Source organism: Bubalus bubalis, chromosome 10, assembly GCF_019923935.1.
Source record: "Bubalus bubalis isolate 160015118507 breed Murrah chromosome 10, NDDB_SH_1, whole genome shotgun sequence".
NCBI lineage: Eukaryota > Metazoa > Chordata > Mammalia > Artiodactyla > Bovidae > Bubalus > Bubalus bubalis.
This window is the reverse complement of record NC_059166.1, coordinates 936,374-1,006,448: the sequence shown is the minus strand read 5'-3', so window position 1 is coordinate 1,006,448 and position 70,075 is coordinate 936,374. Positions and strand designations below refer to the sequence as shown.

The 70,075-nt window shown below is 55.0% G+C and overlaps 1 protein-coding gene and 1 long non-coding RNA gene across 3 annotated transcripts; both read right to left on the bottom strand.

The window, feature by feature from the left end:
- Nucleotides 1-6,088: 6,088 nt before the first annotated feature.
- LOC123327624 lies at nt 6,089-10,707 on the bottom strand. The gene is made up of 2 exons (XR_006542216.2): nt 6,940-10,707; nt 6,089-6,371 (listed from the first exon to the last, which is right to left on the bottom strand). It is a non-coding gene; the product is annotated as an uncharacterized LOC123327624 (long non-coding RNA).
- Nucleotides 10,708-29,467: 18,760 nt separating this feature from the next.
- THBS2 (thrombospondin 2) lies at nt 29,468-63,840 on the bottom strand. Of its 2 annotated transcripts, XM_045161901.1 has the most exons (23): nt 63,671-63,840; nt 61,020-61,094; nt 58,655-59,211; nt 57,073-57,157; nt 54,138-54,334; nt 51,946-52,086; nt 51,067-51,163; nt 49,786-49,950; nt 49,437-49,613; nt 49,094-49,267; nt 48,439-48,566; nt 48,207-48,359; nt 47,664-47,882; nt 46,926-47,033; nt 45,514-45,673; nt 43,979-44,097; nt 43,903-43,929; nt 39,148-39,382; nt 37,523-37,750; nt 36,859-37,130; nt 36,066-36,163; nt 34,780-34,919; nt 29,468-31,496 (listed from the first exon to the last, which is right to left on the bottom strand). In XM_045161901.1, the coding sequence occupies exons 2-23, from the start codon at nt 61,069-61,071 to the stop codon at nt 31,489-31,491; spliced, it is 3,540 nt and encodes a 1,179-aa protein (XP_045017836.1). In that variant the 5' UTR covers nt 61,072-61,094; nt 63,671-63,840; the 3' UTR covers nt 29,468-31,488. The 2 variants fall into 2 exon arrangements, with proteins under 2 accessions (XP_045017836.1, XP_045017837.1); XM_045161902.1 differs by lacking the exon at nt 43,903-43,929 and having other exon boundaries at nt 63,671-63,837.
- Between the last annotated feature and the right edge of the window lie 6,235 nt (nt 63,841-70,075).

The window sequence follows — 70,075 nt, the reverse complement described above, 5'->3', positions numbered from 1 at the left end:
GGCTGAAGAGCCCTGTCTGCTGAAGCACCACCTGCTAGCCTGGCTGGGGGTCTCCCAGCTGTGAGCCCTCCAGGTCACCCGGGGTGACATCAGTGGTCTCTGTAGGAACCCAGCCCACAGGGACGTGTGTAAAGGTTAACTCGTGTGGTGTATGTTCACAAAACAAAGCTGAAGTCCGTGTCCACTGGTCGGGCTCCTGTGGGTCCCCCAGAGCTGCAGCTGGTCCACACTCTGTCCACGAGAGCCAGGAACGTCTGCCATGAGGGGCTACGATGGCTGAATCAGGCTTGGCCCTGGACAGGTCAGGAGCCTGGGCATGATGGCGGAGTCCTGGGGGGACGAGAAGAGGGGACGGTGGCTGATGATGACACCACCCCCCCGCAGGTCAGGGGCATGTGTGGACAGCACGGCCATAAAGGGCAGTGTGCTGAGCATCCAGCGCATGCAGGCTCTGAGTGAACGTCTTCACACAGGTTTCCTCAGGCCCCACACACCCAGCATTCCTCGGTGAAGACCTGAACTCAGGATGTGGGGAGCTAACTGAAGACCCCACGCTGGCCAGAGCATGACCCCGTTGGGAAGGCCTCCCCTGGGGCCAATGGGGAGCTGCCCAGCTTCATCTCTGCACCTTGACGGGGCCCCATGAGGCCCCACCACGGTCAGGACTCAATGTCTTGGCGCCTTGGCTCCTGAGAGTTAGCGCAAGTCAGGGCTGAGTCCACAGGGCAGCTGTGAGGGACACAGCAGCCGCCGTGTGCAAGAGCCGGTTCGGAGTGGAGTGGAGAACGCCTGCGGGCCTGGTGGTGCAGGGGGGCAGCAGACCCCAGCATCGGGGCGCAGCAGTGTTCCAGGCCCCAGGACGAGACCCTCGTCACGAGCCAGGAAAGAATGTGCTCCGGGGCAGGTGTTGGCTGGCTCCTGGGCCTGTGTGAAGTAGGCCTCAGCTTCGGCGAGCAGGACAGATGGTCCACCAGGGCCATGGCCAGGGGCCTGGAGAGGAGGGACGGCAGGCCCAGCCCCAGCGCGGGCTCTGGCCTTTGAGCCCCGAGTGGACTGGGGCTCCGGGGGGCCGACAACCCTTTCCAGGCAGCCTCAGGGCTCGGGCTGCAATGGCCAGCAGTGTGCCTCTCCTCATGAGGGGGTCAGGGTCCGGTCTCTCCCACTAAAGTGGTTTCCTCGGGGCTCATAAAACCTGATCTCGGCCCTGCGCTCCAGCTGGCTGCTGCACCCGCCCCAGGCAGGGCCTCCAGCCCCGGAGTTGGCCCCCAGAACAACCACTTCTCTATTTTTAGGTTGTGGCAAAGCTGAAGGCTTTTGCTGTTCTCCTCAGCTGTCTTCTTTGTATTTCCAATCGCAGGGAATACAGTTCATTTTTATTCCTTTCCAGCCATATCGAGAGCCTTCCTCCTTTGGCTCAAAAGCTGATGAAATGCTCTTGCTTCCTGCATGGCTTTATCTTGGTCCTTGCAGCGGATGACAAGACCCCCACAGTCCCACAGAGCCACGAGAGGGTCTGAGGGTGGAGCCACTGTGCCCGAACGTCCCAAAGTTACCCTTAGCTCACTCTCACCACCTCGACAAAGTCTGAACAAACCAGAAACCATAAAGTGGTAAATAGTGACATCACAGGCAAATAGGAACTTGAAAGTCTGAGCAGAAAGCAAGCCCAAAGGTACAGCCCATGCCAAGACAGAGAGCCGAGGTGAAATCGCCATGTACCCGGCGGGGCATCGGCGGGGCATCAGCGGTGCCGCTGGGGGGACGCCCGGTGACACAGGCAGGAGGAGACTCTATTATCCGAAGAACACTTTAAAGTCATGTATTCAAAGGAATTTTTTAATGATTTCCCAAAGTCTGAGAAAGAAAACGGGGCACTGGGAAGTCTAATTTGTTACAAATGATCAGGGTTAGACCACCAAGAGTTTCTAACATCAGGGAGCGTGAAGGACGCGTGAGCCTGGTTCTGTGTGCTGCTGGCAGGGAGTCCGGTCCACCAGGACGTGGCTGTGATCATCTTCGGTGGTCTGAGTGAGTGAAAGGCCTGACCAAGGCGAGAGAAGAGTGGGCGTGCTCCCAGGATGTGCCCGGAGCTGGCTCCCAGGACACCGGCCCTGAGGGTTCATCTTACTCTGCACCACATCCTGTCTCCACAACGTGCCTGACCATCTTCGCTGCATGGGCAGAGGGGCTTGGAGAAGACGGCTGAGAGGGAACTGTGCCCTTGGACCATACAGACGTAACGTCCTGAATCAGGCTGTTGCAGTGGATGGGGCCACACTGAGGTTCATCCCTCTGAGGGGTCTGCAGATGCCTGGGAGGTGGCTCAGGCCTTGGGGACAGGGCTGCAGGATCAGTGTCCAGGGAAGAGCAGGTCCCTCACAGACGTGTGGAGCTGGTGGTGGTAGGAAGTGGGGACCAAGCCACCACCCTCTGGGGTTGGGAGTAAGGTCAAGAGGGTGGGAGTGCAAGGCAGCCTTGAGTTTTAAGGAACTAGTTTCCTTTCAAGGCTTGCTCTGTGTGGATTACAGATGAAAGGACCCTAGAAACGCTTGTTGCCAAGAGTAACGTGTAAAAGGAGGACCATGACACTGGTTATATGAGTGAACACCAGACCGTAAGTGTTTGGAGCTGTCTGCTGGGGTTCCTGGCACCCCTGAGCCCCCAGAGGGCATGGAGGGCGTGTTCTCATCCTGAAGTCAGTGCAGGGCGAGGGGGACGTGGCAGCCTTGCCACCCGCCCAGTTGCACTAAAGTGGAAAGAGGTTGGTTTTAAGTTGCAAAATGAGTTAAGAATAGGCAAATCCCCAGCAATTTTGTCTGGCCAAATTATACTTTTAGACTCATGCCTATAACTTTATATTTTAAAAGCTCACATTATTTTATAATCTCCTGAAAATACATCATCTTGCTATTGGTTTTTAAAACCTCATGTGGAACTTTTCATAGTATTTAAACACCGCCCCCCCCTTGGGTAAATAAAGTAATATCATCCCGTTAAGACCAACTGCTGAGTCGTTCTAAGTCGCCTCCTTGAGGAGCAGTTTTTAGGGCAGGAGGGCCGCACTGCTGCCCCCTGAAGAGCCAGGCCAGGCCGCCGTGGGCTCCGGAGTGCACACTGCCGCAGGCCTCAGAGGCCCCTGGTGTCAGCCCGCACTGGGGAGGCACTCGCTGGGCTCCGGGACGGGGCTCACAGAGCTGAGGGTCGTGTACATGGGATACAGCCTGAACCCAAGTCTCCTGAGGCCAAAGCACCACGGCCTCGGCCCTCCTCGAAAAGGGCAAGGTTGTGGGCAACCCCAACCCCACCACCACCCACACCCATGGCCCCTGCTTCTCTCCGTCACCAACCCAGCCTCTGGGTGATCTTGAATCCCATTCTCTACATGGACAATTGTACAGAACCCACACATTCCTTTCTTCTGTGTTTCTTCTCCAGGGTCGTTGGTGCTGTGAGCGGTGGAAATGGCTCTTGTGCTGGTCCCCAGGCCCGGGAGTGTCATGGACAGCGTCCCCAGCAGCTGCAACCTGCCCTAGGAGGCCCCACCTCTGCCCGCCGTGCCCCTAGCCCCACGGCCCTGGCCATCCTCTCCTCCACCTTGTCGCTGGATGGCACCAAATACCCGCAGGACCTCAGCACTGGCCATCCCCAGGCCACTGTCCCAGTGGCGGGCACCTCTACTGAAAGCCTCCGGATCAGGACGATGGTTCTGTCCTTCTCCCCAGGGTGTGCCTCCGGGACGCTTTCTCCTCACCATCGACAGAGAGAGGAGGGATGAGACACACGCAAGTTCCATACACCTCAAACGATGGGCGGCCCCCACAGTCCTATAGATCCGAACATCGGAGTGATGGTAAACGAAACGAGATGCTCTCGGGGTGGCTCTAAGCCAGTGCTTGACAAGGTTAATGGCACACGATCCTCTCGACCAGCCCACGGAGCCCACACTTTCGAAGATCTTTTAAAGGAGAGCTGTACCCAGCCTCCCAGGGCCTCGACGAGGGAGAAGGCACTGCCAGCTCAGGGCACCCCTGGACGCCAGCACCTCGGCCACACGTTTCTTCATCATCAGGGCCCTGCCTGAGGCCACACAGTGCTCAGTGGCCGAGTCAGGCCAGCAGGCTCAGCTCCCCTTCACGCTGGAGCCCAGAGCAGGAAGCACCCGATCGCAGCCTCTGATGCCCTGTGCTCTTTATTTTTCACCTGAAAACTTTGGGTCTTGTGAACAATGGATGATAAAAATAGCTCACATGTTTCCTTTCTATAGGAATATATAAATCCCCCAGTCTTTGGAACTGGTGTAGCAACATGGTCAGGACCACCAGGGCTGTGGTCAGGCTCCCTGAGGTCAGATCTAGGCTCTACCAGCTCATCTCATCACTGCACTGGAGTCAATTTATTCATCTGTAAAACCGGCATAACGGCAGTTCAGGTGATATAACTGCCCCAGGGCACTCATACGAAGTCAGGTACACAGTCGTCGTTTAGTTGCTCAGTCTTGTTCGACTCTTGGCGACGTCATGGACTATAGCCCTGCAGGCTCCTCCGTCCATGGGATTCTCCAGGCAAGAACACTGGAGTGGTTTCCATGACCTCCTCCAGGGGATCTTCCCGATCCAGGGATCGAACCCACGTCTCCCACATTGGCAGGTGGATTCTTTACCACTGAGCCACCAGGGAAGTCCCAGGTACACAGTAGGTGCTCCATAAATGTTGGCTACAAGTACTTGTTTTCAACTGAATTTTGCAAAGATCACCCTCTGTGTACTGCCCCAGATGCCCAGTGAGAATACTGCCCTTTAAACCCTATTTGGTGATGCTGACCTAACAGGACTCTTTCTCCGTCAGGTAAGAACGACTGTATACCTCAGCCTAGTTTCTGTTGCCCCGTCAGCTGCCACACCTCTGTGGGGACTTTTCTCTGGGTCATGTCTGTCTGATGCTGTCTACTTATCATCCAGCAGAGGTTCCAGCTGAGAGAAGACAGCAGCGGGCATAGAGACAAATGAGTATAATTTCAGATGTTTCTGAAGTGAGAAATCGGGGCCACAGGGGAAAAGACCACTGTGTTCCAGAAAATGAAATTTGGTGTCAAAACGTATTCTGATGAGGCTATTGAGTTTCAAGGAAAAAGAAAGAGCATTTCACATGTGCATCCACGTCTTAGGAGAAGGCTATGACCAGATTGGCCTCCAGGGTTTGCGCCTCGACTCTGACACCAAACGCTGGAGTCTGCAGCTTTGTTCCAGCCACGTTTCTCCTCCAGCACAATGACACGGCCGGCGGATGACAGCTCCATGTCTGCGCCGGGTCCAGGGCAACATGGATGCAGGGCACACAGCTCTCCTCCTGGGCACCCTGCAGCCGCCATCCCCTCCAAAAGCCCCGCTTCCCTGCAGGGACCCAGGCCCTGCCCCTCCTCAGGGCTGCCCCAATTCTCCCCTTCCCCTCCCACAGCCCTAAGACTGCTGTGAGCAGGTGGTGAGCATTTGGAAAAGCTTCTAAAACAAGCAGAAGAGGAAGAGAATTGAAATTAAAAATCAAACCGCTCTGAAAGCCCATGGCAGGCGAGCAGTCACCATGACACAAATGAAGGAACGAACAAATGGATGGACAAGAGCAGAAAGTGTCACTGAGTCTCTCCTGGTCCCTGGACACACAACGTGCATTTCTTTAAATGTCATCTTTTCTGCTTCTAATTAGTTGTGCATAGTTTAATGACTATCGCATTGCATCATATACAGCAGATCCTTTCTGGGCAAAGCCTTCATGGGAGCAAAAGGAAACACTGAGGCCAATAAATCAGGGTATGCTTGATAAAAACTATGAGAGAGAAGCCTTTGGAGTTCTCGTCAGCCAGCGGGAAGGGTCAGAACTCGTAGGGTCAGAGCCTCGGAGAGCGTGGCCCTGCCTCACGCTGGCCCCTTGCCTGCAGACCACCCCCCCACCCCCCACCCCCCCCCCCCGCCTGCCAGAGACAAGGACTGCTGCCTTATTGCTCAGACTCTCCTCCCTGCCAGCAAGGAAGATGAGCTCGGGAGGAGGATGCCAGCACCCCCAGAGTTAAGATCATGTGATCAGCTTTCAGAGACACGGACTCCCTGTCATTTAATTAAAGCAGAAATGAAGACTTGAGCACTTGAGAATCTTGGGCATTTTAGCCAACAGATTTATCTCACAGAAGATGATTTCCAAAGCAGCAAATGCCTGCTCGTTCTAGAAAGAATGTGTCCCACGGAGACAGAAAGCATGTGGTCTTCAGAGCATGTTCGTCCCATGGGCCCTGCGCTCAGCACCACGCTCAGGGCCACACTCGGCCTTGTGGGTGGGGGTCGGGAAACAAGGTTCCCAGCCCAGCAGGAAGCGCTCAGGCCCTGTGAACAAAGAGTGCTCTGTATCACTTTCAGGGCAATTTCTGAACAGTCTCACCTACAGGTGGAGATTGTCTTTAACTGACAGTGTTCTTGGCAACACAGACTGTTCTTGATAAACTGCACCAGGAAACCCCCACGGAGAGGGAGGGGGCGCTATGGACAGACCCACAACGGTGACGCAGGACAGGTCAAGTGTACCCGCAGGGGTGCCCTGGTGCAAACGCCCACTTGTTCACCCGTCTGCTCAGCCCCCAAATGTCTCCTCCTCATCATGGACAGGGGGCTCTCTGCTGGATCTGTCAGCTCATGGGCACGACCAGCCACTCTCCCAGCGTCTCTGCAGTGACTGTCTGAGGTTCTCTTCACCCCGGCCAGGGCCCCAACATAACCTGGGGATCAGCGATCGTGCTGGACTTTGGGCTCCTAAACAAGAATAAATCCCCATATCTTCCATCCATTGGCAGTTGAAGTTTAGTCTCAAAACAGATCTCTTTCTACAGCTGACAGGAAACACAGACCCTGGGCTCCTGCCTCGAAAATGGAGAAGAGGTGAGTAAAGGCTCCTTACTTTTGGAAGAAACTCGATGGCTTTGTGACCCGGAGCGATGTTGGGGAACAGGATGCCCACCTGCTGGCTGGGACGCCTGGGGAGCGTGGTCCCTGCTGAATGGACGCGGGTGTGGCCCCCCTTCCTCTGCTCCTGCCTCTGTGAGACCCCCACTCCTGTGTGTGCACGTGTGATCTGACCTCACAGGAACCCGGAGCCCAGGGGCCGCCTCACTTGTTCTCAGGAGAACGTGCACTCCACCCACTGCAAGCTCCGGGGGGCGGGGCTTGGGCACTTAGCTCCACCCACCTCCGGGAGGGCGGGGCCTGTGAGAGGGGGCGGTCCTCTCCCCAGTGCCCGTCAGTCACAGCTGTCGGCAAACGAACAAGACCTGGGTCCCAGCGTTTCAGGGCCCTGACTGGTCTAGGAGCCCCTGCACCCCAGCCCGACAAAGCCAGCGCCGTCCTTCTGTTGAGGCCAAAAGCACTTTAAACCTAGTGTTTGCTGAGTCTTAGTGGCTCTTCTTTCTCTGCGCAAACAGCATAATAGTATTTTGAAATATATTTGAAAGGGGATGATGGTAGTAGTGATTTTTAACATATTTGCAAAATAGGAAAGGTTGCAGCTATTTGCATGACTAAGGAGAAATGAGAGAAAGTCAGTGCATCCTGGGATCTCCCCTGCTGGCCTCTCGGGGTTTGGGAACTTTCATTCCACTGTTCCACTAGGTGTAAACAGCCTGGTGCTGACTGATCACTCATGGAAAACACGGACGTTCAGAGAGACTCCATTGGCGACGACATACAGAAGGTTCCTTGTTGCCTGCGGTTCCGTGTGTGATGCCAAAGGCGTTTTATTAGGGTAAGCTCAGGGCCTGCAGGTCTGTGGGCTGAGGTCTCGGGGCTTCAGTCAGGCCCTGGGTACAGAAGGCTGAGAAGGAGGAGGCAGGTTAGAAGCAGGAGAGCACGGCGTCTTGGGTCCACCTCTCACGTAGGTGGGGTCAGGCGAGCCCTGAACCGACTCGAGCATCCCCGTGGGACCGTGAAATAGACTTCCTTGGCAAAACTAACAAAGCTACATCACACAGTTGTGTTGGGGTGAAGTAAGATACTTGAGGGAAGTTATACTTCCTCCCGTGTGGCTCGTGCCTGGGGGTCTTGTCCACACTCCTGATGCTGGTCTCTGGTACCCACAGGACACCTATGGTACCTGCAGACTCTGAGCCCAACCTAGGAAGATGACCTCTTAGTGAGCGTTGACCTTTCGTCCCCTTTTCACAAGGAAATGCAGCGTGATGGCCACTTCCTGCAGGCAGTGACGGAGGCAGGAGGAGGAAGCGTCTTCACAGACGTGGCAGGCTTGACCCTCCCGTGAAAATAAAATTCATAAATAGTAAGAGTAAAGCAAAGCCTCAGCCACACACATCCCACCAAAGCAGCACATCACTGACATGAGAGAATCCGTCTCAGGAGACGCCCTCGATGACATTGTCCTTCACTTAAACCAAGCTGTTTGTTTATTCTGATGCTAAACCTCTTAAGCGGGGCTCCCATCACCTGACGATGAGCGAAGTCTAGAATTCATGACCACCTACCTTCAGCGTCGCTCACCTCACCCTCCTCACTCCTGTAGACACCAGAAGTGCTTCCGTGGTTGGAGTGAACGTGATCTCGCCTCACCCGCCCCTCTTCTGCAGGTACATGCCTGTAGAGTCTGGAAGCGTTCCATGGCTGGAGTGGAGGTGATTTGTTAAAAGCAGAGTCTGTGGTTCATCCACCGAGATGCCTTCCCCACACTTCTGGAGCATTGCTTGGGCAGTTAGCTTCTTGCTGGCCAACCTGGATATCATCTTATGCATTAATCTATGGGCTACTTTCATGCATATGCTTCCTGTATTGATTTTATTTTTCTAGGAAAGTTAACAGGGAATCACAGAAAAGTTGAAATGTCTTATGGATTCTGTCCTCCATTCTTCCCTCTTGCTGTAAAATGTGATTTCTCCTTGGAAGATACCTCCGAAAATGCAAACATTCCTTGGCAACAGGGTGGAATCTTGTGTCAGTGTGGCCCAGAATCTTCCTGTGGGTACAAGCCCTTAATTTTATTCTGAAGACACTCCTTAAGTGGTTTTCAAGCTCCCGGAATTAACAGTCCTGGGATATCATTCAACAGAGCAGACTTCTAATGAGGGGTCAGGGTAGTCTGCACACGCCCACGGTGGCAGCCTATGAATCAGATCTCTCCATCGCTCCTCAGGGACACGAGAGACAGAGACCCAGCTCTGACAGGCCCTCTCTCCACCGCCTGGCTGGTTTCTCTGCTTTCCTCTTCCCCGTTTGCCAGGCGCAGGGTTGACGGCTCACCTGGCAAGCTGTTAGCAACAGTCAGCAACTCCCCGTGACAACCAGCTCCAGCTCACTTCCCCGCACCGTCCCATGTCCTGCTCCAGGGTTGCTATGACGCCGTGAGGGGACCATTTTTGCCAGGATGCACCCAGGGAGCCCAGCCCGTGGGTGGGGAAGACCCAGGCAGACAGGAGCCCACCTCTGGCCCCGTGGGTCATGTGGGTGCAGCTCCTGTTCACCTTGCCGTAGACCCAGCAATGTCCCCCATACTGGGAAGGAAGGGGATGTCTGGAGGTCAGGTGGATGGGGCAGGGGGCTGGCTACTTCCCCACAGAGCAGAGTTTTCAGACCCGCTTCCATCAGGAGGGGGCCTCAGCCTGTTGGTTCCTGTGTCAGTCAGGCCAGCTCGTCCCTGGGGTCGGGGTGGGGACCTTGACCTGGGGTGTAAGTACCAGGTCAGCCCCGTCTGTCCAGGTGGCCCGAGGGGGTCTGGGGAGAGATGGGCTGGGTGGGGAAGGGGGTGCCCTTCCTCCCTGGTGCCCCTGCAGCCCCCTCCCCTGCACGGCCCCCACGCTCTGCACCTGAGCCCAGCAGTACCTTCTGCAGAGCTGCTTTCTTCACACCTTCGGGGTGGGTGGGGGGCTCCCACAAGCCAAGCCCCCAGCCTGGAGGAGGGCCCAGGGGCCCATCCCTCTGCTGCCAGGACGAGCTCCAGCTCCGGGGCGCCCCCTCCTGCCTGGGGGCCGCAGGGCGCCGGCACAACTCCGGGCCCCCTTCCTTGACCCCCTCCTGCCTGGCCCCTGGGCGCCGACGTCCCCCAGCTCCGGTGACCGCCAGCCTGTCCATCCCTCCAACAGGACCCTCACTGCCTTGCAGCTGCCCCTCAGGATTCCTTGGGGCTCCAGACTCCTCACGTTCTTTCTGGACGTGAGTGTGCAAGGGGCCCCTTAAGGCTGTGGCCGCCTCGCCGTCACAGTGGGAGTCGGTCCAAAGTGAGGGGATGCCAACTTGATGCCCTGGCAGAGACCCGGGCCGGATCGGGACACGCGGAGTTGCAAAGCCCCTCCTCCTAGGACCAGAATGACGTCCGCCCCCAGCGTGGTGGGAGCCCGTGGGAGTCAGGGGCCCTTTGACCTGAGCTGGGAAGCATCCCCATCTGGTGTGTGCTGTGTCCACGGGGGCCGCGGCCCGCGCCTCCCACCCTCTGAGCTCCAAATCCGGGAGGGCCTGGGCGCATGACAGCCCTGAGCCATGCCTGGGATGGATTGCTTCCTGTGTTTATCTCTGACTGTCCAGCTGGGCGCTAAGCTCATTAGAACGAGGATTAGCCTTCCTCTTCTCACAAGCCAGTAAAATCTGACAGAAACTAAAATTATGCTTGGTGGTGGTTTAGTTGCTCAGTCGTGTCTGATTCTTTGTGATCCCATGGGCTGTAGCCCGCCAGGCTCCTCTGTCTGTGGGATTTCCTAGGCAAGAATACTGGTTGCTGTTGTCGTTCAGTCACTCGGTCGTGTCCGACTCTTTGTGACCTCATGGACTACAGCAGGCCAGGCTGCCCTCCCTGTCCTTCCCCACCTTCCCAAGTTTGCTCAAACTCATGTTCATTGAGTCAGTGATGCCATCCAACCATCTCGTCATCCTGGAGTGGGTTGCCATTTCCTTCTCCAGGGGGTCTTCCCGACCCAGGGATCGAACGCTGGTCCCTGCTTTGCAGGCTGTCTCCAGCATTGCAGGTGGATGCTTTACCAACTGAGCCACCAGGGAAGTCTAAATTATGCTTGGTACCCAACAAATGATGATATCAAATGAGCATCTTCCATTTGCTACGTGCACAGTGATGAATTCTCTGTACCGTGTTTTCTGGCACTTTTTATATATCACTGTATAATCAGAAAAGGCATTCGATAGCTGATACCAGAAAGCCTCTCAGGGAGAAGGCTGTGGTTAGGAAGACAGACACCTTCATGTGAAGCTCAAGGAGGAAAGTGATCCCAGGGCAGGTGCTGGCGGGACATGGGGGCAGCTGTCCAGGGCTGGAGGAAAGGGACAAGGTGCAGATCGGAGTGGGGTTGGGCTGAGGACCGCACCAGAGGCCACAGGACTCCCAGGAGCCTCGGGGTTGACTGCTGGCTGCCTGATCCATCGCCGCACAAGTCCTGCCTCCCCCAACTCTGTGTGCTCCGTGCTCACACAGCGGCTCCTTCAGCGTTTGCTTCTGTTTGTTGGATGATTGGCTGTTTGGCTCAGGGTCAAGAGCTGGGTCGGGGGCTGTGGAAATTGCAGAGAGCGGAATCCCTCATCTGCATCAGCATTCACAGGCCACGGCGAGGTGGGGGCTCCGTGTGACGTGTGGGCTGACCCAGCATAGGAGACGGTGTGGGCACCGGTGCCGGGAAGCTGTGTGTACAGGTGACAGCCCCGCAGACAGGGTGCAGGTCGTCTCCGCACGTCTGTGTGTGCCCGCGTGTGCACCTACCACCTACCTGTCAGCTGTCTACGGGGAGGATGCCGCCTCCGAAGGTCCACAGAGGGGTCGGCTGCGTCTGCTCAGGCTGCTACCGCAGGATGGGCCCCATGGTGGACACTACACGATGGACACTCTGTCCCCAGGTCCAGAGGCTGGACGCCCACGGTGCAGGGACCGTCAGTGCCTGCTGAGGACCCTCTTCCAGGCATCTGCTCACTGTGTCTTCATGTGGAGGAAGGGGCAGAGGGTCCCTGGGGCTCCTTTAGAAGGTCCCTGGTTCCCTCTGCAGGGCTCCGACCCAGGACAGCATGACCCCTGTGGACCAACCTGCTAGGGCTTTAGCATGTGACTTTGTGCAGGACACAGACATTAGTGTGTGACTCTGTGGGACACAGACATTAGTGTGTGACTTTGTGGGGACACACACTAGTGTGTGACTTTGCGGGCCACAGACACTAGTCCGTCGCAGCCCTGACAGCTGAGACGCCAGGCCTGCAGGGCCTCGGTCCTCAGAAGAGCCCCTGGCACCTGCAGACGGTCCTCCATTCACCCTTGTCCTCCTGCCTGGACAGCTCCTGCTCATGGCGGCAACAGGTGTCTGTTAACCACTCGCTTTGCTCCAGACGCTGCCCCAGATGCTGGATGCATAGGCAGAGCCCCTCGATGGCACATCATAGACGCCACTAGATTTACAGACTCAAGTTGTAAAGTCGACGGTCCTGCACGGAGTCTGTCGGAGCCATTTTCCCAACAGCATGTGCTCACTTCATTTCTGCATCACACTCTGCTCATCCCCACATCATTTGTTCATCACTAGGATATTTGCTTTATGACCCACGGTCTCTGGTCTTTGATGTTATTATTGCAAAAAAAATTACAACTCGCTGTTGACTCAGGGCAGGCAGCAGCTTTTGGCAATGAAGTATTTTGTAATGACGCTTACTCCTTGGAAGGGAAGTTATGACCAACCTAGACAGCATATTAAAAAGCAGAGACATTACTTTGCCAACAAAGGTCCGTCTAGTCAAAGCTATGGTTTTTCCAGTAGTCGTGTACTGTGAGAGTTGAACCATAAAGAAGGCTGAATGCCAAAGAATTGACACTTTTGAACTGTGGTGTTGGAGAAGACTCCTGAGAGTCCCTTGGACTGCAAGGGGATCCAACCAGTCCATCCTAAAGGAAATCAGTCCCAAATATTCATTGGAAGGACTGATGCTGAAGCTGAAGCTCCAATGCTTTGGCCACCTGATGTGAAGAAATGACTCATTTGAAAAGACCCTGATGCTGGGAAAGATTGAATGCAGGAGGAGAAGGGGACGACAGAGGAGGAAATGGTTGGGTGGCATTACCGACTCAATGGACATGAGTTTGGGTAAACTCCTGGAGTTGGTGACGGACAGGGAGGCCTGGTGTGCTGCAGTCCATGGGGTCACAAAGAGTCAGACATGACTGAGCGAGTGAACTGAACTGATTTTGTAATGAAGGTCTGTCCGTTGACTTGTAGACATAAGGCTGCTGCACGCTCGACAACCACAGCATAGTATAGTGTGCCCTGGGAAACCAGGTAGTTTGTGTGAGTCACTTTATTGCAATATTTGCTTTCCTGACATGACCTGGATGTGCCACATCATTCAGCTATGCTGAAAGAAGGCCAGGGGGACCCATTTTTTATGGTCCTTGAAAATTTTGCAAAAACACACATCACCACTAAAGGGCCGTAAAACCCTGTCACCTCCAGGAATGATGATCCTTCCCACCCAGGGGATCAGAAACAGGCATAAATGGCACTTTGCATTCGCCCTCCCAGAAAGTCCCGTACTTCTGCTTTTGCACAGTTCGTACAGAAAAGAAGACCCTGTGCCCGGCACCGAGGACGAGCAGCGAGACACCGCTGTCGTGTGTGGCGGGTGGAATAAAGCTGCCTACGCTTCCTGCCCAGCCCTGGCCCAAGAGGCGTGGCAGGGTCGCTCCCAGGGCCCAGCGGGGGTCGTGGCTCGGGCTGGGCGAGTGCCGTCCTGTGGCTTCTCAACTCCTCCTGCTCTGCTGCCCTGGGTTTACTGCTCTAGTTGGAGGGACTGATGCTGAAGCTGAAGCTCCAACACTTTGGCCACCTGATGAGAAAGCCAACTCATTGGAAAAGGTCTTGTTGCTGGGAAAGACTGAGGGCAGGAGGAGAAGGGGACAACAGAGGACAGGTTGGTTGCATGGCATCACCGACTCAATGCACATGAGTCTGAGCCAGCTCCTGGAGACAGTGAAGGACAGGGAAGCCTGGCACATGCAGTCCGTGGGGTTGCAGAGAGTCAGACAGACTGAGGGACAGCAACACGTGGCAAAGTGCCCTTTACATGACCCTTCCCGCTGGGGCTGGCTGTGCTGGCCCAGTGGTATGTCTGGTATCTGCGCAGATTAGATGGAGCCTGGCCTTCTGTGAGTAGGGCTGCTCTGTGTTCGCTCACCTTTATGCCTCCCAAACATGGGACATGAATATGGTGACAACCTCTCCTGAGCTCTCAAGTCCTGGCATCAAACTCAGACATCTTTGCTGTTGGACACAAAGCCTACAGAATTTGACAATCTGTGACTTCCTTTGTCCTGCACGTGTCTGCATGATGCTGTTGTAGATGACATGGCTCTAAGCAAAGTTGAGTCTTAAGACTTCACTCTCTGTAACCAGATTTCAGACTCCAGGATGTCTGGCTCTAGGTGAGTGATCACACCATCGTGGTTATCTGGGTTTGAAGACCTTTTTTGTACAGCTCTTCTGTGTATTCTTGCCACCTTTTCTGAATATCTTCTGCTTCTGTTAGGTCTGTACCATTTCTGTCCTTTATTGTGCCCATCTTTGCATGAAATGTTCCCTTGGTATCTCTAATTTTCTTGAAGAGATCTCTAGTCTTTCCCATTCTATCGTTTCCTCTATTTCTTTGCATCGATCATTGAGGAAGGCTTTCTCATCTCTCCTAGCTATTCTTCGGAACTCTGCATTCAGATGGGTATATCTTTCCTTTTCTCCTTTGCCTTTTCCTTCTCTTCTTTTCTCAGGTATTTGTAAAGCCTCCTCAGACAACCATTTTGCCTTTTTGCATTTCTTTTTTTTGGAGATGATCTTGATCACTGCTTCCTATACAATGTCATGAACTTTCATCCTTAGTTCTTCAGGCACTCTATCAGATCTAATCCCTTGAATCTATTTCTCACTTCCACTGTATAGTCATAAAGGATTTGAATTAGGTCATACCTGAATGGTCTATTGGTTTTCCCTGATTCCTTCAATTTAAGTCTGAATTTGTCAATAAGTAGTTCATGATCTGAGCCACAGTCAGCTCCTGGTCTTGTTTTTGCTGACTGTATAGAGCTTCTCCATCTTGGGCTGCAAAGAATATAATCAGTCTGATTTCGGTGTCGACCATCTGGTGATGTCCATGTGTAGAGTCTTCTCTTGTGTTCTTGGAAGAGGGTGTTTGCTATGACCAGTGCATTCTTGGCAAAACTTTGTTAGCCTTTGCCCTGCTTCATTCTGTACTCCAAGGCCAAACTTGTCTGTTACTACAGGTATCTGTTGACTTCCTACTTTTGCATTCCAGCTCCCTATAATGAAACGTGTTAGTTCCAGAAGCTCTTGTAGGTCATCATAGAACTATTCAGCTTTAGCTTCTTCCTCAGTATTGGTTGGGGCATAGACTTGGATTACCATGATCTTGAATGGTTTGCCTTAGATGTGAACAGAGATCATTCTGTAATTGTTGAGAGTGCACCCAAGCACTGCATCTTAGATCCTTTTGTTGACTGTGAAGGCTACTCCATTTCTTCTAAGGGATTCTTGCCCACAGTAGTAGATATAATGGTCAGCTGAATAAATTCACCCATTCCTGTCCATTTTAGTTCACTGATACCTAAAAAGTCCATGTTCACTCTTGCCGTCTCCTGTTTGACCACTTCCAATTTACCTTGATTCATGGACCTGACTTTCCAGGTTCCTATGCAATATTGCTCTTGACAGCATCGGAGTCTACTTCCATCACCAGTCACATTCACAGCTGGGTGTTGCTTTGCTTTGGCTCCGTCTCTTCATTCTTTCTGGAGTTATTTCTCCACTCTTCTCCAGTGGCACACTGGGCACCTGCCAGCTTGGGGAGCTCATCTTTCAGGGTCCTACCTTTCTGCCTTTTCACATTGTTCATGGGGTTCTCAAGGCAGGAAGACTGAAGTGGTTTGCCATTCCCTTCTCCAGTGGACCACGTTTTCTGTGATCACTCACCTAGAGCCAGACATCCTGGAGTCTGTAGGCCTTAGGAAGCATCACTACAAATAAAGCTAGTGGAGGTGATGAAATTCCAGCTGAGCGATTTCAAGTTCTAAATGATGATGCTGTTAAAGTGCCACACTCAATAAGCCAGCAAATTTGGAAAATTCAGTAGTGGCCACAGGACTGGAAAAGGTCAGTTTTCATCCCAATCCCAAAGAAAGGCAATGCCAAAGAATGTTCAAACTACTGCCTAACTGCATTCATCTCACATGCTAGCAAAGTAATGCTAAAATTCTCCAAGCGAGGCTTCAACAGTACATGAACCAAGAACTTCCAAATGTTCGAGCTGGATTTAGAAAAGACAGAGGAACCAGAGATAAATTGCCAACATCCATTGGATTATAGAAAAAGCAAAAGAATTCCAGAAAAATATCTACTTCTGATTTATTGACTACGCCAAAGCCTTTGACTATGTGGATCACGACAAACTGTGGGAAATTCTTAGAGAGGTAAGAATACCAGACCACCTTACGTGCCTCCTGAGAAATCTGCAGGTCAAGAAGCAGCAGTTAGAACTGGACATGGAACAATGAACTGGTTCCAAATTGGGAAAGGAGTACGTCAAGGCTGTATATTGTCACCCTGCTTATTTAACTTATATGCAGAGTACATCAGTGAAATGCTGGGCTGGATGAAGCACAAGCTGGAATTAAGTTTGCCAGGAGAAATACAAATAACCTCAGATATGCAAATCACACCACCCTATGGCAGAAAGTAAAGAGGAATTGAGAGCCTCTTGATGAAAGTGAAAGAGGAGAGTGAAAAAGCTGGCTTAAAACTCAACATTCAGAAAACGAAGATCAGGGTATCCAGTCCCATCACTTCATGGCAAATAAATGGGGCAACAATGGAAACAGTGAGAGGCTTTATTTTTCTGGGCTCCAAAATCACTGCAGATGGTGACTGCTGCCATGAAGTTAAAAGACGCTTACTCCTTGGAAGAAAAGTTATGACCAACCTAGACAGTATATTAAAAAACAGAGATACTACTTTGCCATCAAAAGTCTGTCTAGTCAAACCTATGGGTTTTGCAGTAGTCATGTATGGATGTGAGAGTTGGACTATAAAGAAAGCTGAGCACCGAAGAATTGATGCTTTTGAACTGTGGTGTTGAAGAAGACTACTGAGAGTCCCTGGGGCTGCAAGATCAAACTGGTCCATCCTAAAGGAAATCAGTCCTGAATATTCTTTGGAAGGACTGAAGCTAAAGCTGAACTTCCAATACTTTGGCTACCTGATGTGAAGAACTGACTGATTAGAAAAGACCCTGATGCTGGGAAAGATTGAAGGCAGGAGGAGAAGGGGAGGACAGAGGATGAGATGGTTGGATGGCATCACCGATTTGATGGACATGAGTTTGAGCAAGCTCCAGGAGTTGGTGATGCACAGGGAAGCCTGGTGTGCTACAGTCCACGGGGTTGCAAAGAGCTGACACGACTGAGTGACTGAAGTGAACTCAACCAGATTTCACCTAGGAATTTTCTGGAGAAAATCTCGACTCTTTCCTACAGCTCAAGAGCCCAAGGCACAGGCTGGCTGAGCAGGGCCAGACCCTGGGCCTTGCATCCACTCTGCCCAGACTCACTCCAGTCTGTGGCAGCTTCTTAGAAAAGCTTCCCAAGCATAAGCACAGGAAGACAGGCCGGGGCTCCCTGGCCCTGACCTTTGGCTTTGACTCGGTGGGCCAGGAGGCTGGAGCCTTGGTCTCCAGCAGACTCGGAAGGGTGAGCTCACTCCCAGGTTGGTCCTCGCAGGTGACAGCCCCTGCCCTCTGCCCTCCCCTTGCAGCCATCGGTCACCAACCCCGACGCACCTCCTTTCCCTCTTCCTGTGCCTTCCTCTCGCCCCTGGTCCCAAGTGTGTGCTTCAGAGTGTTGTTTGCGATCAGAAGACTTCCTGCGAGTGGCGGGTCTTCCTCCCAGACCCGCTCTTCCTGAGGCTGGGTGCCCCGCACGCTCCCACACGCAGTGAGCAGCTTGTGTGCAAGCCCGCAGGCCCTGGGGTGGAGGCACGTGCCTTCTGGGGGCGTGGGCAACTCGGCCGCGCGGTCTCCTCGTGCCCTGGGTTGACCACAGTCACGCGTGTCTCCCCAGCCCACCTTGCCAGGCTGGCTCTCGCCGCATCACTGGTCTCACCGCGGCTGCTGACTGGGCTTCTGTAGGCGCTGTGGCAGCTGGAGGCCACTGGGTCCAGGAATCTGGGCTCCTCTTACTTGAATCACCATAATTGCACTTTTCTGGGAAGCTTGGAATCTGTTATCTGACAAAATGCATGCTATTTATTGAAGGTAAATGTTGAAACTTGCCATTTCACAATAAAGTAAAAGCTGGATATAGTCTCACCAGCCATTAAGAGAACCACAGATTTTTTTTTTTTTTCATAGAAATATTTTTTAAGTCATGCTTTGGCAAGCAATGTAGTAGCTATTTCTGGGTTTTGAGCTTTTCTTGAGCAAGAACTCCAGGCTTAAAATGTTGAAGACTACTTCCATTTAAAAACTAAGATAATTCACAGAACACTGGGAGAAGATGAACACTTCATACCTGCTGACACAGGTCCCTGAGGGTGGGGCTCGGGGCACGTGAAGAGGCTCGGGGGAGGGAGACGGGAGTCAGTGGACCCCAGCATTGCTTGGGGCCCCTCTGATGTTCAGAGGGTCTCTTCCTCCTTCACAGCTGAGAAACCAGATGCTTTAACCAAAGCCACGGAGCTCGGAGATACCACACCTAAAGCTTGGGCCCCAAACCTCTGCTTCTTATTATAAACAATGTCTGCCTTTCACAAAAGGTGACTTTCGTTCATGCATGCAAGTCATTTTTGAAGTAAAAGATTATAAAATAATAGCCCAAGAGTCTCAGGCTCAAAGCCAGGAACCCCAGAACCCACACAGACCTGCTTTCTGAGAGTATGCGGCTGCTCACCACCTTCTTTTCATCTGCAGAAGAGGAGCTCCTCCCTCCCGGACCAGCTCATTGGTTGTCAAAATGAACTGAGAAAATATGTTATCAAAATGTCTAGTTTTTCTTTTTACAATTGAATCGTGTTTCACATGTTGTTTTTCCAGCTAGAATATATTTTGATGGCAATTTCTCTTTCTTCATTTTACTGCTGAGCACGCTGAGTGAGTGTGGAGAGGGACTGGGGAAGCAAGAGTCTCAGGAGCTATGTAGCATCCTCCCCTCCAACCCCGCACTGCCCAAGGACCCACATGAGCCCTGGTGTGCGACTCTCCACACACTTGAAGACACACTGGAACCTCCTCTGCCCTGCTTGAACTCAAGGTCCTGTGGACTCTGCCCTCTAGCGCTCTTACTTAAAGCGGAGATTCGAGCAGGAAGACACTGCCATCTGGGAGATGACACCCATTTGGTGATGCCCAAGTCTCGGAAGGTCCTTGCATTCCTCCCCCCCACCATAGTTTTATCAAGCGTCCATGGCCCCAGGCTCACTCATCGCCCTGCGCAGAAGAGCAGCTCTGTCTCCCATCACAACCACGCTCAGGCCGGCTCCCATCCTGGACCGGAGCAGAGCATCTCCGCTCTTCACGCCTCCAGCTCCGCAGCGCCCTGCAGACCCCCTTCCTTCACACGGCCACCTTCCTCCATATCCACAGACGCGCCTTGAGGGCATGTGGGCTACGCTGACCACCCGATTTCTCTCCTCCCCCAGGTCCCATCATGGACTGCCCCCACCCCACTCCTCTCTCAAAGAACCTGCATGCCCAGCTCTAGTAAGAGGGACCCTGCGCTGACCTCGGTTTCGGGGCCTTACTGCGGGGGAGTCTGGGGCCAGCTGACCTCTGCTTCTGCCTCCTCCTCCCTGGAGGACCACCTGACGGGTCTCCTTGAGGAGATGCTGGGAAGATACTGCAGAGCAGAGAGCTGGCTTCCAGGGCTGGCAGGAACCAAGCTGATTTCAGCTGTTCCCACTTTCACTGTGCTTTGCCAAAGGTCTTGAACAAAACCCCTGGTATCCTTATGCTGCAACGGCAGTCAGTGCCATCAGAGGTCCAGGCTGGAATGTGGCCTGAGGGAGGAAGAGAGGAAAAACAGGCCTTTGATGTGGATGCTTTCCTCGTGGCTCAAATGGTAAAGAATCCGCCTGCAAATAGGAGACCCAGGTTCAATTCCTGAGTTGGGAAGATCCCCTGGAGAAGAGCTCGGCAACCCGCTCCAGGGTTCTTGCCTAGGGATTTCCATGGACAGAGGAGCCTGGCAGGCTTACAGTCCACAGGGTCACAAAGAGTCAGACACGACTGTGTGACTAACGCCTTCACTTTCATGTGGACACGTGGACGCTTGTGGCTTCTGTTCTGTGCCTGAAATCAATTCCTATTCCCTTCGTCTGGCAGTTAATCTTCCTCTACCAGTAATGCAAGGTCTCTTCCAGGACCTGGAGAATGCTTTTCAGAAGCAGATTTTGTGTGCTCCAGGAAATCCTGGTGTGTAACATGAAATAAATGTTTTGAACTCGAATGGTGAGTGAGCCTTTCAGAAGACTCTTCTTAGCTGGGGAGGTTAGAGTCAGCCTTTTGGAGGAAAGTGATGGAAACGCAGCTTGGACCCCAGAGGACACTGGCAGCCCCTGGTCACGTCCCTGGGCTTCTGCGTCCACTCCGAGCTCTTTGGTGGCTAACCAGCTGCTTCTGGAAAGAATGGTGTAAATACACAGGCTCGCGTTGTCCTGTGGGCAGAGCCTCGTGGCTGGGGCTGCCCTCTTTGCAGGAGCATCCGCGCACATCCACGCACGCAGCCCAAAGCTGGATCCCCTTGTTCCTGAGCCCCGCCCACCCCCACCCCCCCAGCCCGAGCTCCGACCTTCCACCCTCAAGCTCCAACTGCCTCCCAAATCCCTCCTTACATCCTCTTCTTCTCTCAGCCCACGGGGTGAGCAGCCCCTTCGTGGGGTGATTGGGGGTTTGGGGCTCCGGACTTCTTTCTTTCAGAGGGGCCTTCTGCTTCCTCAAATGGGCCCGCAGACCGTTGAGCTCGAATCATGTGCTGAGCAGTGACCTCTTAGTGATGGACACACTAATCCCCTCGGCCACTTCCCAGCTCCTGGAGTCCCAAGATAAGGGACCTGACCCCAAGCCCATGGCCGTGCTCCTCTTTGGGGGCAACCAAGCTGAGATGAAGTTCAATCACAAAGTCTCCTTGGTTACTGGGGAACCGACACAGAAACTAAACTCGTGATCACAGAAGCTGAAACCTTCTGACGCTGATAGCATCGCATCACGACCGTCCAGCCTCCAGGAACAGAGCCGTCTGGCCGTCACACAGGTCAGAGGACGCCTGTCCTGCACAGGTGGCCGGGGTCTCCCTCTCGGCCGCCCTCTGTCTCAGCCCCAAGGCTAACAGTTCCTTCTCCCATCGCACAGTCTGCTTTCAGCAAATTAACCTGCAGGGGACACGCTTAGACTTTAAAACTGCATTCCTTTGGAAGGTTACACCCAGGACATTTCCATTAGCATTTGGGTGTTTCCTAAACTTGTCAGCACCTCCTTCGAGGTTAAGGCTCGGGAAGGCTCCCCTCCATGAGGACAGCCTCGCCCAGCCCAGGCTGGCCCATCAGGACTGAATTTTCCAAGGGTCCTGCCTTCTACTCAGAGGCAGGAACAGCGCGGCCGTGGGAAAGCACCTGGAGCCCTGCTGCGCCTTCTCCAGGCTTCCTCACCCGGCCTAAGTCCTGCTGAGGTTTCAAGGGCTGTTTCTGTTGTAAAGAGGTCACGTTAGCAAAGGTTGATGCCAAGTCCCTGCTCAGCACAGCCCCTGGGAGGCCCGCCTGAGCACGTCCACGTGTCTTCACGTGCTGTAGGGACCCCAGAACTCAGGCGTCTTCTCCAGACACTCCGAGCTTGTTGCCAATTCTTTTAGGAGTTTTATCCAGAGATAATTTAAATTTGAGTCAATGATTTTCCTCCCAAGACAAATAACCATAGGTGATGGAGACAAAGCTGGTGGCTCAGCCTCTGCTGGTGACTTGACTCAGGCCTGGAGGAAAAGGGGCCAGAAAGAAGGAGCAAGACCCCAGAGAGGGCAGAGGGCAGAGGGCAGAGGGCAAGGGTGGCCTCATGCCATTCTCTTCTGCACACTTCTCTTAAGCCTTTTCTCACACAAAACAAAGCATTAGAGTTCTTAGTCTGACCAGTCCATTAACTGAGCGTGTGCTAGTCATGATCATATAGTTCCCTTTCCGACATTAAGGTGAAATTTGCGCCACGTGACGTTAACCATATTCAGATGTACACTGCGACAGCGTTCAGTGCGTTGACATTGGTGTGACCCGATCGCCCACGCTTCATTCCAGAACATTTTTATCTCCATGAAAGAAACTCCGGTCATCACCCGTCTGCTCTATGTCTCTATGGATTCACCCATTCTGGATATTCTAAATATATGGAATCGTATAGTATGTATGTACCCTTTGTGTCTGGCTTATTTCATTCAGCATAAAATTCTCTGGGTCCCTCCCAGGTGGCGCTGGTGGTAAAGAAGCCACCTGTCAATGCAGGAGATGTAAGAGGCTCGGGTTCGATCCCTGGGTGGGGAGGATCCCCCAGAGAAGGACATGGCAACCCACACCAGTATTCTTGCCTGGAGAATCCCATGGACAGAGGAGGCTGGTGAGCTACAGTCCATGGGGTCGCAGAGTCAGACACGACTGAAGTGCCTTAGCCCACACGCATGCTTGCTGTAGCGGGTACCAGAGCACCAGTTTTAAGGCTGAACAACGTTCCACAGTCTGGAATCCATCCATCTGTGATGCACATTCGGGCGTTTCCAGGCTCTGACTGCTGTGGGTAGTGTTGCTAAGAACATGTGTGACACGCACTTGTGTGAGTTTCTGTTTTCAGTCTTCTGGGGTTTATACCCAGGAGTGGAATTGTTGGGTCATATGATGTCTCTATGTCTCACTTTTTGAGGAACAGCCAAACTGCCGTCCAGAGCAGATGATCCATGTTTTATCCCCCGCAGCAAAGCGCTCCAGTTCCATCATTGGCCCCATTTGCACCAACACTTTCTTTTTCTTAAATTATTATTTTAGTGGGTATGAAGTGAACCCCTCGTGGTTTCTCTAGTGGTTAATGAGAAAAAGTTGATGACCATTTTTATGTCTTTAGAGAAACACCTATTCAAAACCATTGCCCATTTTTCTAGGTTTTTTTTGGCTTTTGTTTTGGGGTTATAAGAGTTCTTATCTACTCGGGACACCAGAATATGGAGTGAAGGAGGAGTCAACATTGTTCTTTGGCACATGAACATCCACTTGTTGAGGATACTGTTCCTTCCTTACTGAACAATCCTGGGACCCTGTTGAAAACCAGTCGCCCACGAGCGCCTGGGCTCGCCTCTGGACTCAGCCCCAGCGTGCTGGTCTGCGTGTCCATCCTAAAGTCATCATCACACTGTTTTGAACACTGTACCTTTGTTGTAGGATTGGGAACCAGGAAGTGTGAGGCCTCCAATTTTGTCCTTATCTTTCAGTCTTGTGTTGGCAATTATTCAGAACTCCTGTAATCCCATATGAAGTTGAGGATCATCTTTTCCATTTCTGCAAAAACGTATTGGAATTTTGATAGGGATTGAACTGAATCTGTTGTTTGCATTGTGTAGTATCATAGTTCTAAAATGTTAAATCCTCCAATCTATAAATACAAGCTGCCTTGCCATTTTTTAGGCTTTTCTTATTTTTTTTCATAATGTTTTTCACTTTTATTAGGTAAGTGTTTTGCCTTTTGGCTGAATTTACTTCTAGGCATTTTGTTTCAAATTCTATTGCAAATGAAATTGTTTTATTAATTTTATTTTCATATTATATCTTGCTGGTGGATAGAAGCACAAAGTAATTTTGTGTGTTGACCATGTACCCTTCAGCTTCTCTGAATTCGCCTTTTTCCTTTATGTAACTGGTGTAACTGGCATACAACACAGTTTAAGCTGAAGGTGTGCAGCCATGTTTCTTTAAATCCCCCAAAACGTGTCATTAGAAAAGAGAGAGCTTGGAAATTAGAAAGAGAAATTATGATAAAATACCATGGCATTCCAGAAACAGATTTTAGAGTTTTCTATTATATCCTCTATCAAACAGCATGCAACAGCCCAAGAGGATCAGCAGCTATATGACTTTGTTCTAAGAAGCTGCTAGGGTGAGCCATGTTGGCAGTCTCTTTGCCCAGTTATTTAGGACTGAGCTTTGATTGATCTGGGGTTGCCAGTCCTGGTCTGGAACGGGCTCATCTCACTGCCCGTGGGGAAGCTTTCTTGTTGCTGTTTACTCATTAAGTTGTGTCTGAGTCTTTGTGACCCCATGGACTGTAGCCTGCCAGGTTCCTCTCTCCATAGAGTTTCCCAGGCAAGAATACTGGAGTGAGTTGCAATTTCCTTCACCAGGAGATCTTCCTAACCCAGGGATTGAGCCCATATCTCCTGCTTGGCAGGTGATTCTTTACCACTGAGCTGCCTGGGAAATCTACTGCTCCCCAAACATAGCAAGAAACTCCAAAATCTACTAGAGCCCTCCTGATGCTAATCTAATTCATGCTTCCCAGCAACTGAAACCTTCAGCCTAAGTGCCGTTGAGTCTTGTGTACAAGAGGGAAGATTCTAAAGAAAGGAGTCCTGACGGAGAGCCTGTGCCTTCCTGAGGCGTGTGTACACATGTACGCACGAGCATATAATGCTAACACACATGATTAAGTCTCTTACATCACATATTCATGAGGCGTGTTCATGTGTGTGCATACGAGCATATGATGCTAAATCTATATAATTCAGTTCAGATCAGTTCAGTTGCTCAGTCGTGTCTGACCCCATGGACTACAGCACGCCAGGCCTCCCTGCCCATCACCAACTCCCAGAGTTTACTCAAACTCATGTCCACTGGGTCGGTGATGCCATCCAACACTGTCGTCCCCTGTCGTCCCCTTCTCCTCTTGCCTTCAATCTTTCCCAACATCAAGGTCTTTTCCAATGAGTCAGTTCTTTGCGTCATGTGGCCAAAGTATTGGAGCTTCAGCTTCAGCATCAGTCTTTCCAATGAATATTCAGGACTGATTTTCTTTAGGATGGACTGGTTGGATCTCCTTGCAGTCCAAGGGACTCTCAAGAGTCTTCTCCAACACCACAGTTCAAAAGCATCAATTCTTTGGTGCTCAGCTTTCTTTATATGTGAGTCCAACTCTCACATCCATACATGACTACTGGAAAAACCATAGCTTTGACTAGACAGACCTTTGTTGGGAAAGTAATGTCTCTATTTTTTAATATGCTGTCTAGGTTGGTCATAACTTTTCTTCCAAGGAGTAAGCGTCTTTTTAATTTCATGGCTGCAATCACCATCTGCAGTAATTTCAGAGCTCCCCAAAATAAAGTCTGCCACTGTTTCCACTGTTTCCCCATCTATTTCCCATGAAGTGAAGGGACCAGATGGCATGATCTTAGTTTTCTAAATGCTGAGTTTTAAGCCAACTTTTTCACTCTCTCCTTTCACTTTCATCAAGAGGCTCTTAAGTTCTTCACTTTCTGCCATAAGGGTGGTGTCATCTGCCTATCTGAGGTTACTGATATTTCTCCTGGCAATCTTGATTCCAGCTTGTGCTTCATCCACCCCAGCATTTCTCATTTCTCATGATCTACTCTGCATATAAGTTAAATAAGCAGGGTGACAATATACAGCCTTGATGTACTCCTTTCCCTATTGGAACCAGTCTGTTGTTCCATGTCCAGTTCTAACTTTTGCTTCCTGAACTGCATACAGATTTCTCAATGGCCAGGTGGTATTCCCACTTCTTGAAGAATTTTCTGGAGTTTATTGTGATCCACACAAAGGCTTTGGCATAGTCAGTTAAGCAGAAACAGATATTTTTCTGGAACTCTCTTGCTTTTTCGATGATCCTGCAGATGTTTGCAATTTTATCTCTGGTTCCTCTGCCTTTTCTAAATTCAGCTTGAACATCTGAGTTCACGGTTCACATACTGTTGAAGCCTGGCTTGGAGAATTTTGAGCATTACTTTACTAGCATGTGAGATGAGTGCAATTGTGTGGTAGTTTGAGCATTCTTTGGCATTGCCTTTCTTTGGGGTTGGAATGAAAACTGACCTTTGCCAGTCCTGTGGCCACTGTTGAGTTTTCCAGATTTGCTGGCATATTGAGTGCAGCACTTTCACAGCATCATCTTTCAGGATTTGGAATAGCTCAACTGGAATTCCATCACCCCCACTAGCTTTGCTCATAGTGATGCTTCCTAAGGCCCACTTGACTTCACATTCCAGGATGTCTGGCTCTAGATGAGTAATCACATCATCATGATTATCTGGGTCATGAAGCTCTTTTTTGTATAGTTCTTCTGTGTATTCTTGCCACCTCTTCTGAATATCTTCTGCTTCTGTTAGGTTCATACCATTTCTATCCTTTATTGTGCCCATCTTTGCATGAAATGTTCCCTTGGTATCTCTAATTCTTAAAGAGATGTCTAGTCTTTCCCATTCTATTGTTTTCCTCTATTTCTTTTCATTGATCACTGAGGAAGCCTTTCTTATCTCTCCTTGCTATTCTTTGGAACTCTGCATTCAGATGGGTGTATCTTTCCTTTTCTCCTTTGCCTTTCGCAAAATATTTGATTAAGTATCTTATTATATCATATATTCGTGAGGCATGTGTGTGTGTGCATGCACGAGCATATGATGCTAAATATATATGATTATTTTATTATATATTCTATGCTAAGTTTATGTGAATATATTTTGTATATACATAAATGTCTTATTTACCAATTGTAATATGTATCTTAAACCATAAGAAAAACCATTCTTTTTCTTTACACTAAACTACAACTGATTTATAAAGAAAGCTTAGAGCCGAAGAATTGATGATTTTGAACTGTGGTGTTGGAGAAGACTCTTGAGGGTCCCTTGGACAGCAAGGAGATCCAACCAGTCCATCCTAAAGGAAATCAGTCCTGAATATTCATTGGAAGGACTGATGCTGAAAATAAACCCACTGAACAGCAAAACACAGTTATATAAATAATAAATTATTCGAAAGTAAATACACAGCACATAAAAGGTGGTACGCTCAGGTTTTATGAACACTTTCTCCTCCTCCTATTCTACTCATTTCAGAATCCACCCTCTGGAGGTGCATGGCCGTCCTGCAGGCAGGCTGTCCTCTTACCCCAAGGTTCATCCATTAGAGACCCCATCTGGCCAAGAAAAGGCTGACCTCCTGGGAGCCTGGAGTCTGGGGCCCGAGTCAACGGCCAGGGTCTGAGGCTCTGTGGGTGGCTGTTCTTCAAGCTGACCACCCGGTCCTGTCCACACTTGGGCACTTGATCTAAGCTTGTTTGCTGGGATGGCTTCTGCCTGAGCTGTTGTTAACGATGCAGAGAGTGTGTCTTTGCTGGAAATGTCAAAATCTCACTTCTCATAATGTACTTGGTGTGCCTGGGGGTCAAAAAGTCACTCTATGGAAAAGCAACAGCTGAAAACGGTCCAAGTTTCCAGGCCTTGTTACAGCTGAGAGATATGACCTGAAAGTCACGCTGGAGCCTATGGTCACGGGTCACCTGCTCTGGCCACTGGGACCCACGTGGCCCCCACCGGGCTCAGAGCTGCCTCCATGTCCATCCCTGGGTGGCTGTGCCAGGGGACTCTGGATGGCGGGGACAGCATGAGCTGAGATCAGCCAGGGTCAGACATGGTGATGGGTTGACCCTTGGCAGCGGCTCGGGGCCCAGACGTTTGGTGGGAGTTCCACAGGGTTCCCCAAAGCCGAGGTCGCCATCGGCTGGGCCGGGAGCCACTTCATCTCTGGACCCTTGCCCTCTGCCAAGTCGCTCCCCTGGGACCAGAGGCCCAGGCTTGGCCAGGCATGGATGGTCCCCACCTTCCCCCCTTCCTCCCCCGGGACCCCAGGGCTGTGGTCCTTGGCATCCAGATGAGGCTTTTTAGAGGAGCAAAGCCTGATCCCATGACCGGGGTGGTGGAGCTGTCAGGCAGCAGCCCCCAGGGTCCCTGAGCCCTCGACCGCCAGCTCCCGTGGCCAAAACACCACTTTGTGAAACAGACGAACTGAGCACGAGCTGCTCGAGCAGCTCAGACCCACAGGGACCCCAGGGCCTTCCACCCCCAGCAGGCGGGCTGTGACTCCACAAGGACCCTCAGCCACGACCGAGGCCTCAGACCCCTTCCCATCAGCGGCCTTGGGGCCTGTTGGAAGTGCCGTGGGGGACCCGGCCTCGGACCTGCACACTCCCTCCCCTCAGGCTGGACCCACCCCCATGTTAGAATCACCTCGGGTTCGTCCGACGCCGCCCACCGAGCACTGTGGGAAGGCACGGTTTGAGGGGTGGGGAGGGTCTTTTCTTCAGGGACAGTGACGGAGCACAGCGTCACCCCGAGTGTTAGAGCCTCACATAAAAGGAAGAGACTCCACAGACCTGTCCCCATGGCGCCACCGCCTCCCCCACAGGTCAGAGGCATGAAACCGGTCCTGGGACCATCGCATGCTGACAGGGGGTGGGTCTGCCAGAAACTTGCCTTTCCATAAACATTCCCCCAAATCGGAACGTGAGGAACTGCGTCTTGCTTCATCACCCAACTTCTCAGCACCCTCAGCACGTCCCCCATCCGCTTTCCCTTCCACAGGCGGAACGCACGCCAGCATCCCCCGGTCATCACGGTACCCGCGTCCAGCCCTCCTCATCGCCTCGTGCCTCAGCTCCCCTGAGCCTCTCGAGGCCCTTCCCTGGGTCTGGCCTCGTCCTCCTCCATGTGCACACACCCACCTGTTCACCACCCAAATCAAGCTGGATCTTCGCCTCTGCCCGTCCCCTTGGGAGGCCTTTCCTGCACCCGAGGCTTCAAACATGCTGTCCCTCTGTCCATCTCCCCCTGCAGCCCTCACGGTTCCCCCCTAACTGAGGCTGCGGTACTGCTCAGAAGTCCCAGGGGCAGTGGGGCAGCCAGAGATGCCTAGGCTGCCCGTGGCCTCCTCCCGTCACTGAGCGACCGGCTTATCCAGACAACGCCATGATCACACACGCACCCGCTGAGCCTCCTGCGGCTTCTCGCTCTGGTTTGCAACCAGACTGGTCCAGGGAAGCACCGTTCGTATGACGAGGGGCCCCGTGGGTTGCCCCTCTCCCCTGAGTCGTCCCAGTGGGATCAACACTCACCACGCCACTCGGTCCCCAGTGGGATAGCGAGAGGCAACAGAGGATGGACTCCCTAGGGTTACATCCTGCGTGACCCGGGTGGCTCCACCAACCACGGTGAGACCTGCCTTCAACAGCCTCCTGCTCTGTGAAGACCCCCGACTGCGTCTCGGCCTCAGAAGGCCTGACACAGAGCTCTGCTCATCCTGCTGGGGTCCGTCCACTGAACCCCGGCAGGACCCCTGCTAGCTCTTTAAAAAAGGGAGAGAGATTGATTTATAGAAAACCTTTTTACAATTTATTTCCTGTTATGAACCTTTGAAGTATAAAAATGAGGCTCTAGCTAAATGCAGGGTTCAGTGGTGAAAATCTGACCATGAGAAACAAATAAATTAATATTTACAGTCTTTGGCAAAACAAAAGAAGTTTCATCCATCTGTACCAAAAGTTTGTTTAAAAGAAAAAAACATAAATAATTTACAAAAAAAAATATGGTACATTCTAAATATTCACATCATCATCCTGTACCACCGAACACAGCGACACAGAGGCCTGCACACTCTTCACCACGGGCACATTTAATGGCATCGCCCAACACTCCGTTGTCTTGGGAAGACAGCTCCACCAAAAAACGTAAAAAGTGCAGCAAGAAGGCAATTAGCCTCAAAGAAGCAACAAATGCAAGTTTATCAGATGGCACGAGCAAGGGAGACAGGTCGCGGGTCCTCTCTGTCCGTGACAGAGGCGTTAGCTCGCTGTCAACCGGAAGAGAGGCCGTCTGCCACATCAGGCCGACGAGACAAGTCTTCTTACTGAGCCCCTACGTGGAGTGAGATTAACTAATATTTCCTGCAGAAACGTCATGCAACTTAAAGCGAAAAACAAATCAAGCCTGTGAATACTGCTGTGTGAGTAAGGGGTGTGTCAATTTATCCTTGGCATTCAAAGTCTTTAAAGTCTTACATACAGCAGATAGAAAATAGTGAAAAAAAATGTATATATATGGAATTAAAGTCACTGGCAACAGTATATATTAAGGTTCCATTATAAACTCTTCATTATTGTTTGTTTATTCTATCACATTCTGCAGCATGCTTGATCACGGCAATATCACATTATAAAGCCTTGTATTTTGACAGAAGATATCTTGCTATAACTGTACCTTTATATCATACGCTAGTTATATGTTGACTTCTAGAAGTTATACTATGTACGCACTACTTGGCATATTTAAATAAGTTACTGGTGAACAGAACTGCATTCTATACTCACTTAATAAATATCAACACAACATTTATAACTGGAACCTTAATGGAATGTGTTACCAAGTTGGGTAAAAGCAACTTGCCCACAGTGTCAAAGCCTCGACGAGGGATTAGATGCAGAAACGCATGTGCCGACCGCTTCTCCACTGGCTCTTCTACAGCAGCAGAGATGGGAAGGAGCCCCAGCAAGGATTCTGGGGACCAGGCCTCGGAACCAAGGGCCAGCTGGCTATGAGTTCTCCCAGGTCCACCACGGCTGGAAGGGCCACTGCGATGATGGCACGTCCTCTGCTAAACCACCAGGTCAGCAGGGCTTTGCCAGACCCACATCTAGACCCACAGCAGAGCCGTCTCACAAGGATGGTCCTTCTTTGATGAGACTACCTCTCTGAGGGCTCCCACTGTGGGACAAGAGAGTCGGGGAGGGGTATTCACTTATTCCCATGGGTATTTCTGATGTTCCAGTTAGTTACCTGACATCCCACATATGTGACTGCTGTCTCCTGACCTCTTTCCGATGATGGAATTACTTCAAACTTGAGTTGACCCTTCTTTATAGTTTACCTAACAATATATGGGTGCTCTCACACCCAACTTTAAGCACTGAAAGTAGTGTGGCAATATTTTTCCTGCTTAATTTATCATAATGGCTTATACACAATATTCCCTTCAACTCCATATACACATAAATACAAAAAGTACTTACATTTCATATGTAAACGTCATTCTTTTTAAACACAGAAGAAAAGAAAAACAATGCAATATCATGCTCAATTTTCACTCCACATGAAGTCTCATGGATCATAGAACTGCTTTTCCTGTAGTGGGTTGGATGTTCATCTTTCAGTTCCATTATTATTTATCCTCTGAAGGCACTTGGGCTTGGGTTGAGGACAGCAGGTGAAGAACCACTCAGGGTAGGGTCAGGGGCAGGAGGTCTGCTAGAGAGAGTAGCTGGAAGCACTGGGATGGGCTGAGGTGTCTGGGTAACAGCATCTACAGTACTTTGCTGGAAACACAGCGAATCTTGCTTAGACATCTGCAAAACATAGGGACAGAATTTGGAGACTGGACCGTGAGTTTTGATTTGTTTAACTATAACCTAAAATATCATTATTTCTATTTTTTAAAAAAGACATCCACAATATGCATGGATGCATGAATGATTGAATGAATGGATGGAAAGATGGATGGATGTGGATGGATGGATGGGGATGGGTGGATGGACGGGGACGGGTGGATGGGTGAATGGACAGAAGCATAGATGCAATGATGGGTAGATGCATGGATGGATGGATGCATGATGGATAGATGGATGGATGGGTGGATGGATGGATGGGGATGGAAGGATGAATGGATGGACGGATGGATGGATGATGGATAGATGGATGGCTGTATGGGTGTATGGGTGGATGCTGATGGATGGGTGGATGGATGGATAGAAGGATGGATGGATAGATGGATGGATGAATGATGGACAGATGGATGGATGAATGGGTGGATGGGTGGATGGTGATGGATGGATAGATGGATGGATGGATGGATGGATGATGGATAGATGGATGGATGGATGGGTGGATGGGTGGATGGTGATGGATGGATAGATGGATGGATAGATGGATGGATGAATGAATGAATAGATGGATAGAAGCATAGATGGGTGGATGGATGGATGGGGATAGATGGATGGATGGATGAATGGATAGATAGATGGATGAATGGGTGGATGGGTGGATGGTGATGGATGGATAGATGGATGGATGGATGGATGAATGGATAGATGGATAGAAGCATAGATGGGTGGATGGATGGATGGGGATATATGGATGGATGGATGAATGGATAGATAGATGGATGAATGGGTGGATGGGTGGATGGGGTGGATGGTGATGGATGGATGGATGAATGGATAGATGGATAGAAGCATAGATGGGTGGATGGATGGGGATAGATGCATGGATGGATGGATGAATGGATGGATGAATGCAGGATGAATGGATAGATGGATAGAAGCATAGATGGGTGGAAGGATGGGGATAGATGGATGGATGGATGGATGGATGGATGATGGATAAATGGATGGATGAATGGATGGACGGATGGATGGATGATGGATAGATGGATGGGTGTATGGGTGTATGGGTGGATGCTGATGGATGGGTGGATGGATGGATAGAAGGATGGATGGATAGATGGATGGATGAATGATGGACAGATGGATGGATGAATGGGTGGATGGGTGGATGGTGATGGATGGATAGATGGATGGATGGATGGATGATGGATAGATGGATGGATGAATGGGTGGATGGGTGGATGGTGATGGATGGATAGATGGATGGATGGATGGATGATGGATAGATGGATGGATGGATGGGTGGATGGGTGGATGGTGATGGATGGATGAATGAATGAATAGATGGATAGAAGCATAGATGGGTGGATGGATGGATGGGGATAGATGGATGGATAGATGGATGGATGAATGGATGGATGGGTGGATGGTGATGGATGGATAGATGGATGGATGGATGGATGAATGGATAGATGGATAGAAGCATAGATGGGTGGATGGATGGGGATAGATGCATGGATGGATGGATGAATGGATGGATGGATAGATGATGGATAGATGGATGGATGGATAGATGAATGGAGGATGAATGGATAGATGGATAGAAGCATAGATGGGTGGAAGGATGGGGATAGATGGATGGATGGATGGATGGATGGATGATGGATAAATGGATGGATGAATGGGTGGATGGGTGGATGGTGATGGATGGATGGATAGAAGCATAGATGGGTGGATGAATGGATGGGGATAGATGGATGGATGTATGGGTGGATGGAAGGATGGGGATAGAGGATGGATGGATGGATGATGGATAGATGGATAGATGGATGGATGGATGATGAATAGATGGATGGATGGATGGATGAATGGATAGATGGATAGAAGCATAGATGGGTGGATGGATGGGGATAGATGGATGGATGGATAGATGGATAGAAGCATAGATGGGTGGATGGATGGGGATAGATGCATGGATGGATGGATGAATGGATGGATGGATAGATGATGGATAGATGGATGGATGGATAGATGAATGGAGGATGAATGGATAGATGGATAGAAGCATAGATGGGTGGAAGGATGGGGATAGATGGATGGATGGATGGATGGATGATGGATAAATGGATGGATGAATGGGTGGATGGGTGGATGGTGATGGATGGATGGATAGAAGCATAGATGGGTGGATGAATGGATGGGGATAGATGGATGGATGGATGGATGATGGATAGATGGATAGATGGATGGATGGATGATGAATAGATGGATGGATGGATGGATGGATGAATGGATGGATGAATGGATAGATGGATAGAAGCATAGATGGGTGGAAGGATGGGGATAGATGGATGGATGGATGGATGGGTGGATTGAAGTATGGGGATAGATGGATGGATGGATGGATAGATGGATGGATGGATGGGTGTATGGGTGGATGGAGATGGATGGATGGATGGGTGGATAGATGGATGGATGGATGGATGGATGGATAGAAGCATAGATGAAATGATGGGTGGATGGATGGATGGATGGACATATGGAAGGAAATGTGAGATGTCTCAAATGAAACCTAAAGTAAGGAAGAGAACACTCCACCAGAATCAAGAAGACATATCAACACTCTTGCTGTGTGATTTTTGAAAAGTATCTCTGACTCTTACCTCAACTGTAGAAGATACATTCATATCTATGTGAAAGCACAGGTTTAGACCACATAGAAGCCAAGCTCCCTTCCAGCTCTATCACACTTGACTTGAATATATGCCTAGGGAGACACCCAGAGAGACCCTCCCTCCACCTCCTCCCTCCTTCCTGCCTTCCGTTGTCCCTCCCTCCTTCTCTCTGTCTCTGCCTCTTCCTTCCTTTCTTTCTCGCCCTTTCTTTACTTCTTTCTCTCAACCTTTCCTTTTCTTCTTCCTTCTTTCCTTTCTTCCTATCAGGGGCTGCAATCTAACGTGCCAAAGGGGCCCAGAAGGTGTAGATGGTGCAGGAAGCTATGGGGTGGAGTATAGTGGGTAGGTAAAGTCTGTGAATAACAAAAGCGTTTGTCCTACTGAAGACATTCGTATGGAATTCAAAACAAACAAACTGACAAAGTCAAGCTGACCAAACCAAACATCTGCTGGGCGGGCCAGCAGTTTATTTCCCTGACGTGCAGCTTTTGCAACATGAAAAGCAAAATGTGCATTCCTTCCCTGTGCTCTGTGACACACAGGGCCCCAGTGAACCCTGTTCTCACACTCACCTCTGCATTCATATTTGAGGTCCGAGAAGTAGACCATCTCTTGAGAGAAGACAAACAGACCCAGCCGTCCACCAGCGTAGGTTTGGTCATAGATGGGTCCTGAGTCCGCCATGACTTGTTTTCCTTCATGTACTAAGACTCTGAAAACAAAACAAGGAGATGGAAAGAGAAGGTCAAAACTGTGAAACACATTCACCAGAGGGCAGGAGGTCAGCTTTCTCCTCACAAGGCTCGCCAAGAGCAACAGCAACACCCACACCAACCTTCCTCCCCGTGACTCACTGACAATCACCCGCCCAAGCTTCCAAGCTGCCTCTGCCTTGAAGAGCCAGGAATACTGTAGTGGAGTCAGGAGGCCCTTCCCTCAGCCTAACCCTGATCTCAACTCCAACCCTACCCTGACCTTAGCTCTAACCCTAACCATGACCCTGACCCTAACTTGACCTTAACGCTAACCCTAACCCTGGCCCTAACGCTAACCCTCGCCCTGGCAGCAGGCTTCTGGCCTTCACACTGCATGAAAGCCTTGTGCTCACCTGCTTCCTCAAGAACCGTGTGCTGACTGACACGTAAGCACAGGCTCTACCCCACGTGCACAGAGGCTCTGAAGCTCCCTGGTAGGGGAGGGGCTCACGAGTGGAGAAACAGGGACTCTCCCCGGAACAGTCCCTGCAGCCAACCTGCACCGCCCCTTCTCAGATCTGTCTGTTGTCACAGAGGACACACACACACACTCCTGGTGGAGCATCAGACCGGCCTGTGCGCTAAGTCCAACTCTGCAAAAAGCTTTAATTTAAGTCACTGTGCTTTAATCAAAACTGATTAAAAATGCTGTCATGCCGAGAGGACGAGATTCTGCCGGACTGCTTTGTCAAAGTTTTGTTCGAGATGAGTCTTGGACTCAGCCGTTCACAAATCAGAAATAAGCAGGAACCTGTGCAAAGGAATTATGTGCTAATCCACAAAGACACAGCACTTCAACTGCACTTTCCCTCCTGTAAGGGAGATGCTTACCCCCTTCTGGCTTATTACAACAAGTTTTGTCTCCTCTTCAATAGTTTTGTTTTGGCTTTTTACTTTCTTTTTTTTTTTTTTTTAAGTGATGTGTAGAAGAAGATGCTGGACATAAAAGAGAAACATTTAAAGTGGAAAAATCCAGGGAGCAGCACACAGGGCAGAATCCCTTCAGCTGATTCATCTGGGGACGCTGTGCAGTGGAAAGACATTTCTGAAATGGACAAGTGCTGGGCAGAATCGCAGCGGGCAGCAAGCCTCCCTCCCCCTACCTTATGTAGCCCGTCTTAGGCCTGTGGGTCAGATGCCACCGATAGGCAGTGTAGTCCTTCCAGCCGATATTCTTGGGGTCGTGCCATAGCGTGCGAACCTGAGAGAGAGCATCACTCTAAGAACAACTGGCTCCCTGAGCCTTAAGTGTGGCTTTAGAGCACCAAAAGGGACACAGAACATCCCTGTGATGAGAAACACCCGCGCGCAGGTGGCCAGGTCTCCGTCTGACGAATTCCACAGCGTGAACCTTAGCGTGAGCAAAGCCCGCTGACCGGGGCTGTGCCATTCAGTGTGAGGAGCCACCAGGCTGAGCTCTGGGTCTCTGCTTTCCCAATGCAGGACCGAGACTTTGGAGCCCTTTTCTCTCCGTTTCTATAGGGCGCAGACCTATGCTTCACGTGCAGGAGGTTCTCCAGTGGTGTTTATACAAGCACCAGGCACGGCATCTTTAATAAGCGAGAGTATTGTAATTATCTGAGCTTCCCTGGTGGCTCAGATGGTAAAGAGTCTGCCTGCAATGCAGGAGACTTGGGTTCGAGCCTTGGTTCAGAAAGATCCTCTGGAGAAAGGAATGACACCCACTCCAGTGTTCTTGCCTGGAGAATCCCATGGACAGAGGAGCCAGGTGGGCTACAGTCCCTGGGGTCGCAAAGGGTCGGACGCGACCGAGTGGCTCACCCTGACTGGCTGAGGTGAAATGAACATAAACAGAGCTGGGGCTATTTTGCGAGGGGCTGGGACTGCTCTCCTGAGGGCCCAGGGCAGCCGCCTGCCGGGAGGAGCCGTGCTCACCTGTCCCTCCGTGTTGCCCGTGTGCCACAGGGCGTTCCTCAGGTGCTCGCCCGTCCCCGTGGTGGAGTTCACCACCTTGAGGGACACCCCCGAGTAGCCATAGGCCCGGGTGGGCTGGTCCTCCCAGTAGGTCTGCGTCACCTGCTTCCACATCACCACGTAGAAGCGGCTGCTGGACTGGTAGCCGAAGACGAAGCCCGCGTAGTCGTCGTCGCGGTCTGTGTTCACGTAGAATGTGCCGCTGAAGTCGACAGACCCGAACTCGTCGAAACCTGGAGGCCGCAGGGAACATGTGCCATCAGAAACAGCCTTCTAGGGGACCCCTGGACACAGGCGGAGAGGGCTCTTCCCTTCCATCCAACTGGAGCCCTGTTCCTGGGCGATGAGGGCACTGAGGGAACTTAATCTTTCTAAAGTTACGGGAGGCCTTCACTGCCTTAGGTAATAAACACAGAATCCGTAAAATAAAAGGGCCTGCTGAATAAGAGATCTCAGAGACTGGAGAGGCAAAGACGCCCTTCCCCGAGCTCTTCCATCACAAATACTTAGGAAGATGGTTTGCAAACCAAGGGAGGGTGGGAGCTACCAGAGAGACCCACTGCTCTGTCCCCTCAGTCTGAAGGGGCAAGCTTGCATGCTCCGCGGCACACATGCTGAAGCTCACCCACAGCGATGCCAGGGTCGGAGTTGGCTGTCTGCACCAGCTCTTTGCCTTGATGGCGAATGACCCAGTTGGGATCAATCTGAGTGGTGCCCTTGGGGTCCAGGTGGACCATCTGGAAGTTCCGGAAGTCCGTCTCGCTGATGGCGTTGTTCTCAGGACACACGTCGTCAATATCAGGGATACTATCATTGTCAAAGTCATCTTTACAAGCGTCCCCACGCCCATCGCCTGTCGCCGAGGAGGAGCAGAGAGAAAAGCAAAGTGAGGGCTCGCCGTCTGCCTCTCTGTGTCTGAGAAGACTTAGTACATGAGTCTCTGAAACTCTGAGGCCAAGGGCTTGGCAGTGCTTTCTGGATCAGCGCCTGCAATTGCTGACGTTTTGCCCCAACACCCTGAGGAGGAGTCTGGACTCTCTTCTCAAAACGTCGCTCTGATAACACTGCAGTGAAGCTTGCCATATGTGAGCTCCCGTGAGAGCCATTTCTTTTCATTCTGAACTTGACATTGGGATACAAAACCTGAACCTTGCCAGGGGAAGTCAAGCTGAATTTCCAGCTTTTCCCTCTGAATGTCTTCAGAACCTTTGCTACTACCTCAGTTGCCCCGCCTGCAATCTGCTTGGCCTTGAGGGCAGAACTCTTTGATGAAAAATGGTCTCCCTGGGGAGAAATGGACTTCCGGTTTTGGGGGGCATCTTGTCAGTTTTCCCAGGGGTGGGGCTGGGGGCCACAGACCAGCCTGGCTTATGGAGAGATGCCCGCTGAGACCTCATGGGTATGCACTCCATGCTAACGGTGACAATCCAGATGACCGCTCACTAAATCACCCTGTCGGACCGCCTGCTGCCTTAGAGGGAGAAAAGATACCGAGTTCAACCAAGTTTCCGTCACATCCCTCACACGGTCCTCAGTTCCCCTCAGAGGTACACGGCCCCTCAGTTCCGCTCAGAGGCAGACAGCCCCTCAGTTCCTCTCAGAGGCAGAGGGTCCCTCAGTTCCGCTCAGAGGCAGAGGGTCCCTCAGTTCCACTCAGAGGCACAGGGTCCCTCAGTTCTGCTCAGAGGCAGATGGTCCCTCAGTTCTGCTCAGAGGCAGATAGTCCCTCCGTTCTGCTCAGAGGCACATATTCCGCACTCTGGGAGACAGGCCTGCGCTCTAGCTGGCGGGAGTATCCACAGCCCCGAAGACATCCCTGAGCACCGGCCTCGCCTCCACTCCAACCACCCCCGGCACCAGCCAAGCCCTCTCGCAGGCCCAGCTGTGGGGACAGAAGCCACTGGTCCTCTTGTCAAGAAGGAGCTCTGTGCTGCTCGTGGCCGGGTGTCCTTGGAGCTGCCCTTCAGCCAGTGAGTCTCCATGTGCCTCTGGGTCAGTGGGCTCCATCCTCCCCGCCCCCACCTCCGTCTCGTCCAGGGCAGCTGCGCGCCCTCCACCAGCACTTGGGTCGGCCTCCAGCAGACGCCAGAGGACACCCGGTCCTCTGCTGCGCCCCTGATGCGTCACCTGAGACCCTGAGCCGCCCTGGCTCCGGGCCCTGCAGACCCTCTCCCCGGGGCCGCTAGGGTAAAGAGCTCTTTTTGTGCGACACCTCATGCCCTGTGCCCCACCGCCCTGCGAGGCACCTACCGTCCACGTCCTCCTGGCCGGGGTTGGCGACCAGCCGGCAGTTGTCCCTGTCATCGGGGACCCCGTCATTGTCGTCGTCCGAGTCGCAGGCGTCGCCCCGGCCGTCGCGGTCGTGGTCGGCCTGGCTGGCGTTGGGGATGTAGGGGCAGTTGTCCTGGTTGTTCTGGTGGCCGTCTTCGTCGACGTCCTCGTTGTTGTCACACTGGTCTCCCACGAGGTCGTTGTCCACGTCGGTCTGGGAGGCAGAGTTCGGGGACAGCGGCACTGAGCCTCCGCCCAGCGAAACAGATGCCAGGTTGAAGTCGCCGAGCGCGTGCAGCCTGGCCCACCTCACCCCACGTGAGCCGCGACCGCAGAGAGGAGACGGCCTCCTGAGACAACCCGCCAACATCAGAACGGGCACTGGGGTCAGGCGTCTCTGCATCTAACCCACCCCCTACAGGGCCTCGCCCTCCTTAAGGGGGACTGGAAAGCATCAGCTGCCACGGAATCAGGTCCTTTCTGACAACGTCCTTTCTCCAGCATGCTCTGTGAACTACATCAGCATGTTCCATTCCCACTGTGGCTTCCAGAGGCCAACCTGGAAAAGCAGCCAATTTCACTGCCTGCTTCATGGAAACACCGAGCTGATTGGGAGACTTGCTCCCACGCACAGCGGGGCAGAGGCACCTACTGTCTGGCTGGGGGCCAGCGAGATGCAGTCATGCTCGGGCTCGAGTTCAGTCAGCGTTTTCAGTTAAAATGATTGAGCAGCCTGTCTGTCGTGTCCCGGCAGAGCGCGTGGAAAACCACCAGGCCACGCAGTCTGTGATGACCCCTCGACCTCTGCACCTCGCGACGCCCTGGTCAGCCGCCCCGTCCCTCACCTGGTCGGGGTTGCGCGACGCCCTGGTCGGCCGCCCCGTCCCTCACCTGGTCGGGGTTGCGCGATGCCCTGGCTGGCCGCCCCGTCCCTCACCTGGTCGGGGTTGCGCGATGCCCTGGCTGGCCGCCCCGTCCCTCACCTGGTCGGGGTTGTGCCCGTCCCTCACCTGGTCCGGGTTGTGCCCCGTCCCTCACCTGGTCGGGGTTGTGCCCGTCCCTCACCTGGTCGGGGTTGTGCCCGTCCCTCACCTGGTCCGGGTTGTGCCCGTCCCTCACCTGGTCGGGGTTGTGCCCGTCCCTCACCTGGTCCGGGTTGTGCCCGTCCCTCACCTGGTCGGGGTTGTGCCCGTCCCTCACCTGGTCCGGGTTGTGCCCGTCCCTCACCTGGTCGGGGTTGTGCCCGTCCCTCACCTGGTCCGGGTTGTGCCCGTCCCTCACCTGGCCGGCCGCCCGTCCCTCACCTGGTCCGGGTTGTGCCCGTCCCTCACCTGGTCCGGGTTGTGCCCGTCCCTCACCTGGTCGGGGTCGGCACCCCGTCCCTCACCTGGTCCGGGTTGTGCCCGTCCCTCACCTGGTCGGGGTTGTGCCCGTCCCTCACCTGGTCCGGGTTGTGCCCATCCCTCACCTGGTCCGGGTTGTGCCCGTCCCTCACCTGGTCCGCGTTGTGCCCGTCCCTCACCTGGCCGGCCGCCCGTCCCTCACCTGGTCGGGGTTGTGCCCGTCCCTCACCTGGTCGGGGTTGTGCCCGTCCCTCACCTGGCCGGCCGCCCGTCCCTCACCTGGTCCGGGTTGTGCCCGTCCCTCACCTGGTCCGCGTTGTGCCCGTCCCTCACCTGGCCGGCCGCCCGTCCCTCACCTGGTCGGGGTTGTGCCCGTCCCTCACCTGGTCCGGGTTGTGCCCGTCCCTCACCTGGTCGGGGTTGTGCCCGTCCCTCACCTGGTCGGGGTTGTGCCCGTCCCTCACCTGGCCGGCCGCCCGTCCCTCACCTGGTCCGGGTTGTGCCCGTCCCTCACCTGGTCGGGGTTGTGCCCGTCCCTCACCTGGTCCGGGTTGTGCCCGTCCCTCACCTGGTCCGGGTTGTGCCCGTCCCTCACCTGGTCGGGGTTGTGCCCGTCCCTCACCTGGTCGGGGTTGTGCCCGTCCCTCACCTGGCCGGCCGCCCGTCCCTCACCTGGTCCGGGTTGTGCCCGTCCCTCACCTGGTCGGGGTTGTGCCCGTCCCTCACCTGGTCCGGGTTGTGCCCGTCCCTCACCTGGTCGGGGTTGTGCCCGTCCCTCACCTGGTCCGGGTTGTGCCCGTCCCTCACCTGGTCCGGGTTGTGCCCGTCCCTCACCTGGTCCGCGTTGTGCCCGTCCCTCACCTGGCCGGCCGCCCGTCCCTCACCTGGTCGGGGTTGTGCCCGTCCCTCACCTGGTCCGGGTTGTGCCCGTCCCTCACCTGGTCCGGGTTGTGCCCGTCCCTCACCTGGCCGGCCGCCCGTCCCTCACCTGGTCGGGGTTGTGCCCGTCCCTCACCTGGTCCGGGTTGTGCCCGTCCCTCACCTGGTCGGGGTTGTGCCCGTCCCTCACCTGGTCGGGGTTGTGCCCGTCCCTCACCTGGCCGGCCGCCCGTCCCTCACCTGGTCCGGGTTGTGCCCGTCCGTCACCTGGTCGGGGTTGTGCCCGTCCCTCACCTGGTCCGGGTTGTGCCCGTCCCTCACCTGGTCGGGGTTGTGCCCGTCCCTCACCTGGTCGGGGTTGTGCCCGTCCCTCACCTGGTCGGGGTTGTGCCCGTCCCTCACCTGGTCCGGGTTGTGCCCCGTCCCTCACCTGGTCCGGGTTGTGCCCGTCCCTCACCTGGTCGGGGTTGTGCCCGTCCCTCACCTGGTCGGGGTTGTGCCCGTCCCTCACCTGGTCGGGGTTGTGCCCGTCCCTCACCTGGTCCGGGTTGTGCCCCGTCCCTCACCTGGTCCGGGTTGTGCCCGTCCCTCACCTGGTCGGGGTTGTGCCCGTCCCTCACCTGGTCGGGGTTGTGCCCGTCCCTCACCTGGCCGGCCGCCCGTCCCTCACCTGGTCGGGGTTGTGCCCGTCCCTCACCTGGTCGGGGTTGTGCCCGTCCCTCACCTGGTCGGGGTTGTGCCCGTCCCTCACCTGGTCGGGGTTGTGCCCGTCCCTCACCTGGTCCGGGTTGTGCCCCGTCCCTCACCTGGTCGGGGTTGTGCCCGTCCCTCACCTGGTCGGGGTTGTGCCCGTCCCTCACCTGGCCGGCCGCCCGTCCCTCACCTGGTCGGGGTTGTGCCCGTCCCTCACCTGGTCGGGCTTGTGCCCGTCCCTCACCTGGTCGGGGTTGTGCCCGTCCCTCACCTGGTCGGGGTTGTGCCCGTCCCTCACCTGGTCGGGGTTGTGCCCGTCCCTCACCTGGTCGGGGTTGTGCCCGTCCCTCACCTGGTCCGCGTTGTGCCCGTCCCTCACCTGGTCCGCGTTGTGCCCGTCCCTCACCTGGTCGGGGTTGTGCCCGTCCCTCACCTGGTCGGGTTGTGCCCGTCCCTCACCTGGTCCGCGTTGTGCCCGTCCCTCACCTGGCCGGCCGCCCGTCCCTCACCTGGTCGGGGTTGTGCCCGTCCCTCACCTGGTCCGCGTTGTGCCCGTCCCTCACCTGGGCGGGGTTGTGCCCGTCCCTCACCTGGTCCGCGTTGTGCCCGTCCCTCACCTGGTCGGGGTTGTGCCCGTCCCTCACCTGGGCGGGGTTGTGCCCGTCCCTCACCTGGGCGGGGTTGTGCCCGTCCCTCACCTGGTCGGGGTTGTGCCCGTCCCTCACCTGGTCGGGGTTGTGCCCGTCCCTCACCTGGTCGGGGTTGTGCCCGTCCCTCACCTGGTCGGGGTTGTGCCCGTCCCTCACCTGGTCGGGGTTGTGCCCGTCCCTCACCTGGCCGGCCGCCCGTCCCTCACCTGGTCGGGGTTGTGCCCGTCCCTCACCTGGTCGGGCTTGTGCCCGTCCCTCACCTGGTCGGGGTTGTGCCCGTCCCTCACCTGGTCGGGGTTGTGCCCGTCCCTCACCTGGTCGGGGTTGTGCCCGTCCCTCACCTGGTCCGCGTTGTGCCCGTCCCTCACCTGGTCCGCGTTGTGCCCGTCCCTCACCTGGTCCGCGTTGTGCCCGTCCCTCACCTGGTCGGGGTTGTGCCCGTCCCTCACCTGGTCGGGTTGTGCCCGTCCCTCACCTGGTCCGCGTTGTGCCCGTCCCTCACCTGGCCGGCCGCCCGTCCCTCACCTGGTCGGGGTTGTGCCCGTCCGTCACCTGGTCGGGGTTGTGCCCGTCCGTCACCTGGTCGGGGTTGTGCCCGTCCCTCACCTGGTCGGGTTGTGCCCGTCCCTCACCTGGTCGGGGTTGTGCCCGTCCCTCAGCTGGTCGGGGTTGTGCCCGTCCCTCACCTGGTCGGGGTTGTGCCCGTCGCTCACCTGGTCGGGGTCGGCGCCCCGTCCCTCACCTGGTCGGGGTTGTGCCCGTCCCTCACCTGGTCGGGTTGTGCCCGTCCCTCACCTGGTCCGCGTTGTGCCCGTCCCTCACCTGGTCCGCGTTGTGCCCGTCCCTCACCTGGTCGGGGTTGTGCCCGTCCCTCACCTGGTCGGGTTGTGCCCGTCCCTCACCTGGTCCGCGTTGTGCCCGTCCCTCACCTGGCCGGCCGCCCGTCCCTCACCTGGTCGGGGTTGTGCCCGTCCGTCACCTGGTCGGGGTTGTGCCCGTCCGTCACCTGGTCGGGGTTGTGCCCGTCCCTCACCTGGTCGGGTTGTGCCCGTCCCTCACCTGGTCGGGGTTGTGCCCGTCCCTCAGCTGGTCGGGGTTGTGCCCGTCCCTCACCTGGTCGGGGTTGTGCCCGTCGCTCACCTGGTCGGGGTCGGCGCCCCGTCCCTCACCTGGTCGGGGTTGTGCCCGTCCCTCACCTGGTCGGGTTGTGCCCGTCCCTCACCTGGCCGGCCGCCCGTCCCTCACCTGGTCCGCGTTGTGCACCAGGGGGCAGTTGTCACAGTGGTCGCCCACGCCGTCCCCGTCGGTGTCCCGCTGGTCGGTGTTGTAGACGTAGGGACAGTTGTCTCGCTCGTTGAAGACATCTGTGGGATGCAGGGAGAACAGGGCGCACGGGGTTTAGAGAAGGCGCACTGCTTGGCTCACTGCATTAAACAACGTACAGCCAAACTTTGGTTTAATAAAAGAGAAATCTAAGGAATCATAAAATGCGAAGATAATTAGATTCATGACAGATTTCCCATTAAAAGGAAAATACCCTTAGTTTAAAGCAGAACCAACTCTCAGAGGTCCCTGGATGGCGAGGCGCACCGAGGCTCAGCACACAAGTCACTGCAGAGTAAATATCTGCATCTTCACGCTGACCGTTGCCCCAACATCCACTCAGAAAGTCTACATTGAGCTGCTGGGGACTGGCCAGCCACCTGGGCTCCACAAACTCACCCATTTCCTACATTACTAGGAAACCAACCAAGACAGACACTGATGGGGGCTTAGGTGCCGTACCTTATACCCAAAAATCTGAAAGTAGACCATGAATTTCATCCAAGTTATGAAAACTATGAATTAACCTGACATGTGGGGGATTCCCAGGAGGTGAGGGGGTCCTGGCAGGTTGGGGGAGGCAGTGGGCTGGGGGTCCTGAGAGGTGGTGAGGGGTCCTGGGAAGTGCGGGCTCTAGGAGGTAGGGGGTCCTGAGAGGTGGGGGGTCCTGGGAAGTAGGGAGTCCTGGCAGGCAGGGGTACTGGCAGGTGGGGGTCCTGGGAGATGGAGGCTCCCAGGAGGTGGGGAGACTCGGGGAAAGACCCTGACCCATACAGGGCTTGGACGTCACAGATGGAGGACAGGAGAAGATGCCTCATCTCCAGGAAAAGCCCTCGAGAGCAGCGTGGGCAGACGCCATCCTGCGCTGATAGAAGCCGGTCAGTGAGATGCCAAGTGGCAGCAAGAAAGCAGCCTGGAGACAGCACAGCTGGGGGCGGGCAGGCGGGGGAGTGGGTGTGAGTCTGGCAGGCTGCTGACCGGGCTGCAGGTGCCCAGGGCGAGGCCGTGCTGGGGGTGGGTGCAGGGTCAGGCCCACTGGCACCGCTTAAAAGGCTTGATGCCATCACAAATCTCCAGCGTCTAGGGTGAAGCCCTGGCGGGGTCTTTGCAATGGATGGCTCAGTGACACCTGGAAGCAGGTCACTGGGGAAACAGAGGGCGTCTGGGAGACCCTTCTCAGAAGCTCGGTTTGTTCAGGGCAGGGTGCTGGGCTCCTGGGGCTGTGAACAGCGGGCATGAGAGGAGACACCAGGGCTGGCAGGACATGGTCGGGAAAGGAAGCTGCAGGTGGGCTGTTTCCCACCGGGGGTCCGAGGCCCCGGGGAAGAGGGGCTGGATGGGGATGGTCTCACGAGAGGAGACATGACTCGGACGTCGCATGCTAGTTAACGTGGGGCGGAGCTCCCCCAGCCATCACAGAGCGCACGGCATCCGCAGCCGCGGGCGGGCCCGCTCACCGTCCCCGTCGATGTCCACGGAGCAGGCGTCACCCTCCCCGTTGCCGTCCGTGTCGATCTGCGCTGGGTTGTGCACGTAGGGGCAGTTGTCGCATCGGTCCCCGACCTCGTCTTTGTCGTAGTCGAACTGACGGGGGTTGAAGAGAAGCTGGCAGTTGTCCTAGAAAAAAAATCAAGGGAAGAATTCCAGCAACAGCGTACAGACGCTCGCTGGGTTACTCATAACAGGACTTGGCACTTACAAGTCGTGTATTTAAAGCAGATCAAGATAACCAGGGTAGAAATACAGCCAGGAAGCTCTACCTACAATTTCTTGACGTCAAGTCATTTTATAATTATTTACACAGTCTATCCATATGAAAAATTTTGAGATTGTCTATGGTAAAGGTGGAGAAGGAAATGGCAACCCACTCCAGTGTTCTTGCTTGGAGAATCCCAGGGATGGGGGAGCCTGGTGGGCTGCCGTCTATGGGGTCGCACTGTGTCGGACACGACTGAAGTGACTTAGCAGCAGCATGGTAAAGGTGATACAGTATGTATATCATGGTGAGGACAGACACATAGACGGTGACGATAGACACGTCAACGTTGAGGGAATGAAAGATCCAAAGAGTTAATGCATCAATGGAAGTGAACCCGCAAACAAACCTTAGCTGCTCTGTGTCTGTGTCTGAATTATGTATGAATACGTTAGATCACATATGTCTGCTACAATTCTTTCGGGAAATGGAGAGTCCTTTGGACTGCAAGGAGATCCAACCAGTCCATCCTAAAGGAAATCAGCCCTGAATAGTCATTGGAAGGACTGATGCTGAAGCTGAAGCTCCAGTCCTTTGGCCACCTGATGTGAAGAACTGACTCATTGGAAAAGACCCTGATGCTGGGAAAGATTGAAGGCAGGAGGACAAGGGGACGGCAGAGGATGAGATGGTTCGATGGCATCACCGACTCAATGGACATGAGTTTGAGCAAGTTCCAGGAGTTGGTGATGGACAGGGAGGCCTGGTGTGCTGCAGTCCATGGGGTCGCAGAGTCGGACATGACTGAGCAACTGAACAACAAGATTCTGCTATCAAGGCAGTGAGCGGTAGCATCTCTGCTTGAAGAGACAGCCCTGCATCACTGGCACCGCTCCCCCAGAAGGAGAATGGATAAGTAAAAGTAAACTATTGAAAGCGTTCTAAGTAGAGCAGCCCACGTGGCTGCACGCCTGGCTGGCTAACGTGCAGTAGAAACCACAGGATTCTCCCGGTGACTCTCAGCCTCGTGGGGAAAGAAGTCCCGGAGGTTCACAGTGAGCTTCCGAGCACCCCAGGCGCTCCGAGCGCGAGGACCGGCCCGGCGCTCGGGGGCGGGAGGAGCAGCCCCAGGCGCTCCGAGCGCGAGGACGGCCCGGCGCGGGAGCCGCCCACCTTCTCGTCCGTGACGCCGTCGTTGTCGTCGTCATCGTCGCAGGCGTCCCCGATGCCATCCTTGTCGAAGTCTTCCTGCCCTGAGTTGGGCAGGAGGGGGCAGTTATCCTGCGAGAGGAGGAAGCAGGCGTTATGAAAACGTCCCGAGCCCCCTGCCCTCAGGAGGAAGCCGGAAGGGCACAGCTGGTGGAGCTCGAGGAAGCCGCGCCGCGGAGACCTCACGGCCAGGCCGGGCTCTGCGTGTCCCCCCGGGGGCTGCCTGAGGCCCGACGTCAGCACCGCCCGTGAGGGGAGAAAGGAAGCCTGTGTCTGGAGCCCTGGATCCCGGTGAAGAGCCCGGACCACGGGAACCGGAGAGAAGGAAAACACAGGACGGGACCAGGCCCCACCCGGCTCCTCCCCAAAAGCTCCAGGCACCGGTGACGACCTCTGACCGGCCAAGGGGCTGCCCAGGGTCATTCCACTGCAGGGGTGGGCCAGGAGCCGAGGGCCAGCACCACCCATCGCCCCTATTCACTGACTTCAACCCTCTCTGATTTCAGTCAATAAACGTGTATCAGGCACTCTGTCCTCTACCAATTCCAACAATGAGCTACTTCTCCAGAACGACCCCTGGAATTTGCAGAAAGCCCTGGGCAGGTGCCTTGGTGGGGGTGCCGGTGGGTGGCCTGGTGTTTCCCGCCCCTCCCTGCCCCCGCTGGCCTCTGGGGCAGGCACGCGGCTGCGGGGCACCCACACCTTGATGCAGTGGTACGTGGCGTTGGTGGCGCACACCAGGCTCTTGTTGGGCCAGCCGTCCAGGTCTGAGTCCTCCCCGCAGATGAGCCCGTCGCCCGCGTAGCCAGTCTGGCACTCACACTTGTACATGGGGTCGCTGAAGTGGCCCAGGTAGATGCACTCGGCATGCCGGTGGCAGCGGTGGGTCTTGTCCTTGCAGGGGTTCTCGGGCTCACACACCTGGGGAGGTGAGGGCGCACGCTGACCCCGACCCTGATGCAGGGACCTGGGAGCCCAGGTCCATCCAGACCCCCAGGGCTGCGCCCCCCGGAAGGGCCTGAGCTTTCAGTGATGCCAGAGCAGGGGCACAGCCCACCCCAGCCTCGGTGATGCCAGGGATCACGGCAAGGCCGCAGGTCCTCACCCGGGCCCTTGGGATGCTGTGCAGACACTCAGCTCCCCGGGCCCTGCTCCCCGCAGAGTAAGCGGTCCCTCCGCACGCCGCCCGCCCCTCTCCGTCCCAGCCCTCCTGATGGTCCTCAAGCCTCTAAGACAGCGGCTCACCTGCTTCTTAGTCCTGGCCGCCTCCAGGCCGACACCGAAGGGCTGGTTCCCCTTGTAGCGCGGCGGGCAGGGCAGGCAGTGGTAGCCGGGCTTGGTGTTGACACAGCGGTGCGCCTTGCTCGTTGCGAAGCACACGTCCGTGACCACGGCGCACTGCGGGACCGACAGGGTGGACATGAGCCTGGGCCCCAGACCTCGCGGGCCACCCCGCAGCCTGGGGAAGGGCACTCACCTCGTCCAGGTCCTCGCAGTGGGTGCCGTTGCCCAGGAAGCCCACCGGGCAGGAGCCGCAGGACCAGGAGCCATCGGGGAAGCTGCTGCACTCAGCTCCAGGGAAGCAGGGGTTGGACAGGCAGCCGTCTGCAGGGAGGGAGGAGACAGTGAGGCTCGCGGCTGCCCAGGAACAGCACCCAGTGGTGGCCTCAGAGATGCCTGCGGCAGAAGCGTCCAGGCCCACAGGTGGCCAAGAGGCAGAGGGCCAAGGAGCCACGCCGCACACCCATTTGATGGGTACACCCACCTGACGGGCACACCCACCTGATGGGCACACCCATCTGCTGGGCATCCTGGATGAGATGGTGTGCCTGCACACCCACCCACCAGGCATACCCACGTGCCAGGTGGCTCCCCACTCCGCACACCCACGTGCCGGGGGGCTCCACACACTGCACACCCACCCATTGGGCACACCCACCTGGCAGGCATACCCACCTGCTAGGCACACCCACCTGCTGGGCATCCTGGATGGAGTGGAGTGCCTGCACACCCACCCGCCGGGCACACCCACCCGCCGGGCACACCCACCCACCAGGCACACCCACCCGCTGGGCACACCCACCCACCAGGCACACCCACCTGCCAGGCGGCTCCCCACCCCGCACACCCACCTATGGGGCAGCTCTTCCTGTTACACATCTGCTGCTCCTTGACATCCCCCACGCAGTCCTTGCCTCCGTGCTGGGGCTCGGGGCTGTTGCAGACGCGCGTCCGCTCACGGATCCCTCCAGCACAGGTGGCTGTGCAGGCCGACCACGGGGACCAGGGGCTCCACCGGCCATCCACTGGGGGCGGGAGGACAGCAAGGTCATGCGGGGACGGGATCTGCACTGGGACGCAGCTGGGCCTCTAAACGGAGACACCAGCCAGACAAGGGGCTCTGGGCGCCCGGCCGGCTCAGCCCGCGTCCTGTGGAAAGCTGGCCCAGGGCCGGGCCGCACCGTGTCCACTCACCCGGGCAGGGTGGGCCCTGGCAGGCCTTGGTCTCACGGCCGCTCCCCTTGCAGCTCCGGCCCCCCATCTGTGGCACTGGCGAGTTGCAGAGGCGGATGCGGGTGACGTTGCCGACGCCGCAGGTCACTGAGCAGGAGGACCACGGGGACCAGTGGCTCCAGCCGCCATCCTGCCGGACTAGCGCAGGGGGGAAAGCACATCGGTGCTCAGAGGGCTCGGCAGAGAGCAGGCTGGGCCCTCCCAGGAGTTTCCCACCGACCAGGCAGGGAAGAGCCCCGGTGGCAGGAGGCCCGAACTGGGGAGAGGGCCCCCGGGACCCCCAGGACCCCGGGGCGGGCCTGACACTCACTGCGGTGGTCGCACCTGCCCAGGCTGCAGGCCCGCGTCTGGATGGACGGCCCCAGGCAGGTGTTGCTGGTGACGTCACAGGAGCGGCCCCGCTGCTGGGTGCCTGACCCGCAGGTGGCCGAGCACTCTGTCCACTCTGCCCATGGGGACCAGCCTTCCTCGCCGTCTGCACGGGGATACCACTGTCCGTCAGACCCCAGGGGCCCACTGCACGGGAGGCCAGCCCTGGAGTCCGAGCAGAGTCCCTAGGTGGACACAGGAGGTGGGCAGACACATCTGTCCCAGGGTCGAAGTGCGGGAGCGGACCCCAAGAAAGGGAAGGGGGCGCACGAGGAGCTTTCCCAGACACCCAGTGACCTCTGGCAGGGAGGAGTCCGTGGGAGACCCTGACGGCCTCTCAGAGGAGACGCCGCCTCTGCTGCAGAGCTGCCGCTGGGGCCACCAGCACGCGCGCTATTTCCACTCTAACAGCTGTTTCGCACGCTATTTCCACTCTAACGGCTGTTTCGCACGCTATTTCCACTCTAATGGCTGTTTCGCGAGCTATTTCCACTCTAACAGCTGTTTGCTGGTTTACATGCAGCAATGAAACTTCAATTTGGGGTTGAAATGACAGGACACTAAAATTAGTTCCAAATACTCTAAATGGGAACAAGTTAAATAAAAAGGAAATTTCCTGCCAAGAAACACCCAGTGCCTGCCATGCACGTTTGTACACCTCGTGCTGCATTTTCATCGTAAAACTCACCCTGGGTCAAGGGCATCATCACCCTGAAGCCCAGAAACGCTACATTTTCATGGAGAGGTAGAGCCCTGCCCATGGCCAAGGGCTCCCAGCCTCCACCAGGGGCTCCCAGCCCCCGCCCAGGCCAGCAACCTGCGGACCCCCAGACCAGGACATGCAGAGCACATCTCAGAGAAAGCAACCAGTCCAGTCAACGCTGCTGGTGACATGGGAAGGGGTGGGGAGCCTTGGAGGCTTGGCTGCTGCGGGGCTGGGGCCAAAGGCAGGGGGCCAGCTGAGGTGGGGGCACCGCACCCTTGGGGAGCCACGAGCGTCTGGGGGCTTCCAGAGGGAGGGCACCAGGCCGTCGGGGAGCCGCGAGCATCTGGGGGCTTCCAGAGGACCTGGAGGCCCCGTTGATGTGAGGCTCCGGGAGCCCTGGCCCCGAGGACCGCAGCCCAAGCCCCAGGCTTCCCGCGGGACCAGCCGGCACATGACACGCACGGACACGGCTGAGCCTGGAGCCCGGAGGCTGCAGCCCGCCCGCTGGGCACTCACCATGGACGCAGGATGGGCAGCACTCGCCCTCCACGAACCAGGGGTCCGCACACGTGGCAGGCGGGCAGCTGATTTGGTGGCAAACAGTCTTAAATTTCTACGAGGAAAAGCGACATTTTCCTTGTGTTTGTGTTACATGCAGAAACAGAAACGCTGAGCAAGGGCCAGAGCGGAAGGATCTGGAGGGTCCACTTGTTACACAGACATGGGGACATTTCTCCCCTCAGCTGGAGCGGCTTCCTGGACTGTGCCCCCCTGGGCCCCCCACACGGAGCACCAAGCCCAGGGCCCTCCACGCCCAGCAGTGGGACAGGTGGGACGGGCCATGTTCAGTGTCCAGGCTGCCTGGGGAGACAGAGTGGGTGAACAAGGAAACCAAACGGCCTGCAGAGCTGTGGGCACTGACACTCCCCCGGGGGTCTGTGCTGGACCCGAGGCCCTCGCAGGACCGAGGGCCATCAGACACGGGAGGGGCACTGCCAGCCCTGCCCCCTGTCCCCCACCACTGGGCAACCCTGGCCGCGCCCTCCTGGTTCTCATGCAGAACCACGGGCTGACTCCTTCGGGGTGGCCTCCATCCGCACGGCACCTGCAGTCAGCGGGGCTAGCAGGGCCCCGCAGGGCCGGGGGTCGGCGCCCAGGCCGGGGCAGCCCCGGGGGCTGCATGTCCAGCTCACGGCTAGTAGGGGCCCTGCAGGGCCGGGGGTCGGGGGCCCCGCAGGGCCGGGGGTCGAGCGCCCAGGCTGGGGCGGCCCCCGGGGCTGCATGTCCAGCTCACGGCTAGTAGGGGCCCTGCAGGGCCGGGGGTCGGGGGCCCCGCAGGGCCGGGGGTCGAGCGCCCAGGCTGGGGCGGCCCCCGGGGCTGCGCGGCCGGCTCACCTTGCACGTGCACTTGGTACAGCTGTCCACCACCCAGGTCTCATTCTCGGCAAAGAACCGGCCGTCCTGCCAGCAGGCGGACACGTTCCTGGTCTTGGGCGGCCCGCCAATGAGCTCCCAGAGAAACTGGTTGTCATTGGACTGGAAGGTGGAGGAAAGGACGTCAGTGTGCACGCACGGGGCTGTGCAGCCTTCACCCTCAGCCACCGCCCACACCAAACTCCGTCTTTAAACAGGTTGCCCTCTGAATCCGGGCTTCCTGCTTCCTGGGAGATGAATCTCCTTGAGTTCTAGGCTTCGCAGAGGAGGCCATGTAGCCGGTGAGCACGTTTTCTACCACAGTCCCCTCACGGCATTCTAACCAGATACCTGGGGCTCTGTCCAGGGAGCTGGCTGGTTACTTCTGGTTAGCAAAGGCTAGTGGTGGTTAGTAAACGTTATTGATGGTTACTCACGTTACACATGGTTAGTGGTGGTTAGTCATGATTTGTGGAGGTTACTTATGGTTAGTGGTGGTTACTCATTGTTAGTGGAGATTAGTTGTAGTTAGTGGAAATTAGTAAAGGTTAGTTGGATCAGTGAAAGTTAGTAGAGGCTAGTCATAGTTGTGATTTGTGGTTACTCATGGTGAGTGGTGGCTAGTTGTGGTTAGTGGTAGTTAGTTGTGGTTAGTGGAGGTTGTCATGGTTGTGAAATCGCTCAGTTGTGTCCAACTCTTTGCAATCCCATGGACTGCAGCCTACCAGGCTCCTCCATCCGTGGTGTTTTCCAGGCAAAAATACTGGAGTGGGTTGCCATTTCCTTCTCCAGGAGATCTTTCCAACCCAGGGATTGAACCTGCGTCTTCCGCATTGAGTCATAGTTGTGGTCAGTGATTACTCATGGTGAGTAGTGGCTAGTTGTGGTTAGTGGTGGTTAGTCGTGGTTGGTGTGGTTAGTTAGTGGAGGTTATTTGTGGTTAATGGTGGTTACTCATGGTTAGCAGAGATTAGTCATGGTTAGTCTTGCTTGGTGGTGGTTAGTAAATGTTAGTGATGGTTACACATGGTTAGTGGTGGTTAGTCATAGTTTGTGGAGCTTAGTTGTGGTTCGTGGTAGTTACTCATGGTTAGTGGAGATTTGTTGTAGTTAGTGGAAGTTTGTAAAGGTTCATTGGATTAGTGGTGGTTAGTAGAGGTTACTCATGGTAAGTGGTGGCTAGTTGTGGTTAGTAGTGGTTAGTGGAGGTTGTCATTGTTAGTGGAGATTACTTGTAGTTAGTTGTGGTTACTCATGGTTAGCAGAGATTAGTCATCATTAGTCTTGGTTAGTGGTGGTTAGTCATAGTGGCAGTTACTCGTGGCTAGTGGTGGTTAGTTGTGGTTTGTGGTTAGTGTGGTTAGTCATGGTTAGTGGAGGTTATTTGTGGTTAATGGTGGTTACTCATGGTTAGTCTTGGTTGGTGGTTAGTGGCAGTTACTCATGGTTAGTGGTGGTTGTGGTTTGTGGTGGTTACTAGTGGTTATTGGTGGTCACTCATGGTTAGCAGAGATTAGTCATGGTTAATGGCAGTTACTCATGGTTAGTGGTGGTTAGGGGTGGTTACTAGTGGTTAGTCGTGGTTAGTGTGGTTAGTCATGGTTAGTAGAGGTTATTTGTGGTTAATGGTGGTCACTCATGGTTAGCAGAGATTAGTCCTGGTTAGTCATAGTGGCAGTTACTCATGGTTAGTGGTAGTTGTGGTTAGTAGTGGTTACTAGTGGTTAGTGATGGTCACTCATGGTTATGAGATTAGTCATAGTGGCAGTTACTCGTGGTTACTGGTGGTTAGTCATGGTTAGTGGTAGTCACTCATGGTTAGCAGAGATCAGTCATGGTTAGTGGCAGTTACTCATGGTTAGTGGTGGTTAGTTGTGGTTAGTGATGGTTAGCAGAGATTAGTCATGGTTAGTACCAGTTACTCATGGTTAGTGGTGGTTAGTTGTGGTTAGTGGTGGTTAGTCATGGTTAGCGGTGGTCACTCATGGTTAGCAGAGATTAGTCATAGTGGCAGTTACTCGTGGTTAGTCATGGTTAGTGGTGGTCACTCATGGTTAGCAGAGATCAGTCATGGTTGGTTATGGTTAGTGGAGGTTAGTTGTGGTTAGTGGAAGTTACCCATGATTACTGGCGGTTAGTCCTGGTCAGAGGGGCGTCACTGGCTAGGCACCCACCACTTTGCGCAGGTTCTCGTGGAGCTGGTTCACGATGACATGCAGCCCCGAGAGCTCTCGGATCATGCTGCCCAGCTCCTCACAGGAGTGCTCACACACCTCTGGGCTCTTCTCTGCACTCGGGCCCACGTGCTCCATGGTGACCATGGGGCTCAGGTGCAGCGTCTCCGTGTTCTCACTGATGGCGTTGGTTTCAGCTGCAGGAAGGACGTGGGACAGTCACAGCCTGGCTGGCACGACGGGCGCTGCTCAGAGCGCTCGTGCTGCATGGCTCCCAGGAGCCCGAGAACTGGCAGCTGTTTCCCACCACAGCCCTGCTCCCACCACAGGACTCTGCCCCTCACAGCACCATGGGGACCAGGCCTCAGACACTGCCACCCACAGAGCAGAAGTTCAGCTCAGATAAAAAATGCAAAAGCATCAGAGACACACATCTGCCTCATGTTCAAACTGATTAGAGGCACCAGCCTCCTGTTTTTCTTCTTTTTATATAGATATTTATATAACTTATTATCTAAATAAATTCCTTATTTTTGTCCCAAACCCCAAATCTGTTTCCGATCCTATAATTTCTATACATTCTGACAACCCCTCTCAACTCCTCAATTAATCCATTTTTTTTCATCCTAAACACCATTTATTTTGGCTACTTGTTCTGCATTAAGGTAAATTTTTTTTCTTGCTAAATGAGTAATTTTGTCAATTCTCTGCTGGCCTCAGAAGACCCCTGAAGTGCAGAACCCGGACTATGGACTTGGAACCCACTGCTCAGAGATGGTACAGGCCTCGGAAGTCCCCAAACACAGGACACATAGCTACACCGCTAATGACAAAAATGATTGGGAAAGTCCTGAACCAGGCGTGGCCTCCCTGCGGAGCCAGCCAGCTGGGACACAGTCGCCAAGGCCAGGCCGTGTCGTCTCCGCAGTTGCTCATGTCTTGTCTGAGACCCTCCATGACTGAGTTACGACCTGTCAGTGTTACAATTCTGTCAAACATTCTATGATTGGGTGTTTACTACGTGGTTGTAAATCCTTGTTGCAACTCACATGGATCTTGAGAGCCTCCCTCAGACTCACCAGACCCAAAGTCACGTGCGTGTGTGTTGATCGCTCTGCTGCTGCTGCTGCTAAGTCACTTCAGTCGTGTCTGACCCTGTGCGACCCCATAGACAGCAGCCCACCAGGCTCCCCCGTCCCCGGGATTCTCCAGGCAAGAACACTGGAGTGGGTTGCCATTTCCTTCTCCAATGCATGAAAGTGAAAAGTGAAAGTGAAGTCACTCAGTTGTGTCCACCTCTTCGTGACCCCATGGACTGCAGCCTCCCAGGCTCCTCTGTCCATGGGATTTTCTAGGCAAGAGTACTGGAGTGGGGTGCCATTTCCTTTTCCAGAAAGCCACATATAACCATAAGCATATTAATCACTAGTCATACATAGAAGAATAAAAATAGGGCAACAAAAGTGCCCAAAAGTCCGAGGACCACCTCACAGAAGACGAGCAGAGTCCTTCCTCAGGAGAGGATGCCCCGGCCTACAGCACGAGGGGCTGAGAGCGGGGTGAGGGCCACGTCTACCCCCACCCCTGCCCCCTCGCTGAAAGTCAATGCTCCCTTTCCCTTCCTCTGTCACCCAGACATGCCCGGCATATCAGACGACTGCCCGCAAGGATGCCCAGCTCGGATCGGAGACACACAAGGCTCCCTCCATCTGCATCCTGGGACCACCGTCTCCTCCCGTGTGTCCTCTTGGACGTCAGTTCACTCTGTCTTAGCTTTTTTGGAACTTTTGCTTTTTTATGACCACCCTCAGAAAGACTGTGACCTAATCCAGAGGGACCTCAATCTGCATTTCAGCTGGAGCTGGCAGTACAGGTGGAAGGTCGCGGCCACAGTGCTCCGGGAGTCTGGGGGCTGAAAGCGAGTGTGGGATCATCATAAAGCCCCGCCAGGTGCACAAGCTGCCAAGCATCACAGTTGAAACTTTCCCTCCTTGAACTCAACTGACCAACAGCTGAAAGATGCACTGATTGAAAGGTAGGCGGCCGCGGACGGAAGGACTCACACATCCAAGCTGCACACACGCCCCAGTGCCAGTGATCAGGTCCTGAGCTCTGTAACCTCAGCCCTGAGTTCCCACTCTGGGGTCAAGGGCTGGGTTGCAAAGCTATGTTACAGACATCAAACCCCATATCCTTCCATGTGGATTCATAAAGTGACAATTTATATTTGTATACAGTTGATGTAAAGAAGCCTTTTAACAAAGTGAATCAGAAGATGGGGTCATGTGGCAGATGAGAGCCTCCTCTGTGGGGCTCAGCCCGGGTGGGGGGCAGTTAACAGGCCCTCTCAGTCCCCACCCTCTTTATTTGTAAAATGAGGAAAGCAGATGAGCCCAACTCAGGGGGTTTTGAAGATGAAATGATATGTTGCATTCAAAAAGCCCAGCATAGTGACCTTCAAATATCAAATACTCAAGACAAGGTTGACAAATTATGGTTGGATATAAATTCAAAACGTAATTAACAGACAAAGTGGGATTACGTCAAAGGTTCAAGTGGTCCATTTTCATAATAAGGCAGTATCACCAGCTGTGACTAGTATAAAACTTCCCATAAACCAAGCTTGACAAAGAGTCGTGGAGTCATCTTATGAAGAAGATCTTCATACATCAGTAGACTGGCATCGTTGCATATATTTAAAATCATGTTAAAACGCCAGGGATGTTTTTGGCATGTAAAATGGATTATATTGAATAATTGAAATGCATGCACAGTTAATCCTTCAAGCAATGTAGTGTTTTCAGATGTCGACACATCCGAGTTGACCAGCCACCTGGGTGAGGCCAGGATGGCACCGTATTCCAACACATCCCCTTACCTTCCACGGCCCTCCCCACAGGAGAAGGACCCACCATAGAGGGACCCGGGCACCTACCTCCCTGGCTCTGCTGACAACCTTTCTTGCTCAGAAGATCCTCCACAGAGTTTTCAAAGACTAAGTAGACATTCTGCAGCAAACCCTGAGACACGTACAAGGAGAGAAACCCAAGTGGGTAAACAGCAGACATCTGAGGACACACTAAGCAACATCTCAAAGATACAGGATGCAATTTAAAGCAGAGAATGCTTTCTTCTGTGCTCCTATTCTCCGCAGGTCTGAAATCTCGTTAATGGGTTATCTGTGTATCTTAGTTCGAAGCTTCATTTGAGGCCAGAGGCAGATGTGGGTTTGACTCAAGAAGGGAGAGCATTTGAGAAAAGGGGCTTGAGAAGGATGGTGCAGACAGGCTTAGGGAACAGACCATGGAGGCCACACTCTCGGTTGGGAACCTTGAGGGTGACCAGCGCTCCCACATGTGGCCATGGGTTGCAGGAACATGCACTGCTCTGCCTGTCCACAAAACAGACCTCATCTATGAGAGCAGGCAGTCCACCCAGAGACAGTGAGGGTCTCGTCTCACTGGGCTGAGGGCTTCCTGACGACCACCAGAGACCACATGGGGCATCTCTAGGCCTCTTACTGAAATAGCTGAGTCTGAACATATACATTTATTTCCAAAATGCACATACACCTGGAGGAGAACAGTGCCTAACCCTCTCTGCTGCAGTTTCTAAACACTTGGATTTAGAAAAAATCCTCTTGCCAACATATTTTATCTGAGATGAACGTGGAACCACTCCCTCATAATCAACAGCCCTTTCCTTAGGAAACATGGTTAATCTTCTCTACTGCCAGCCTGTCACGTCAGGACTGAACTGGAATCTGGGGACCCTGGGAGACAGCTGAACAGATCTGATGTCTCGATGATCAGATCAATGTTCAGTCAGGAGATCGGTGACCATTTGTGCAGCTAAGAAAGGTGCCTGTGTCCACTGCTCTGTTGGTTCCTGGGTCAGAGTGTGTGTGTGTGCACATGAGAGTGCCTGTGCCTGTGTGCAGGTGTGCAGTGTGCAGGCGTGCATGTGTGTGTGTGCAGTGTGTCCATGTGTGCAGTGTGCAATGTATGTATGTGTGCAAAGTATAGTATGTGCAGGTGTGTGTGTGTGCAGTGTGTAGTGTGTGCACGTGCGCACATGTGTGCAGGTATGTGTGTGTGCGCAGTGTGCATGTGTATAGTATGTGCATGTGTGTGTGTGCAGTGTGTAGTGTGTGCACGTGTGCACATGTGTGCAGGTATGTGTGTGCGCACAGTGTGCATGTGTATAGTATGTGCAGGTGTGTGTGTGTGCAGTGTGTAGTGTGTGCACGTGTGCACATGTGTGCAGGTATGTGTGTGTGCGCAGTGTGCATGTGTATAGTATGTGCATGTGTGTGTGTGCAGTGTGTAGTGTGTGCACGTGTGCACATGTGTACAGTGTGTGCACGTGTGTGCATGCGGGCAGTGTGCATGTGTAAAGTGTGTGCATGTGCCAGCTGGTGTGCGCGGGTGCTCCTTGCGCTCACGCCTGCCCATGTGCACCCCCCAGGATCCCGCCCCTCCCCAGCCAGGTCGGGTGGGAGTGTCTGCTGGACCTACCCGGAAGTGGCTCTCGCGGGCCGCGCCCTTGGCCACATACATCCGGCTCCTCTCGGTCTGCAGGTGCTCGTAGAAGGGCTCGTCCAGCGTGAAGCTGTCCATCAGGTCGCAGCCCACGTACAGGCTGTAGGTCTCTCCAGTCACCTGCACGGTGACGTTCTTCCACTGGGAGTCAGCCAGGCCCACGTCCTCCAGGGAGATGACGTGCTGGGTGCCGTCCACCCAGTAGGTGAGGTCCAGGGTGTCCGCGGGGCCGTTGGACACGATCTCGAACTGCCTGTGTGCGGCGCCCGGGCCCTCCAGCGCCAGCAGGGTGCCCCGGGACCGGCGGTCCTGCTTCAGGCTGGCCGTCAGGAAGAAGCCCTCCTTGTGCCGCATGGCCTCGGTGATCCGGCCCAGGTGCTCCGCGCTCACCGGCGGGATGTAGTCAAAGCGGACGAAGCGGTAGGCGGGCACGCTGGGGTCTGGGCCCCGGAACTGCTTGGCCCCGATGGTCTTGCGGTTGATGTTGCTGATGCTGAAGAGGTCGAAGGTGGTGTCCTCCTCCTGGTCTCCCGCTGCTCGGGGAGCAGGGCACGGAGGTCAGGGGCGCCAGGGCACAGGGCCCTCCTCTCGGGAGCCACGCGGGCTGGCACGCGGCCCCTGCGAGGCCGGAGAGCCCGCCCCTCCTTTCTCTCCTGGGCACTGCCTGACCCGCCCTCCCGGCCCCGGCTTGCCCGCGAGCGGCTCTCTGTGCGCATCAGCAGACGAGCCTTCACGGAGAAAGGAAGTGCGGTCCGGTCCCCACTCTTCACCTCCCTGACAAGGGCTGTGCTGCCGTCTCTGCTCCCCACCTGAGCGGGGCTCAGGCGAGACCCTCCGTTTCCCACCCGAGTGCCCAGGAAAGCCGCCGGCAGGTGCGCCACTGCGGGGCGGCTGCCTTCGAGGTCGCTTTCCTCAAGACATAATCTGAGCTGAACTCCTCCCGTGGGGACCCTGTATTTCTCAGAAATACATCCTGCCTCTCAGGGCTCACACTGCAGGAGAGCATCTGAGAGACCATGAGCCTCAAGGCCACAAACGCACGGTTTTAATGCACTGTCCAAATACTGGAAAGAGGTTGTCCGCCCTCACCAATATCCTAACACTTTAAATCATTCAAAATAATTTTCTGAACAGAAAGTGTAAACAAAGCACAACTTTTATCTAATACTTGGCAAATTGAAGCATTAGATTACACGGTGTTGTTGACAGAAGTGTTCGTTTTCCTACCTGCAGTACAGCTATTTGGCCGTATGTCAAAAATGCTTAAAATCGTTAAAGACTTTGACTCTGCAATTTTACTCTGGTAAGTCATCCTAATATGTAATCACAAACGCAAGGATGTATGTATTCACAGCAGTATTCCCCATGGTGTCATTTACAGTCATGTAAACGTGCAATGTAGATGGGAATGGCCTGAAAATACAGAGGGGTACCTTCTCATGGACTATTACAGTCATTAAAAATCGTGTTTTAAGAAAATAAACACATGAAAAATATTTAGATGTGTTTTTAAGTGCAAAGATGTGGGAAGGATAGAAGCTGTAAAACACCAAACACTTCAGTATGTTGTAAATATCACATACAGAAAAAAGGCAGCAACTTCCCTGGAGGTCCAGTGTTTAAGCATCTGCACTTCCAAAACTGGAGCCACAGGTTTGATCCCTGGTTGGGGAACTGACATCCACATGCCTTGTGGCACAACCAAATAAACAGTTTTTTTTTTTTTTTTTTAATCCAATTTTAAAAAGAAAGAAGACAAAACGTGCCCAGCAAAAGGCTGCATCTATAGGTGGGAGGGTATTTCTCTCTAATAACCTCAATTTTCCAAAAATAAATTTCCTATTGTATGGACTCAAAAGTGAGTTAAGATTTATCTTAAACTAAGTTAAGGTCCTAAGGGGTGAGGTGCTCCATCCAGGCCTCTGCTTTATCCACCCTTATCCAGCAGGTGAACCTTATCTTGGGGGCCCAGGTCACCCAGGGGCGTCCACACTCACCCTGAGCGCTAGGCCAGGTCACCTGGGGGTCCACCCGGGGGCGTCCACACTCACTCTGGGCGCTGGACCAGAACACCCAGGGGCATCCACACTCACCCTGAGCGCTGGGCCAGAACACCCCGGGGTCCACACTCACCCTGAGCGCTGGGCCAGAACACCCGGGGGTCCACCCGGGGGTCCACACTCACCCTGAGCGCTGGGCCAGAACACCCGGGGGTCCACCCGGGGGTCCACACTCACCCTGAGCGCTGGGCCAGAACACCCGGGGGTCCACCCGGGGGTCCACACTCACCCTGAGCGCTGGGCCAGAACACCCGGGGGTCCACCCGGGGGTCCACACTCACCCTGAGCGCTGGGCCAGGCCCACAGGGCCAGCAGCAGCAGTGGCCACAGCATCCTGCGTCTTCCCAGCCAAAGCCCTGCAGATAAATCAGACCCTGTTACTTAAGAAAACATAACCACAGCTTCTAATTTGGATTGGAAGTTTTACTCATATGATCATTTAAAAACTGTTTGTATATAAAAATCAGAAACAAATGGATTTGTGGGCAAAGCTAGATAGAAAATATGCTTTTCAAATGAGCTTTTGTAACTAAGGTTGGTATTCATCGGACTAGCATTTGTCCACAAGCACTGTACCAATGATGTCCTAAGCATTCATATTATTTAATCCTCATAATGACCTAGGAGACAGATATGATCATTATCATGGCCATTTTACAGATGGGTAAGTGGAGGCTCAAACAAGTTAAGTGCTTGCCCAGAGCCAGAACATAAACCCAGGAAGTTTTGAATTTAGAAAAATATCAGCCTAGGGAAAATAGCCTACAAAGATATTTTGCATAAATAGCCAAAAAAAGTTGCACATAATTTAATTAAAGAGAATAAATAGTAACTGTATATGAGTTAAAAGTAAACCTAGTTGGCTGGATCATAACTGCTAAGAAAATAGCCTTCTACTTAGTAATCATTTTTGCTTTGCTTTTCTATTTTCTTGAGGCCTGTTTTTCCATTCTTCAGGATTCTCAGTTGGCAGGCTCAGCAGACACTGGCCCAGAAGTCAGAGCCTGGCCGGGAGCCCGCTCCAGGGTTAACCCCTGCTCCGCCTCCCCAGGTCTGGGCCTCAGCCTCCTTGCCTCCCCCGAGCATGGGCTCCAGGGCCCTTCCAGCAACACTCTGCATTCCGCAGAGGTGAAGCCAATCCGAGACCCCTACCCTCCTTGTTTAGGGCTTCAAGAGACCTGAGCTTCTTAGTGAGAAAGAAATCCCTGGAGGAGCCTCTCCACAAGGAGCGGCTTTCCCTGAGAGGGGGACCGTCGCCTGGGGAGCAGGCTCCAAGCAGGACTCTCCCGTCCCCGCAGGCTGCAGACACCTGCCTTCAGCCCGTCCACAGCAAGTGCAGGGCTTGGCTGTGTTCCGCCTGCACCCCCCAGCCGGCGGGCGGGCCCCGCGGGCAAGGCTGCTGCAGAGCTGCGGTGCCAGCATCACCGTGCAGCCTGGGGAAGCATCCCTGAGTCCTCGGTCTCAGGCACCCTTCTGTGGAATGAGGATCAATCGGCCACTCACAGGGTGAGTGTGGGAAATGAGCCGCCGAGCAAGTCGGTGCTTGTAAAGACTTCTGAAGCGCAGCCCAGTAGGAGAGACGGAAAGGCTGCCCTTAGCAGGACTCTTCCGAGGACTGAGTCGCGCGGTGAACCCTGAGGAGGGTTAGAACAGCGCTGGCACTCCGTAAGTCCTGCACAGGCGATTTCAGAGTAAGCGGGGGCAGGCCTGTCCTCTGTCCCCCACAGACAGACAGCGGGACCACTGCCTCTGGCAGCAAGCTCCGTCTGAATTACAGAGTCCCACGTCCTGAGGGCTCAGCTCCCCTCAGTCCTGAGGACACACACGGAGCTCTGTCAGGAACAAAAGCAAATCCTCTGGTGCTGAGACAGACATCTGCCACAAGGACCTGGGGGCCCATCCCGCCTCAGGGGTCGCCCAGCAGAAAAGAGACCACCAGGGGCGCAGCTGGGGCTCCAGCCTCTCTCGCCCCGCGTTGTTAAAAGGCAACACGTACGCTATCGTAGGACACACTGTGGGGACATACGCGCCCACGCTGCGCACCTCGCTTCACACAGTTAGGGCTTAAGGTTATAGTTTTTTCCAAAAGAAAGCTGTCTGCAACAGAATGTCGTTACACCTAATTACATTAGAACTTTCACAAAGATCTGCAAAGACCTTTTACAATTCTTATACCAGCAATCAGCGCAAACTTAACTTTACTGAGAAATCCGACCTTCCAATGGTCAAGAACGAGGTGATTCAACAGAGCCCCTCACTGCCTTCAGCCTCCCCCTGCAAAGGAGCCTGACCCCCCATTCACAGAAGTTAGGCTAATTTGCTAATTCCCGCTGCCTTTTCATCTGCAAATTATCCCCCAGACTTGTAAGAACAGCTGGAGTCCCTGGGCAGTCAGGGCAGTCTCCACTGACTTACTAAATACCATTCATTAAAAACTTTCAGCAACACTTTTCAGCTATGAAAACTGTTTAGCGTGCGTCTTTATAACTTCTCATCATTTTTTCACATCCTCAGGAACAACTTCTAGTTTCTTCCTCACGACCGTCCCCCGCGCCCCCCCAGTAACAGACTTTATGGATGCACCCTATTCAGTGGCTGAAACGGAAGCCTCTGCCCAGGATTCCAGGCAGGTACCTTCAGGAAAGCCCCAGGGGTCCTCAGGCGATGGGCAATCCGGGCAGGATCACAGCATCCTCCGTGCAGAAAAGACGCCAAAGGGAGCTCACCTGCCCCAGTTCTGCCACTGAGCAGCAGGAGGCGGAGGTGAAGACCTGTTTCTGCTTAGGTGTCAGCAGGCAAGCTCCCTCCCTGCTTCAAAACTAGTTTGCACTTTCTCCTTCTCCCCTCTTAGAATAAAATTTTTTTAAAAATGACTTTTCTGAAAAGTTAAACTACAGCGCAACTATTTGGTCAGTGGAGAAGCCGCTCTTACCTGGCGTGGAAACCCTGCAGGAATGAGTGGCTCAGAGCCGGGAGGGGGTCGGCGAGGGACGAAGGGCCGCAGGAGGAGACCCAACCCCGCTCTGCAGAGGAGCTGGGCTTGGATCCGCGGCGGGCCGCGGCCGCCCCTTATATGCGCGGAGTCCAGCGGCCGGCAGTCAGACGCACGCGGAAGCGCTGGACTCGTTCCGCGGCGGGATGACATAATTCCTCCTCTGATCCCGCATTTGCTGGGGCACCTGGCACCGGTCCGGTCCGGCCCCCTCCACCCCCACCCGTGCGGCCCGCCCCTGCTCTGGCCGCAGCTGGGGGACCACGGGGGAGGAGCCGCAGGAGCCGGGGAAGACGGACTTTTCCTGCCTTCTCTCAGGAAATACAATGCTATAAATAAAACCAGCAAGATTGGCTGGAGCGCTCCTTTTTGCTGAAGAGAGAGAATGCAAGTTGTAGGCTTCCAATCTGGTTCGCATTACCCAAAGTGAGAACGGTCTCTCTCAACCGAGGAGAAGGCCATCAGCAAAAAGCAAAAGAACCGGTGGGTGGAAATGGTCAGTATACGTATTGACGAAGCTGTACTGATGAATTCATTTATCATGTGCAGAAAGTGTGATATTTAATCTGAAAGGGCGTCAGTGTATCAGTTGGATGACTGAGAAACAGGATCCGGTGAATTTATTTTCATCCAAATCCTGCTTCATGCCCAGCCTGGACCCCACAGGGTGGCCGCTCCCTGGGGACACCCCGTGTGGGACCAAGAACCTCCTGCACAGACTTTCCTGGTAGCAGGAACAACCTGTACAGCCTCACTTAGCCCAACAGCCCTAAGGGCGGGTTACACAGGGGGAAGCCTCTGGAAGAAAGAATAGCAGGCAGCAGTGGGCTCCCTGCCCCTCCCCAGAGCGCACACCTCCCAGGCAGGCTGGACCATAGGCAGAGGAGGCAGTGGACAGTGTGGGGGGGATGGGGGGGATGAGGCACCCCCAAAGGCCAGGCTGGGCCTTGCACAGAGGAGTGGTCCCTTGCACAGGCTGGCAGATGGCACCGGAGGCGCCGGGTCATGGTGGGCAGAGCCATGGACAAGTGAAGTCTCAACTGAAGGGCGTTAGAGGGGGTTTGTTCTGAGCCACCTTGGAATCTGAGCGGTAACGTTGCTGAGGAGCCTGCTTCTCCACCTGGGTCCTTGCTGGGTGGGGGTCACAGAGGGGCACAGGCACATGCAGTCTAGCCCTGCCGAGGTCCAGCCCAGGCAACCACAGGGCATGGGGTTGGAGAGGGGGCTTGTAACTGAGTAGGGAGCATTTGTTACCTTGCTCTCTGCTGGTAGTTTCTGAAAACACTTGTCTACAGCAACTGTTCACTTATTACCAGGTAGACAATGTCAATTTCTGATGTGCAGAGAAGGAAGAAACTTGACTCAAAGAACATATATGTGTGTGTGTGTGTGTGTTAGGCATGTCTGACTCTTTGCGAGTGGACTCTTTGTGAGTGGACTGTAGCCCGCCAGGCTCCTCTGTCCATGGGATTCTCCAGGGGGTCTTCCCAACCCAGGGATCGAACCCCGGCCTCCTGCACTGCAGGCGGGTTTTGCCATCCTGCTCAAGGTACGATGTCTTACTCTGGGCAGGCTGATCGGTGGCACAGTCACATGACTTAGATTTAAAATTCCGAGCGCGATGTAACTAAGCTGATGTTATTGCAAACTCCAGAGAAGAACGTCTAACCCAGTTTCCCTTAAAGCCTTTTTAGTGACTAGCTGTTGATTTGCCAGTTGACCTGACTTTGCTTACAGTTTGGCTTTTCCTTGGCCAGAAGTTGGCCTCTGGCCCTCACACCCCACTTGCCAGCAGAAGGTACCATCTAGTCAGGCTTCCCTGGTGGCTCAGCCGTAAAGAATCCACCCACCATGCAGGAGACTCAGGAGATGCAGTTTCCATCCTTGGGTGAGGAAGGTCCCCTGGAGGAGGAAATGGCAGCCCACTCCAGCATTCTTGCCTGGGGAATCCCATGGATAGTGGAGCCTGATGGGCTACAGTCCCTGGGGTCGCACAGAGTTGGACACAACTGAGAGACTTATCAACAACTCCTCTGCTCAGCCACGGGCAGCCACCCACCCCATGAGCGTTAGGACAGAAAGTGCTGCTGTGCTGAGCATCTCAGGAGCACCAGGCGGATGAGGAGACTAGACCACACCCAGGACAGGTCAGAGGGCCGCCTTGCTGGGGCCCCAGGGAGATGTTCCTTCCACGGGGGAGGCTTCTTGAGGAGACAGGACATGCGTGACTAGATCTTGGCCTCTGGGGAGGGCATCTGAGATCAGGGGTGTCCCAGGAAAGGCCTAGGTGAGCAGAATTGAAGGAGGGGTCAGCCCTTCTGGGGCAGGGAGGTGACGGGAGGTGACAGATGGCAGGAATGCTGAGGCCCTGCTGGGGATGGGCTGGGCTGGGCAGCTCTCCTGCAGGGAGGTGGGGACCGGAGGCAGGGGTGGGCACAGGATGTCCAAGGGGCTACCCACCCTGGGACAGAGGGACATGTGACCTAGAACCGCAAAGCAAGGCCAGTTCACGTAGGGCAGATCCCGGAGCAGAATGTCAGCTTCAGGGATGAGGAATAGGGTGCGTCTGCTGGAAGGAGGAAGCAAAGGCCAGAGCAGCACAGAGCCTGCCCACTGGAGGGGGAGTCACATCCCCAGCGCCCGGCCACCTGGAACGGGTGAGCTCGGCCCTGTTCCGGGGCGGGTCTCTGCAGGTGAGGCTGTACTGGGGGAGGGCTACCTAAGTCCAGGGACCCGTGTCCTCATAGTAAGAGGACAACCGGGACACAGGACACCCTGGGAGGTTAGAGGCGGCGAGGGGAGGGGTGCGGCCAGCAGCCTAGGGGCCCCCAAGGTCACACAGCCCCAGAGGAGCCACCCCCAGAGCCTCCAGAGGGGGCGAGACGGTGCAAGAATTCACCTGGGCTGGCTCAGGCCCCCCTCGTGTGGCCCTTCTTACAGCAGCCCCAGGAGACCAATGCACGGGCCCGCCAGGCTCCAGAAACTTCCGTGATCACAGCCGTTCGGGAGCCCAGGGAGACAGCAGTGAGGCCAGCTGAGTCCGCGGTGGCAGGACCTGCTACTGACCGGCCAGTGACCATGCCTGGCTGGGGACAGCATCAGCCCAGGGACGGCTGTGCCTGACTGGGAATCAGGGGCTCTGGGACAGACGACAGAGGGGTCCAGGCAGGTTCCTCAGCAGAGTCAAAGGTCAGCTGGTTTAGAGCATCCTCGCAGCTGGGGGCTGGGCTGGGCTCCCGCAAGTGCCCAGGGCAATGCCAGCCCCAGCCCGCCCCTCAGGCAGGTGTCCAGTTGCCGACGGTGGACTGTAGATAGATCTGGCCCCTGAGCAGGAGGGGAAGGACGGAAGGAGCAGACAGCCGAGGGGCCACGGCCAGCGACTCCAGACGCTGAGAAGCCTGGGAAGGGTGTCTTTCTGTCTCTGGAGCTGACTGAGGGTTTACGCGCCAGGGAAACAGGGTTGAGATTCCCAGTCACTCCTGGCAGCTTGCCTGTTGGGCAGTCACTTCCATTCACATTAAACACCTGAGCCGCGGGCACGCACGCAGGGAGATAAGGCAGGGGATTCACCAGAAAGGCGAGGGCCTGGGAACAGGGTCTGCTCTGAGCCCGGGCTCTGGACGCTCATGAGAACCTTCTGAGCTAAAGGATGGACCCAGGGCTTACAGAGGAGCCGACGCGAAAACCCTGAGCCAGCGAGGTTTGGATGGGATTGAGGAGGGTCAGCCCAGTGCGGGCCCTGGGGAGTCTCATACCACCCCCACCCCCCCACCCCGCACTCCCCCGCACCCGGCTCTGTGTCCCTGGGGGATGGAGGTGAGGGTGCCTGGGACCCTCCCCTGTTCACAGAACCCCCCCATCCCAGGAGGAGGTGAGGGCGCCCGGGCCGTCCCCGTCTGCTCAGCACCGCCCCCCCTCCCCCCGCAGCTCTTTGTCCCTGGCGGGTGGAGGTGAGGGTGCCTGGGACCCTCCCCTGTTCACAGAACCCCCCCATCCCACGAGGAGGTGAGGGCGCCCGGGCCGTCCCCATCTGCTCAGCACCGCCCCCCGCAGCTCTGTGTCCCTGGCGGGTGGAGGTGAGGGCGGCGGCGCCGCGCCGTCGGGGCGCAGGGCCGCCTGGGCAGGCGCTGGGAGCCCTGGATGCGAAGCGGCCACATCTGTTTGCTCTCGGCCTCCGCCCGCTGCCGGGCTTTCTCACCCGCTGTGGGCGGAGGGTTCCGGGAACTCGCTCTGCCCTGACCGACAGCAGAGGAGAAACTGCAGCCTGCGACTCCGACTCGAGGGCGCCCGGGTTGGTCGCGGGAGGAGAAGATTCCTTTAAACAGCTCCTGTGGATGGAGGCCAGGCAGGATGAGGTCGCGGGTTATTTCCAGTCCTGGCGGGGACTGAGAAGCCGCACAGCAACGCTGGGGGCCGGGCTGGGGGCGGCGTGCGCCCGGAGCGAGGCCGGCAGATGCTGGGGGGAGTGAAGGGGGCGTCCAGAGCGGGAAGCCCGGCTCCAGCCGGGACCCTCCCGGGCCCCAGCTCCCTCCCATGTGAAACGGGCGCACTCACAGAGCCCGCTGGGTCAGAACCGGTTCTGAGCCGCCCTGGGGCTCTGTGCCCTGCCGACATCAGCGGGTGAAACCAGGGCCCTCTCTAGAGCCCCCACACTCGGGGGGTGCTTGGGAGCGGACACGGCTCTGCGGGTCCAGGCCGGAGGGCCCAGCGAGCCCTGTGACCTCAGAGGCCCCGGCTCAGCTGGGCGGCGGGGGTGCCTAGGAGCTCCGGTCTCTGCGCTTTCCCTGCTCTTGGACGCCCCCCGGGCTGCAGACTCCTGTTCCCATGGCGACCACGGGGTCGCAGGGACCTGGCACCAGCAGAGGGGGCGCCAGGCCAGGGTCGCCTGCTGCTCCCCTCCGCCTTGTCCAGCACCCCCACAGCCGACATCAGCTCCTGGTGTGGGGCCTCCTCCAGGCTGGCCTCCTGGCCTCAGTCATCCTGTCGGTTCCGCCTCATCTGGCTTCAGCCTCCCTCGCCCTGACTTCCGTTCAAGCTCACATAGCAGGTAAACCCACGTCCACAGCAGAGGCGCCGGCTCTCCGCCTCTCTCACCCGCGCCGTGCAGGACAGCCCGGCCTCTCAGGCCGAGGCCGTGAGTCACCCCGACCGTGTGTGTCTCTGGAACTCCTGCCCAGCCTCCGCGCCCACCGAGGCCGGCTCTCCGGGTCTGTCCCGCCCCCTCCTCCAGCCTCTGCCGGCGCCTGGGACGCGGGCTCCCAGCCCCCAAGGCCTCGCCGGCCCCCAGGAGCCAGCCTTCCGCAAGGCCTGCAGGACAGTGAAGTGAGAGACCGCGGAGCCCCTTCTCCAGGGACCCTGTGAGCCCAGGACGGCTCAGGGAGTGCTGCTGCTGCTGCTAAGTCGCTTCAGTTGTGTCCGACTCAGTGCGACCCCATACAAGGCAGCCCACCAGGCTCTGCTGACTCTGGGATTCTCCAGGCAAGAGTACTGGGTTGCCATTTCCTTCTCCAAGGCATGAAAGTGAAAAGTGAAAGTGAAGTCGCTCAGTCGTGTCCGACTCTTAGCGACCCCATGGACCGCAGCCCACCAGGCTCCTCCGTCCATGGGCTTTTCCAGGCAAGAGTACTGGAGTGGGGTGCCACTGCCTTCTCCCAGGGAGTGCTGGGTGCCCCCAAACGCGAGATAGCTGTCAGCTGCCTGTGTGCTGAGTCGTTGCGGTTGCGGCTGACTCTTTGTGACCCCAGGGACTGCAGCCTGCCAGACTCCTCTGTCCAGGGCATTCTCCAGGCAAGACTCCTGGAGTGGGTTGCCATGCCCTCCTCCAGGGGATCTTCCTGACCCAGGAATTGAACCCACATCTCTTACATCTCCTGCATTGGCAGGCAGGGTCTTTACCACGAGTGCCCCCTGGGAAGCCCTGGTTAGCTGCCCGCAGGGTCAGCCACACCCTGACCACCATGCCGTCCCCCTGTTGCCAGCCCCTAGAGTGACCACAGGGACACAGCAGACACGCTCCGCCCCCACCTCCTCCCGTGGTCCTTGCTGCCCCTCCCCCTCTCACACCCTCTGGGCCTCCCTCCGCCTTTCTGTGCCCCAAGTGCTCTTTTTAGGGACCTTGAACTTGCTACCCCTTCTGCGAAACCGTTTCCCGTTGGCTGCCTGATGGCTTGTTCTTTCCACTGGAGGAGCTCAGACCTCAGCTCCAAGGTCTCCATGCCCAGCTGACCAAGACCTCCACCTCCCTGGCCTGACTCGTGTCCTGTGTCTCTCAGGACCACATTCACTCAAGCTTATCTTCAGATTCCTGGAGCTTGAGTCTCTCCCACTGGCCTGTAATCTCTGGGA

Coding starts and splice junctions, on each gene's coding strand:
- THBS2 (XM_045161901.1), bottom strand. CDS start 61,071: ATGCTGTGGCCACTGCTGCTGCTGGCCCTGTGGGCCTGGCCCAGCGCT. Junction 45,674..46,925: donor ACGGCGTCACGGACGAGAAG/GTGGGCGGCTCC, acceptor TTTTTTTTCTAG/GACAACTGCCAGCTTCTCTT. Junction 34,920..36,065: donor CCTAAGACGGGCTACATAAG/GTAGGGGGAGGG, acceptor TTTTGTTTTCAG/AGTCTTAGTACATGAAGGAA.